Below are 72,089 nucleotides of genomic sequence, written 5' to 3' on the forward strand. Positions count from 1 at the left end.
TATTATTATTATTATTATTATTATTTCATAATAGTTAAATAATAATACTATAGTATAGGGTACAATAATTTTGAACAACAAAAATATTAGTAGGTCTACCATATATATACTATATCTTAAAATTTTCAATACTTTATTTTCAATTTTATCAAACAACACTTAGTAAAGAGTGAAAAACAGAGGGAGAGAGTTTGTTTTCTATTACTACTATATTTTGCTGCTCATTACCGTGCTTATATATTTATATGGGTAAAGTGCAAAAATCTCCCCTAACTATGATAGAATTTGCAAATAACTCCTCTGAAGTATATTTTGTACATAAAATCCCTTGAACTATCATATTTAGTTGCAAAATACCCTAATGCATTGACTATATTTTATTAAATGACTATAATGCCCTTTCTTATTGAATTACACTCAATCTATTTTTCTTATTGAAATAAATTATGAGAAAATTTTTATACTAATTTGATGATATATTCTCTATTAAATTTGCATAAATTTACCTTTAAAATTTTAAATTAATTTTTAAAAAAAAATCTTCAGTAGATTATTTTAAAACAATTTAAGTAATTTCTTAATTTTTCATGAATATATCGCATAAAAAATTATTTAATATTTATTTAGGTAATTTATTAAATTTTCATGAATATATTTTATAAAAAAGAAGATATTTTTTATAGTAAAAAAGTTTTAGTGAGTATAATAAGTTTTAATATAAATAGTAAAGTTTTAATAATAAGTTAATCATTTTATAAAATGGTAGTTACAAATTTATTTATTTTACTTATTTTATAAACTGATATTATTAATAAAATTAAGATAAATGGTATAATTAATATTTAGATTAGAGAAAAGATAACAAAAATAATTTAGTAATAAATGACAAATATAATAAGAAAGAATAAAATAATCTTTATTATTATTATTATTATTATTATTATTATTATTATTATTATTATTCTGTACTTTACCTATTTATATATATAGAGGGAACTTGGTAGCCACACAAGTTATTGCATACCCGCCCTCTAATGTCAAGTGTTACTGGGAAAAAAAGTTTGGGCGTGGACCCCACACACTTATACCATTTGTACATAGCATATATATATATATATATATTAAAGCAATTATTATTTTTTTACTTTAACTGAAAAATTTATTATTTTTTACTATTTTGTTAATTTTTTCAATCATATGCCAATATTAAATCAAATTAAAAGAGTGATGAAATGAATTTATGGTTGTAAAAATATTATAAAACATTTATAGAGTGGCAAATTTATTTGTTGAGATATCTTATTCTTGAATTAAAATAATATATACAAAAACTATATATTAATAAAAGAGATAAATATATATATATATATATATATATATATCTCTTTTATTAATATATAGTTTTTACAAAGTATGTATACTTACATAACTAAATTAATTACAACATTTAATACTAGTATTATTTGTTAACTTTGAAATTCATATTTTTATTAGTGTAATACTTCTTTTATCATGAGTTCTTCATTTTAATCAATTAATTAAAAGATGAATTAAATGATTTATTTGAATTTTTACAAATTTAAATAATAAAATGGTTTCAAATTCAATGATTAAATATAGAGTGGTCATAATTCCTCTTATGAGGGAGCTCTTGTAAGAGCATTACTCAATTAATTATGCATACATACTTATATTATATGCATTTTGCTAACTATGATTTTATTATTTAATATGCATTTTCGAGATATGATGGTATGATATTTTCCCCTCCTTTGAGAGATGGAGTTTACAAAATTACAAGGGATGGAGTTTACAAGGGGTGAATTGGGGCGACAATCTGTATTCGTTGGTCATAATTGTGCCATGTCTATTTAAAGGTATTATAAATTAATTCGAACATGATATATTTAATAATCAATGACTCTCAACACTAAATGAATTTATTTATTAAACGGATTACACATGTTAGTTTAAGACCTATTACGCAAAATCATTATTTAGATAATTTATAATCCTCAATTAAACAAAATCATTATTTAGATAATTTATAATCCTCAATTAAACAATAAATACTAATATATATAAAAGTCTCAATTAAACTAAAATACTAAATAGTCTTTAGTTCATAAAATAGTAAATTAAAAAACACAAGTTAAATAGTTATCAAATAACCAAAATATTCAAAGTGAAAATAATAATAATAATAATAATAATAATAATAATAATAAAGCATCAAATACCCTCGTAGCGAAGTGATTAGAATACAAATGTTTAAATAAAGTTTGTGTTATAATAACCTAATTGTACATAATTAAACCGATATGTTTAAGTTTAACCCTCAACCTTATGCTGACAACATTTTCATCGGTTAATAGTATTGAGATTTTACCATCCGGATCTAATTAAGTTACTTGAATATATATATATATATATTTTTAAAAAAAATTTGTGCACACACGCCGTAGATATTTAAGGGAGAGAGAGGAAGAGAGAAGGGGGAGAAGAAGATAATCGGAATCGAGAGCAAAACAAAACCGTCTCCTTGCAGTTTCTTCAGCTGGGTTGGCTTTGTTTCCAAATTCCATCACACACGAGCTAAATTCTACGTATTAGTTTCATGTAGACGCTGTAATGGCTCTAGTCCCCAGTCGTCAGTTCTATCCAATAACCTTCTTAGACTCCTTCCAGAACTCATACAAAATCCATCTAACCACACGCCTGCAATTTTTGAGGTACGGCTCTTCCATTCCTTTCAAGAAACAGAATTTCTATGTATCATATAACACTATCAATTCGGACTCAAACCCACAAAGAAACCCACGAAGCGAATCCAATTTTACGCTCAAAAGTTCGAATAGTAGATGGGGTTTTGCAAATGAGACCCCAATTTCACAGTCAAACCCTAGTGTAAGTTCATCTAGAAGTAGTTGGTTGGACAAATGGAATGAAACCCACAAACAAAATCGGCCGAAACTGCCTCGCCCATTGTTGAATTATCGAAATAGTGGCAATTTATCTAGTTCTGGTTATGAAATAAACAATACTAGTAATGGCGGCGGCGGTGGCAGTGGTAGTACAATGGAGAGGATAGTGGAGAAATTAAAGAAATTTGGGTATATTGATGACGTTAATGAGAAGAAAGATAAGGTGGAGAGAGTGATTGAAAAAGGGTCTGTTGAGGATATATTTTATGTTGAGGAAGGGATGTTGCCAAATGCTCGAGGTGGGTTTTCGGAGGAATCACCATTGGGGGTGGAGAATGTGTTGGGAACTGGCAGGGAGGTTAGATTTCCATGGGAGAAACCGGTGCTGAAGGAAGAGGAAAAGAGGTTTTCAGTGAGACAAAAGAGTAGGACATCACTGGCTGAATTGACTCTTCCAGAGTCTGAATTGAGGAGGCTGACAAATTTGGCTCATCGGGTAAAGAACAGGACAAAAATTGGCGGTGCAGGTGTTACTCAAGCCATTGTAGATGTAATTCATGAGAAATGGAAGACGTCGGAGATTGTCAAATTGAAAATTGAGGGTGCACCTGCACTTAATATGAAGCGGATGCATGAGATATTGGAGGTTAGCTTTTTATGAAACAAGTTACAAGTTTATTTATTTCTGACGGTGCCTTCACTTTTAGATGTTCAAGAAATTCGTAACTATGCCATTTTCCTCTTCTGAGAAATGAAATGCATTATCAAGTATCAATAAATGAATCATATTCAATAAATCAAATCTTCCCGTGTATAAATCAGACAGTTCCATTCTCTATGAAAATCCAGATAGGAACTTCCTTGAAATTGTTCTGAGTACAAAAAAGCCATTAAACTCAAGTTCTTAATTGGAATCCTTATATCTGTGTTGGTTCCTCACCCTGGATATGGAGCTAAAAATTGTGAATTGGGCCAATGTTCAATTCTATTTCAGTTGAGATTTTCATGTTGTGAAGAGCCAAGAACCTTGGAAACTGTTAATGCTGGATCGAAGACAGCGAACCATTAAACATGTTAACTGACAACTAAACTGGAGTACAATTACCACTTCTGTATCTCTTTATTTATTTTTTAATTGTATTATTATTATTTATTTTATTGACGAATTCTGAGTTCCTTAACATATGTTATGAGGATTTTTATTTTTCCCTTAGTAGATGTCCAGGCAAACAAGACTACCTTAACTTGTCACATGATAGTCAGTTAACATTTGTTGAAAGTTCTGTCATCCAAACCTTCCATAATGTCGGCTTCTATTAAACAAAAGAAGAGGAAAAAGATAAAAACTTTTTGGGTGCAAAGAGGTGTCACATTTTTTGTTCTTCTATGCATAATTAAATATAAAGGCTGTAATCTAGGATAACCATACCATTTGATTCATTTACAGTTTCTAGCAACTTTCAACTTTGTGATGTTATGAGTTCAATTAGGAAATTCTTGCCTTCTCTGTTTAAGTTCTCTTACCTGTATTTCTCAGATGTATTTTTCAATCTGTTAATCCTTTTTAAGTGCTACAAATTGATTTAAGTTTTCTATACACAATTTTATAAAGTAGTTAGCAATTTTTTTTTCTTCTATGTGATAGATCTCAATAGATACTTGTTTCAATCCATTTGTTGATACCCCCTTTTCCATTACATTTAGAGAAAAACTGGTGGGGTGGTGATATGGAGGTCTGGGACTTCTGTTTCTTTATATAGAGGCCTGAATTATGAAGCTCCGTCGCTACGACAGGACAAACGGACATATATCAAGAATGAGGTTCCTCGTAATTCCATTAGAACAGCTACTGATAAAACTAGTGGCATTGCTTCAGAAAGTCCCTCTAAAGCTGGGCATGCACCTCAAACAGACTCAGAAAATACAGTTGAGCAGGAAAAGAACTCAGAACCATTACCAGAAGTTAAGTATGAAGATGAAGTCGACAGGCTATTAGACAGTCTGGGGCCTCGGTACACGGATTGGCCAGGAGATGATCCTTTGCCCGTAGATGCAGATTTACTACCTGGTATTATTCTTGGTTATCAACCTCCCTTCAGGTTACTTCCTTATGGAGTGAGATCTACCCTTGGAGTAAAGGAGGCAACAGCCTTACGAAGGCTTGCTAGAGTTCTCCCTCCACATTTTGCTTTAGGTATGCCACTCTCTTCATGTCTACGGTACATGTGGTTTTCAAGAAATCTTTTTATTTTTTAATTTTTATTTTAAATTTGCATCTCCAGGTCGAAGCAGGCAGCACCAAGGCTTGGCTGTGGCCATGATTAAGTTATGGGAAAGGAGTTCGATTGCAAAGATTGCACTGAAACGTGGTGTAATGCTAACTACAAGTGAGAGAATGGCTGAAGAAATCAAGGTAATAGACTATACTTTATAGGGCATGACTTTAAAAAGCTTTGACTTGATTCCATACCGTCCCACTCTTCCTACTTGGTCTGATCTCTGAAACTTCAAGAGCTTAATTATGTCCATATGCACTTGATAATGTTATTTCTTTTATGTTCATCTTCTTAATAAGTTTGTGTCATCCTTTTTATGCAAATGTAGCAAAATAACCATATCTGTATTTAACATTTTATTTTTATGAGAATAAATTCTCCATTCAGTGTTCTTAATTATTTGTCTAGACTAGTATCGTACACTTGTCCCCATAGATATATTGTCAAAGCACAGGGAACAAAATGTTGAAATGTTTATACTCTTTTTTTTTTTTTTTAAAGTGTTGAAATGTTTATACCATTGCTACATGATAGGCTGCAACCGGTGACAAGGTGAATGTGTTTTTATTTATTTATTTATTATGATGCTATACTATATATGTAATTAGTCTCTTTCGTCTTCTTAAGAATCTGTTGTCACGGTGCCTTTCCTTTTATTTTCTAAATTAAGTCATGGGGGATGTTATTCGATTACAATTCCACTACTTGAAAATTTTCAACATAAGTTGGAAAGCAAAAAGAAAAATGGTGGAATATCTGTTTTGATCAAGCGATCAAGTCTTTTGGTTTTGATCAGAATATCGATTAGCCATGTGTGTGTACAAGAAGACTCTTCTAGCCTTCGGAATATATTGGTGGCTTGAGGTGAGTCTCATAAGCCAAAAACATGGATTATTTAGTATTAACCCTAATCCTAGCTAGGATGTTTCACTTCATCCTAGCTATGGATATTCAAAAGGAAGGGAAAAAGGAAAGGTATATGTGGACGGAATTTAATTAATTATCAGTTGTAACTTTGACATTCTCTGCCATTTGGTCTGAGCTCACCTCACCTTAACTCAACGAAACCTTCACATCATTGTACTCGTGAGGTACATTTTGTTATGTATTTGTGTAGTTTATTATATTTTTTAAGATTGTGCACTTATCCAACATAAAAAAGACCAAAAAAAAAAAGAAAAAGGAAGAAGATTTGTAGGTGGTTATTAGGATTCAAATTGCCTTATTTTTGGGGCGCATGTCAGTTTTTTTTTTTCAATTCCTGTAGTAACCAATGTAGCATGCCATATTATTGGAATCTTAAATCTTTCCTGTGGAATACCAAGGTCTCTTACTCCAATATAATGATGGTTATGCAAATTGTTTCCATGATCATCGTGAGCTAGATGAATGGTGATAAATAGAATCTTCTATGTCTCTCTCTTAAACACATCCTCATTTTGTTGCTTATGAAATACAGAATGACTTAAATGGTCAAAACAAGGAAAAGTTAAGATTCAGAATTCTTCAGCAGTCTGAACTAAAATCCTGGATAAAGTGCAGTTCATATTCGAAATCCAACCATTCAGGTTGAGATTAACAACCTAATTTTCCCATCAATTGTTCTGAGATCAGTGAGGCACGTGTACAGTGAATTTATTATCATGTATTCAGTCAAATGTGGTTGTGTTCATGGTTAATGTTCATACTTAATATTTAAAGACACCAGTTTGAACAACTTAATTGGAACATCTTGTGTACTCGATGCAGAAATTAACAGGAGGCATTCTTCTCTCCAGAAACAAAGACTTCTTGGTGTTCTATAGGGGAAAGGATTTTTTGTCACCAGAGGTTGCAGAAGCATTACTAGAAAAAGAGAGACTGGCAAAGACCCTACAAGATGAAGAAGAACAAGCACGATTGAGAGCATCATCACTGGTTATACCGGGCATTGAAATAACCGATGAATCTGGAACAGCTGGCACACTTGGGGAAACTTTGGATGCAGATGCTAGGTGGGGAAAAAGACTGAACAATCATTACAAGGAAAAGGTGATGCAGGAAGCAGAAGTATTAAGGCATGCCAACCTTGTCAGAAAGCTTGAACGGAAGCTTGCTTTTGTAAGTTCAGCAAAGCTTAGTCTTGTGTCATGAATGATATGTTTATACTAACTCTTCTGGAGAGCATCTTATATATTCAATCATACATATATAGATACCATCATCATCCTTGCATTTATTACAACTGAATTGGTCGGCCACATGAATTCACTTTATATATGACCCAACATATATATATAAAACTTCTAACAATTCTATTACGCATGTCTCCCCTGATATTCAATTTTTTAAAGTCAATTTCTTCATCCAAAGTAGTTTTGGTCGAACTCACAGTCTCTTACTTTCTGTGCGGGCTAATCTTCCTTTTTTGACTGGAGCATTGACGGGCCTATGTTGTTTGCGTCCGTATCACCTAAGCTTTGCTTTCTCTTATTTTGTCAGCAATAGGTGCTATATCTAATTTCTCCTTCACACTTGTACTTTCTCTTATTTTGTCAGAACTGGGTACCATACCTAATTTCTCCTTCATGCTTAGATCAGTAAACCTATCTCTTCTGGTCACTCATATCATCTTTCTCAACATTCTCATTTCAGCTACATGAATGCGCTCTTCTTGTTTCTGCCCCATATAAGATAGGTAACCTAATAACCGTTCTATAAAATGTTATTTTTTTTACTTATTTTGATTTTTTTCCCCCTATCACATAGAAACTCCACTAGCCAGTCTCCATTTTTTCTATTTTATTCCAATCCTGCTAGTAGTATTATCATATATCTCCCCATCTTTTTGTATTATTGATCCTAAGTAATCCTTTAGTCTTGAATTGTTATTGTTGTGTTATCACTTTCCGAGACTTTATTAAATCTACATTACATATATTTAGTTTTATGATACTAAGTCTCAATACCTTTGTTTCTAATGCATTTCTCTACATTTCTAATTTCCTAGGGCTTCCTAGAAGTATTACACAGCACTATGTTATCAAGAAACATCATGCACCATGGAATGTCTTATTGTATGTCTTTCGGTATGCAACATGCATCACGCAAACGACATGTACCATGCACACAAACATATGGTGAAGTCACTTCAACCTCAATACCTACTGGTTCTTCCTTTGTAAACCAATTTGCCTACATGGTTCTCTCCCTAATATTTTATATATATATATATATATATATATATATATACACACACACGTATGTATATTGGATATTTAGAAGGGTAAAAAAGATTTAAAAAAAATTCAAATTAAAGTTTTATATAATAAAACACTTTTCAAAGCCACTGCTATCCAGGCATGTATGTGGCTCTTTTTGGAAAACCATTTGCTTATGTGGTGCTATTTTTATCTTATCTTATGAATCTAATGGGTTATGCGGCATGCACAACTTTCAGACCTTTTTGTTTTATGTTCTTATGGTGAGGTGTATGTAAGGTTTTTCACCGAATCTACTACTTTATTAATTTAAAAGAGTCGGTGCTTTGAGCACTGTAATTTTATTGCCTCGTGAAATAAACATGCATCTAACATGGATTCTTATATTAGAAAAAGAATATAACAGCAGCAACGGAAGAAAAAATTATAATCTGTCACATATTGAATGGATGAGAAGTTTTCCAGTAAATTACATGAATCTCTCCTAAGCTGTGAACTAATTATGCATATGTTAGGTTTGGAAAATGAGTAGATGGTGGTGGCTGAAGCAGCACCTCTGTTAGATGGGTGAGATGGGTTTGTTTAGAGATGAGGACAGAGAGTGGTTTGTTTTAAAAAGATTCGATGGTGGCTGGTTTGTTTTAAAAAGATTCAATGGTGGCTGAAAATTAGATAGAGAAGTAGGAGAGAGCCAGCGTAGAGAGATTACCATCCATGGTGACGCCTTCCAATGAATATAGATATTACCTCACAAAAGAGAGATGGAGAGAGGGATTAGAAGAAACGGAAACAGGTTGGACATAAATTAGAAATTGCCGCCTTGATTTTAACTGATTTTCAGTGCTGGTAACCATTGTCTGCAACTTGACGATTGGTGTCATATATTGAGATATCGCATGAGCAAGACTGTTAGGAATAATTGAATTTATACAGATGTTTATTGCTGTTTTCAATCTTTATGGTAGTGTGTGTGTGTGTGTGTGTGTATTTAGAGAAAGAGAGATGAGGGCGGGCCTTGGCGCAAATGGAAACAGTGAGGTAAGGCTGTGTATATCAAACCTTCCCCAGACCCTGCAGTGATGGGAGCCTCGTGCACTAGGCTAGCCCTTTATAGAGAAAGATGGTTGGAGAGAACAAACACCGATTATCTGCGAAACCATCAAACAGTATGTATAGATAGGATATTAATTTAGGATTTATAACCTGATTTTTTTCTTTCGGTAAGTTATTGCTGAAGTATGAGCACGTGTTCACGGCCAGCACGTGGTGACTCAGTCAGAAGTAGTGGTTCTTTCATAGCTAACAGATGTGGAGGTCCAATTGTTTCATAGAGTAGTGTGAAGCATAGTTGAAATCAAGTTTGGTGATCCATAACATTCTGATTATTGCATCGTTGTCTTCATTGAAGCAGTTGTAAATGACGCTGTGTGGGGGCGTAGAAGTGTTAGTTCGTTTGAGTAAGAGAGATCCAGGAATGTATGGGTTAATGGTTTCGAGTTCGACTGATTCTTTCTCGTCCAATTAAAGAACAGGTGGTGATATAATGATATTGGGCAGGAGGGTTGACAGGAAATGATGGTGCGAATGAGGGCTGAGGATGAAGCTGAGAGGACCATTGGAGGTAAAAGCAGAGATGAGTTTTTATAAACATGAGCTCTTCCAGAGATGTAATGAACCAAACCGGCCAAACCTAAAATAGGAATGTAAGCGAATTTAAGACTAAAATAGTGGTCTTAGACTATTAGTAGAGGAGTGTAAATGAAAAGAAAATTCAAAAGTGAGGGCAAAACATAACCTGGTTTCTCACAATTTGTCTGAATGAACATTATTTTTTTCAAACAAGCTGCTGAAATGGCAAAAAGTAATAACACATTGGGCTGGACAATTGACATCTCAGCCCTGCAACCAGTTTTATAATTAATGGTGGGGTGCTGGTGGAAGGAGAGAGGAGAGAGAGAGAGAGAGAGAGAGAGAGAGAAAGAAAAGGTGTCAGCAATGCTGAAATAGTATCAGAGAGGAGAGAGAAGGTTCAGGGACGTGTTGACGCTGGTAGAAGGTGTTGAAGGTGCAGAAACCAGGTAGGTTTTGCAAAGGAAGCTCAGAGAAACCAAGAAGGAGAAGGAAAGAGGAAACTGAAAAGGAAGGGACGGCAGAAGCAAGGTATATGTGAAAGCTTGCTTAGTATATAATATGAAAGCTTGGTAAAAATCTAGTAAAAATAACTTGGTAAATCCATATGTTAAAAGTGTAATTTAATGAAGAAAGCGTAGTAATGGTAGTTTAGCTAAACAATGTGAGCAAAGTGATATGGGTGTTGCCGGCATTTGTTAGGGACTAAGGTAGGATTATGCATGAATAAGTAGGCTTGAGGTTGTGATTATATATTTTACTGCCTTATGATTAAAAAAGTAACAGTAGTTTAGCTAAACAATGTGAGCAAAGTGATATGGGTGTTGCCGGCAGATGTTATGGACTAAGTTTGGATTATGCATGAATAAGTAGAGTAATGACGGGAGGTTGTGATCATATCTTTTACTGTTTTATGATGAAGAACATCTTGATTGATGTTGATTGAGGGTGAAGAATCTTTTGATTATAACCCTAGGATCTGATGTATAGTGCGCGCAAGGCTCGATCTACATTTGGAGGGGGTGAATTGGTCTTGAAAAACTGATACAACAAACTATAAAAGGATTTTGAAATTAAACTACTATTGACGAAATTTCAAATTTTGACCAACTAGAAGGCAAGTAAAATTATTCATGACTGCAGGTATAAAGCATATAAATAAAGTAGATCATCCACATATGTAATGCACGAATTTTACGAAAAACCCAAGAAGGAAAACCAAATCCGCTATGAGAAAGAGATTTGAATCTAGGTTAACTAGATTCTAAACCTTAGAAACCCCCAGGTCACCTCCAACCTAGAGTCACACTAGATGATCCAATTGATCCTTCTTGCTGTCAGTCACAACTTCTGATACAATCTGCATCTCCTTTAGCACAATTATTTCAATGACTTGTGATGTCCTTATCTTCATGTTTGTTGCTTAGATGCTTTTAGGTGTTTCACTACTCTTTGTAACACTTGTTTACGATGGTCAACTCTAAAAACCATACACTCGCCAACTAAATACAATGGTGACGTATGATATAACTTTTGAATGATCATAGATATACAATTTATCGACTTTGTATACAATTTATCGACAAAATCCAAAAGAACATCCATAGATATACAATTTTGCCCATTCACCCAAAAAAAGAAGAGAAGACAGTATATTGAATATCAAAGATGAAAAACAGTATATACACTTGTTCATGTTGCATCTCTTGTGCATTCTAGTAATGCTTGATTTCTATAGTTTTTATTTTTCATATTCATCATACAATGTCAATCCCTTGTTGAATAATCTACTGTTGCTGATCAAAGTTCTTCAACAATGAATATTACGCACAAAAGTGGACAGTAGTAGAAAGGAGATAATAAATCCATTGAGAAGTAGCTCACACAAGAAGCAGATTTGTCGATGGATCAGTGGCTGGAAGAATCTAGGGAGATCTTGCGTACGTTTGGGTTGGGAGAGACTAAAGGATTCGAAGGAGAATTTGGTAACTTAGTTGTTGTGAGGGTCGGTGGGCAGGAGCAGGCCTGTGAGAGGCAAGGCTCTGGTGCGAGCTACGTGTGTTCACACTTTCCACATTGCCTGGGTGTGGAAGAGTGAAGTGCTACATGAAGGTTCATCACCCTTCTATGACACAATGTGTTTTAAAGCCGTGATGTTAGTGAATCTATCAGAACTCCGGAGTTAAGCGTGCTTAACCTAGAGTAGTACCAAGATGGGTGACCTCCTGGGAAGTCTCTGGTCCGGGGGAGCCAAAAACGGTCAATATTGTGTCTGGTGGGGAGAGGGCCGTTATAAATGGTATCAGAACTTGACCCAGCCGGAAGTGTGCCGACAGGGACGTCGGGCTCCCAAGAGGGGTTGAATTGTGAGGCTCGATGGGCAGAGTAGGCCTGTGAGAGGCAAGGCTCTGGTGCGAGCTACGTGTGCTCACAATTCCCACATCGCCTGTGTGTGGAAGAGTAAAGTGCTATATGTAGGTTCATCGCCGTTCTATGACATAACGTGTTTTAAAGCCGTAATGGCCGTGAACCAATCACCAGAGTTAAGCGTGCTTAACCTGGAGTAGTATTATGATGGGTGACCTCCTGGGAAGTCTTTGGTCAGAGGGAGCAAAAAACGGACAATATTGTGTCTGGTGGGGTGAGGGCCGGTACAGTTGTAAACCTCTTTCTACATAGTTGATTTAGATTTGCCTAGTTAGGTCCCGTGGTTTTTCCCATTTTAATAAGAATCTTTGTGTTATGTGTGTGATTACTTTATTTTGACTGCTTTATACTTTTGCATGCATTATCGATGGTTTAAATTATACACCTGGTAGTTAATTAGGTTTTTATTTTTTTATTTTTTTTTATTTCTGTTAATTCAGTTGAAGTTTAAAAATTAGGAAAAGTCCGGTAAAAATTAAAATTAATACCCATTCATGCCTTGCACAACTACAATAAGAGCTTGGGGTTTGGTCTAGTAGTCTTCTCAATATAAGAGCATATTGATTGTTGTAGATTCCTCAGATCATTTTGATATTTTGAGTAAAACAGTTTTGATATCTGTCTGTAGGCACAATTAGTGCTCCTTGATGTGATACCCATATGATTTGTAATGATAATTTACTAAATTTTTTTTCTTCTTGTTTAAAATTTACTTAATGGGTTTCCATTTCTAGAATTTTAGTTGCCTGAACTTTTAGAAAATTTGTCTAATAGGCTGAGCGAAAAGTAATGAAAGCAGAACGGACCTTATCTAAGGTGGAGTCGACTTTAAATCCAGCAGAACTGCCACCAGACCCAGAAAGCATTACTGATGAGGAGAGGTTCATGTTTCGCAAGCTTGGATTAAGAATGAAAGCCTTCTTACTTCTTGGTATTTGTTTATATAATTAAAAAATAAAGCTATACCTTTCAATTTTTTCATGATTTTCATTCAGGATTATGAAGTATTAAGTGAACATGTTCTTGTTTCAGGTAGGCGTGGAGTTTTTGATGGTACAGTGGAGAACATGCACTTGCATTGGAAGTACCGGGAATTGGTTAAGGTCATTGTGAAGGCTAAAAGCTTCGACCAGGTCAAAAAGATTGCTCTATCCCTTGAAGCTGAGAGTGGTGGTGTTTTGGTGTCAGTTGACAAAGTTTCTAAAGGGTATGCTATAATTGTCTTCCGGGGTAAGGACTATATGCGACCTTCCTCATTGAGGCCGAAAAATCTTTTAACAAAAAGGAAGGCTTTGTCACGTTCAATAGAACTTCAAAGGCGTGAGGTAGTTACTCATATTTGTATTTCTTTGATCCAGAGCTCTTTCTCTTCCGGATGCCATGCTAAATCTTACTTTGTGTATGCATGCGATTGTATGCTATATTAGTAGTAGTAGTACTACCATCTTTACTAGGTCCACTCTATTCTGTATTATGATGTGTAAAAACTGAGACCCAATATTCAGCTATTCGGACCAAGGGGTATTTCAGTCTCTCCCTTTTAAATAGTTTGTAAATACTCGTTCCACACATATATACGTACTCAAGTTAATAAAATATTTTTCCAGAGGAAAATACTTTTGCACGCCATATAGATCTAAAACTAACTAAAGATTCTCTCTTATTATTATTATTATTTTTTCTGAATCATCTAGTGCACATAATAACCATTTTACTTGTTATACTCTCTCTTCTTTTTCTTTTTCTTTTTTCCGTTTTTGTGATAAGCGCATATTATGCCCATTTTTATGTACGGTTTTTAATTTTTTAATATTAAGTTAATAGTTAAAAAAACCATGTTAAAAGTTTCCCATAAAACTATCCTAATAGTTTCCTATACAACCATTGACTACTAATTGCTTACTGTTGGCAACCATTCTTTCTAATCTAAATAAGTTACTAAATTATAAGATAATCTTCAAATCCATCCAATATCTCACCTTTTCTCTCAAGCTTGAGTCCTCTCCCACTTCTCTCACTGTATAGAATATATATAATATACATAGAAGGTATATATAATGTATAATTGTATAATCCGATCAATTGCGTAAAGCCCACGGTAGCAACGGAATACAGAAAAGACAGTTCTTTTCTATTACATCAGTATTGGTATTTTCTATAATATTTTTATTGGATTAGTATTTATTATATTAGTCTTAGTTAGTGATCCCAACTTAGTGAGTCCTTTCTTCCGTGATGAACTGTTGGCATCAGTCCTACATTTTCTCTGTGTGAAAGAAACTATTAAAATGTAAACTTGTAAAACCTTTTTTTCTTTTCCTTTTTCCTTTTTTTTCCCCCCCTGTAACAAATGATTGTGTATATATTCAATTAGAGAATATGTGCAGTTCCAGTTCTCTCATGTTCGTATTCTTTCCCATAGTTTACTATGTTTCCGAACTTTATTTTGGTTCCTGGAGAAATATTTTGTGGTATCTGTATATACTGTTGCTGGGTTTCCAGTTATATGTTGGCGTACTTAATCAGAATCTCATACACATTAGATGATAACACATTTGCTATATGCATCTGCTAAATTTATATGCTTGAAATTTATAGGCGGTCTTTATGATACTGACTCGTTTTTTGTCATTCTTTTGACAAACAGGCTCTCCTGAATCACATTTCGATGCTGCAAACTAAAGTGGAAAATTTGAGATCCGAAATTGTATAACCTCAGACTTATTTTAGTACCATCTCTTTTAGCCTGGATGACTAATGGAGAAATTCATTGTTTTATCTATTTTTCACTCAAAGCTTGTATTTGATCCCACAATTGTAGGGACAAATGGCAACTGTGGAAGACCTCGGAGATGAGAAGCTGTATGACAAATTAGATTCTGCTTATCCTACTGAAGAGGAGAGCGAGGTGACTATTCTCTCTGATTTTCTATTTTTCCTTGTTATGAGCTCGTTCGTGCTCTTATGATTGCACACATCTTGTTTTGTTATTTTTCCTCTTCTAGGAGGAAGGAGATGAGACATATCTTGAGAACTACGATAGTGATGATGATGATGATGATAGTGATAGTGAATATGAAAGTGACGGCTCAATTACCAATCTCCGGTTAGAAACCAATTTTCCATATGATTTCCAAGATCAGGAACCAGAAACAGAACATGAGGATCTTGATCCATATGCAGTTGCCAATGCATCATAAGCAGGCGTTGATGAAGTGGAGGAAGACGATAAGAGTTGCACAGGGATTGAGCTAATGGAAGGAATATATGATTTACTGTCAAGAAGGGAATTGCAAGGATCGTCGAAGGCATTATTGCAACATGTAGTATCAGTGCATGTTGTGTGATGTTATCTCATGAAATGCAGGAATTTGAAGGAAATTTGTATAGAGATTTAAAGCCAAGGATTGTTGATTTTAGCAAAGAGATGCAATCTATGCTTGTCGTTCCTCTCCGAATTAGAGATGTTAATAACTTATCGGCACTGTGTAGGCATGCTTTTCCAGTAAAGGTCCACAAACTAAGGCTCCATTTGTTTTGATGTACAACATTTTTGTTGTAAAATGTTTTTCTTGTAAAGCTTTTTACATGTAAAATAATTTTTTCCTATTATTTTTACATGTATTCTCAAAAACAGGTAACTCTCTCTCTGTCTCTCTCTCTCTCTCTCTCACACACACACACACATGAAAGACAATAAGAGATGACCCAGTTAGTTAGGTTTCACCAGAATTAACTTGCTTTGGGTATATTTCTCGCATAAAATGTCCCATGACTAGGAATACAATTGAATGGTGGTTGTGACCTGAAACATGATTGTGGTACGAGTGTAATAGTAACTTTACAATATTCTTTTTAGTCATTTGCGCATGCATTTTTTTAATTCCTTGAAAATGTCATTTAGAGTCGCCTCACTCATATCACATAATTTATCCCAAATTTGTTACTACCTTGTGAATTGTCGGACTCAATCTCCTCTTTCCTGTTCTTTTTCAAAAATTCACAGGGAGGGTGTTATATAAAATTGATTTTATTTTTACACTTTGTTTTCTTATAATGATTCTTTATAAAATACTCAAAGAAATGAAATACTGATCTATACATTCTACAGAAACATTGACTTGGTTCAGATCCAAGGGCAGAAATAGGAATCATCAATAAAAACATAACAGGCAGCCAAAGGAAAACCTTCATCTCCACTGTAAAACTAATGAATGGCAACAAATTTTTTCAAGGCACTCACATAAATAAATAATCAAAATCACGTTCCTCCTGTGTCCACAACCACCAGGTCTTCAAATTACAAATTCAAAGCGTAAAAGTTTTCGATAAATATACTAATATAGCCTGTTCCTTGAAAATAGAAAAGGATTATATTATCCAGATTGCTGACACATATCTCTCACTTGAGAGGAATGAACCTTGATGAGTGGGTGGCACCAATACCAGGTCTACCATGCTTGACCGGCTTGTACGAGATTGAGAACTCAGCTAGATAATGGCTAATCATTTCAGGCTTGATCTCAACCTGATTGAAGGTCTTGCCATTATACACCCCAACGATGCTTCCTATCATTTCGGGGACTATGATCATATTGCGTAGGTGGGTCTTGACAGGTTCTGGCTTCTCACCAGGAGGGGCCTCCCGTTTCTGATCCATAGACAAGACTTAGTAGAGTTCTTCCTCAACATTAATTAATAATATAAAACAGTATCAAATAGCCAATGAAACAAAAAATTATTTTGACAAAAATCATAATATCATTTTGAGATAATTGCAATGCAAAGAACATATCTGAAGTGTTTTGATATAGAAATCAACACAAGTGGCAACCATATAGGCGGAAACCAAACAATGCATTCAAGCGTGCTAAGTCACTCAATTTGTAATGGTTAACAGAAGTGTTGGGATTTGCAAGGATGTTAGCATCTGAGTGTTAGGCACTAAGAAACAACAGTACCAATAAAACCACGATAGGTATCTTTCACTTTTCTAGAAATACCATGTGTGCATCAACCTTTCAAATCACCAATGCAAGTAGGATTAGAGACTCTCCTAGGTGTATCTCATCACAAGCACAAGTGTATCTTTTCACCACTATCGCTGAAAGACGTCTAGCTGAAAGACATCTAATATAAATCATAGGCGTTAATACATCTTTTAAAGTCAGCAAGATTGCTTAAAACTAAATTAAAGACACACAAATATTACCTCCACTCGCGCAGTTGTATAACAATACTAAAACCCCACCAAAAGCTCACAAATATTACCCCCACCCATGCAGTTGTATAACAATACTAAAACACCACCAAAAGATATGTACTTTTCCTTGATAAATAAAAATTTAGCAAAATACTTGAAAACGCAAAAATAAAAAAATAAAAGAAAAAGAAAAAAGAGATATCATCCATTTTAAATATGAGGACAGGGCTTTCAGCAGTAAGAATGAATTTTAATTGGGACACGACATAAAAATAGAGACTCATAATACGAATGAATTTACATTCGGGGTATACAAACAAAGCAGAAGAAAAATAGAGGAAACACATGTTTAGACTTCTTCAATCATCAGCCCAAATAATTTACACACTAATACAAACAAGTATTTGTATAAAAGGCAATGAAAATTCCAATTTCTAATTCTCGCCAAAACTACCAGTTTTTAAATCTTTAGGATACAAAACATTGATTTTCTAAATGCAGGTAAACAATAAATTATGTTAATGTTTCAATACTTGCAGCACTGTATACTTCTATCTAAACAAAAGCCGTTTGATGTACAATTATTGGACGATTTTAACAGACTTTCTATGTACTTCTAGACATCCATATTTTATTGATTAGTAACTTAATTTCAGCTTCAAAGCACAAGACTCATTTATAACAATCTACCCAGCAAGCATCACAACATTTATCCAAAAAAAAAAATCACCAACATTCTCACCTTTTATGTACAGTATAAAACCTTAGACAATGTAAGAATATCAAAGGCAAAATGTATATAAATATACATTGATTGTTTAGTAGCATTATGTGTGTGTGTGTGTGTGTGTGTGTGTGTATATATATTCTGGTATGATTTCAAGATTGCTACTTTTCTTCACTTCGATATTAAAAAATCCACTTAATAATAGTGTTTTCCACTAATTTGCCTATTATAATAAAACAAGCAAACCGTTCCATATTTCAATATTCGGAAAAAGATGGCTTTAATGACTAAATAGAACCAATTTTCCAGATCGACTCAACCACAACCGTGAGATGTTGGATGCATTTTCAACAGTTGCGGTCGAGTCCATCTGGAAAGTCATTCTATTTAGTTGGGCTGTAGAACATTAACCTTTAATCTTTTACAACTATTCACTTTTAGAAAGAAGGGAACGTGTTTTATACCGTGCATTCAAATAGTACCCCTTACCTTTGTATCAAATTAACACAAGTACACTTTACCATATTTCAATCTTTTGAAAAACATATCCTAAATGCCTAAATAGGACCGACTTTCTATATTCTCAACCACAACCATTGAATGTTGGAAGCACTATCATGGTTGTTGTTGAGAGTCGAGTCGATCTAGGACGTCGGCCCTACTTAGTTGGCCGGTATAGCATTACTCTTTAATCTTTTACCACTATTCTCTTACTTCTAAAAAGTAGGGTACATGTTTGATAATGTCCATATAGACAAGACCGTTGTATCTGATTTTAACACGAGCAAACTGTATCAAATTTTTTTTTTTGACAAGATATTATTAGAAAGCTTTCAAAAGGGGAATGCATCCCAAAGGGCTAAAACTGTAACAGTTTTCAATCTTCAGGAAAAAAAATATTCCGAATGACTAAATAGGACTGACTTTCCAAATCGACTCAACCACAACCATGGGATGTTGGAGTCATTTTCAATAGTTGTAGTTGAGTCGATCTAGGAGGTTGGCCCTACTTAGTCGACCTATATAACATTACTCTTTAATCTTTTACCACTATTCTCTTACCTCTAAAAAGCAGGGAATGTGTTTCATAATGTGCATTCAAACAATTACTTTACATCAAACACCAATCATTTACCACCAATGTTATTTGGACTCGGGTATGTGCGTCGGGTGCAAGTATGTATCCCATCAGACGTTGAATTGTGAAACATACCTCCTAAATATTCAAATTATTTGTAATTTTTATTTTATGCCCAAAAAAAAGTGTGATCATGGAGTCTTGTGTGTTTGACATAACATAGCACTAATAAAATAAAATCAGCAAACCTAATATCTAAATAGCCCAAAACAGCACGACCCAGGTAAATCTCACATAAAAAATGAAAGAAAAATGGATTTAATCTGAAATCTGAAAATACTTACTGCCTTGCGAAGTTTCTTGATCAAAGCCATGGGTTTTCTCTTCAGACCTCTCTGGAACCTTTCATTGCAAATATTACAAATTCGTGAGAAGTGTATAATACAATGTGTGTTTCATCTATATCTTCAGAAATAGTCACACATATATATACACATACAAATATACTGAGATCTAATTAAGTTGTTATATATTACCTTCTGCGAGCTCGGGCAGGGAAGAGCTTGACAAGTTCGTCGGTGGACATGTCGAGAAGTGAATCCAAATCAACGCCTCTGAAGCTGAACTTCTTGAACGTCCTCTTCCTCGGCTGTCCTGCTGCCACATCTGCTTCAACATCCGCCTAACACACGGAAAGAGAGTAAAACACATTGATATATGGATATACATATATATATATGTGTGTGTGTGTATAGGGTACAGAGGTATGATGGAAGATTAAGAGTCGGAGTATGTTTATTCGAACATAAACTGGGATTGAAGACTTACCATCGTTGTAGATGAGATCAGAAACCCTAAAAAAAGAATTTCGATGCGTTCGCGGCTAGGGTTTTTCTTTCAGAAGTTACAAGTATGTATATTATCTGACAGAATATATATAGGAGTATTTATTTATATATATAAATGATTTAGAAATGGTGGACTTTTTTTAGATCTCCCCATTTCACATAAAAATATAAAAATAAATAGAATTAAAAAAAAGTTTACACATTTCTAATATAGCGTATGAGTTCTCTGTAATGATAATTTGGGCCAAACTTTCTTATATTCGAAAAAGATGACCAATAAGTCAGACAATTCACTTAAAAAGCTCATTTGGGATTGCTTCTCTCCGATTTAAAAGTTAGGATGGCAATTTTTTCCGACCCAACTGGTTTCCGCCCAGCCTCACCCCGCCCTTAATGAAACGGATTTGGTAACTCCCTAAATGGGTTTGGGGTAGGTATAGTAAAATAATTAAAAACCTGAAGTTGGTTTGGGACGGAGGCGGATTTAGTGATAACTCCGCTTCAACCCCACCCCGATTATATATGTACCTTTAAATTATATATGTATATAATATTTAATATATTTAAAACCCTTGTTACTTTGTTGGAAATGTCCATTAATATATTAAATTATTAATATTCACTACTTAGTAATTAAAAAGTCAGGTCAACTTATTTATCAGCCCAATTTGAGCACATTGAGTTAATATTTTTTTAAAAAAAACTAAATAATAAAATGGCATAACCCGCCTCCACCCTTGCCCCCTCAATTAAACGGAGTACGCTGGGCGGAGTTGGTACTTTGTCTACCAGAATTGGAGCAGGGATGGTATACCAACTATAAACCCGTCCCAGAGTAGGGGCAGAGTTGGTATAACTGATTTTCTAACGGAGCGGGGTAGGGTTTAGTCAAGCGCCCTGTGAGGACCTGCCCTTTATATATATATTGTTGACCTTAATGATTTCATCCAAGTACAATCTAAAGGTTTTGATAATAACAAACCATTAATGGTGTTTAAGGACTAATATTTACATTGAGTGTTATAGATTATTCACATTCAAAGGATGATCTCAATGAAGCACGAAAGATCATTCCGAGTATTCTATTATTCAAGATCATATCAAGGAAAGCAATGGATACAAAGAAGACATGAAGTTGCAAAGAAGCAAATGCAAAGTCCACCCAAAGATAGCTTGGACTACAACGAGCAAGAAAGCAACTCAAAGAAAGGAAGAAAGCAAGTCTACCTCAAAGCCTAAAGATCATGGACAATTCTTGAAGAAAGGGGTAGATAGGATGGTGAGTGTTTAGGATTCAATGTCAAAGTATTTATGAATCTATTTGAAATTCATCTCTATAGGACCATGCATATCATATCATCATTTATATGCTCTTATATCCATTAGCAATAGACTATGCACTTCATTCTTATATAATTATACATGAAGTCATTACTAAAGAGTGAGTTAGTTCAAGCTTGCATAAGCTTTGAAAGAACTCATCACTTGTGCTAGACATGCTAAGACCATGCACATCAATCATATAATTCATATTGGTCAACAATTAAGGCATGAGAAGCCTTCATTACCATGAGTTGGTAACGAACATTCGGACCCCAGAATGCGCGTCATGAAAAACTGTGTTTTTGGCTAAGTGTGAAAAATGAATTTTTGAAATAATGATTATTTCAAAATAATTTTTCCCGGTAATAACTCTTTATACTTCAACTAGCCTAAACTGATTTTATCAGAATTTTTGACCAAGTCTATATTGGTCTACATAAGGATTCAATTTTACCAAAACTGTCGGAAATCCAAATTTGTACTAAAATTGAATTTCTACATTTTGATTTAGTAGGATTTCAATTTTCTAGTATTTTTTATTGAATCCAAATGGGGGGTACTTCCTTATTTACATTGTAAACTTAAAGTAAGTAAAGACATTTACTTAAATGTTTTCAATGGAAACAAGGTATGTGCAGATGTCCTGTGCACAGACTGTTTCATCTGTTAGCCTAGAACAATTCTGAAGTAGCAGTTCCAGTTCTGCCTACCGAAACAAAGGACCAATTCATTTCGGTCTACCGAAATAAGTTAATGAAAGAACACTACTAGGTGTTTCGGTCGACCGAAACAGAGAAGGGTTTTACTTCGGTCTACCGAAACAGAGATGAGGATGATGACTAATCTTAAAACCATTTCGGACGACCGAAACACAAAGGTGTTTCATTTCGATCGACCGAACCTTGCCCAGATCTGAATCTGAACAGCTATTCCCTCTCAGACAGCATGCACAACAGCCATATTTTTGAATTGGTTTATCAAAACTCTATAAATAGAGTTGGGGACTTCGGGATTTCAGGTTGCTACCATTGAGAAACATTATATAGCATCCAAAGAGCTTTTGTTCTTCATTTTTAAATTATACTCTCTCATCCCATATCATTCATAGAGTATTGAGCTTCAATATATTCATATATACTCTAGAGTGAGCTAAACTTGTACATCAAATCTGTGAGAGATTATTGTGAGCTTTGATTTGCATATCAATCTTTGAGAGATATATTTGTATGCAACAAATCTGATCTTCATTTGTAAGGGCTGGTGTGGCCCAAGAAAGAAGAAGTAAGCTAGCTTCATTTTGCAAGGGTTGGTGTGACCCAAAGGAAGACTAAGAGAGGTTGTCTCTTAGCAAAGTGAAGCAAGTAATTGCTTCTAATCAAGGTTTGCTCTCCACCCGTAAGGAGGTGCCATAGTGGATTGAGAAGTCTCAAGAAGGGTCTTGAGCCGAGAAGTAGGAGTTTCCGAACCTCGCTAAAATCACTGTGTGAATGTTTGCAATCTTTCTTCCCTTATCTCTTTTACATTTATGCTATTAATTGTTCATGTTTATATCTTGATAATTGCCTAATTGTTAGAAGGGTTTCATAGTATTTGCAAATCCGAAAATTGGCCATTGTTTGCCAAAGACTCTATTTACCCCCCTCTAGAGTCTATACTTAGGCAACATATATATATATATATATATATATATATATATATATATATATATATATATATATATATTTTCTCGTTTATTTTTTGGGTTTGGGTCTTGTCGAACCGGATCGAGCCAATTGCCCGGAATAGTTCCCGACACTCCCTTCATTTCATCCTTGTGTATTTTACCCTTGTGTCATTGTGGAATTGTATTGCACTTGTAAACCATTTTACCTTTTGTTACTTGGGAATATTTGTGCGATTTTATTTTGTTGACATTTTCATTTTGGGGGAATTTGTGCGATTGTCTTTTGGAGATATTTTCATTTGGGGCCATAGTATGATTATCTTTTTAGATATTTTTATGAAGGGACTTTTGTGTAATTTATGAAAGTTAGTGCCATGTGTTGTGTTTTGATTGGGACAGGTGTTGGAGTTTGATTGGTGGCATGTAGATGGTTAGATTGTTGACAAGTGAAGGGTGGAGATGGTAATGTGTGACAGATGTAGTGCTAGGGTGCGTGTGTTTGATTTATATCATCTTCCTTTAGTTACATTTTTCTCCTAATCTTCTTATTTTTCTTCCTCTCACCTTGCTTCCACTATTGGTCCCCAAGCTATAAGCTTGCTTTTCCTTACCTTTCACTCACCATTTTGATTTTCCAAAAAAGGGAGAAAGGGTGGGGACACTAAGGCCTTGTTTGGTTTATGTTTTGTTTTGTTCCAAAAGTGCTACAGTACCACTATTGAGGACCAAAACATGTTTGGCACGGCCTTTATTGGTTTCAATAGTGTCAGAACATTTTGTAAAAATAGGACAAAAGTTGGAACAAGATTTTAGTGTTCTAGCTTATTCCCAAAATTTGGCCGGCCCACTTATCACTGTAGCAGGTGTAAATATGTCAAAACTTGTTCCATTTTGAGAACAGGTATAAACACAAATCACAACAATGTTCTAGGGTTCGCACAGTTGAAGGCGATTCGGCTCCAGTGCACAACGTCGGGCTTCAAATCGATGAAAACCAAACTGGGATTGAAATCGACGAAGCTTTCCTACACAGTCGTCTTCTTGTCACTACTGTGGGCTTGAAATCGACCACACTGAAATAGATCTGAAGCTTTCCTTGAGAGTCATTTTTTTCTCACTGGTGAGCACCTCTGCTTTTTATTCTTAACATAGTTATCCTTGTTCTCTGTCTAAAATTTTGACGCTGTTTAAAGATCGGACTTCAAATTGACCACTGTGTATGAAGATCTGAAGAGAAACTCCCTCTGTCTCACCTCTACATTTTCCGGTGAACCCAAGCTTCGCCGCTACCTTCTGTCACTCCGGTGAGTTCTTCGCAAAAGGGCTGAGCTCTCTCTTCATCGTGTCTCTCTCCACCCTCGGATTCTTTTCTCTCTATCCAGAATCTCCCCAAGCCCTCTCTCTATTTCCTCATCTCTCTCATCTTGGTTTGTTGAGTTTTGTTAGAATTTTGTTTAAATTTATTTTATTTATTTTTAAAGATGATACAAACTCATTTTTTTATACAAAGATCTGTGTGATAGGGCACAGTTGAAGCGGGTAGTGACACAAATACCATACTAGGGTTAAAAATTGAAGTGACGAAGAAGCCTTGTTTTTGATTCGGAACTTCACTCTTCTTCAGCAACTCCAGACAAATTTTCTTTGAACCAGGTATATAGCCCTCCTTCTAGCAAGTATGCTGCAATCAGTGATCTGCAGAAAGTAGCATAAGTAACATTTTAGTATGGTTTGTGACTCTTTCGACTGTTTTTACCAAGACTGTTTGCATTCTGGAACTTGTATCTATTTTTGATTCCACAACTGTTCGCGTATGCCAAAATTGAACTATGATTAGTTGATTAAAAAAGTTGTTTGAAACCATAGAATGCAAAAGAAGTGAGTCAGATAAAAGTCTCAAAATCACATAGACCTAAATATAGGATTTATCCATAGCAAGTTACTAAAACTGAAGAATATTGTATTGGTGGTTGTTTCTGTTGGCTTTTAAGTTTGTCATTTATGATGTCTCTTTGAGTTTGCTTGATACATTGTTTCTCTAGTAATTTCATGGATTATGGTTTTTCTAGCAACTACTACTATGCAAGGTGGCCACCTATTCTCAAATTTATTTTCCCTCCTTTGAAATCTTATGTAATAAAAAAATTTCAGTTGTGTTTAAGAAAGTAAATGTGATGTCTCGAGAGCTAATTTGATTACAACATCTAGCGTTTACCAAAGAAGATGAAGGCAATTTATATAAGCAGTTGTTGAGAACCTTAATAGCATGAAAGAAAGCCTATTATAGTTCTCTATGGATAATTTATTGAAGATTCTATGGTAAACACTATGGACTATTTAAAATCTATTATGAAGGCTATGCATGAATATTCATCTCCTCTATTAAATAATTGGTTTTTGTTGAAGTTTCCAGTGATGTCCCATCATTTATCATTACTTTTTATTATTATTCTTTTTACTCTGAATTTTAATTTTGTCATAACTTGGTTGGCTCAATATTTTAAAGAAACTCGAATGTTAGTATACAAAATTTAATAAAGAAGTCATCCTGAAAATATTCTATGAGACCATAGTTGTTAATGACCCTTTTAACCCATTCTTATTAAAACTATGTAATTAGATGGATATCAATGGTGACAATGTGGTGGGAGAAGAAATAGAGGACCTTACGGACAATATCGATGATGCAAAACTAGTATGGATGATTCTCAGCTCGAAGCTTTCATCATCTGTATAGAGAAAGAAGTGAGGGTTGGTAATCGGACTACCAGAACTTTTAGCACAATTGGTTGGAAGAATATAGTAGAAGGCATGAGCGTCCGTACAGGGAAGAAGTATGCACCGAAACAACTTAGGAGCAAATTCAACCACATAAGGGTAAAGTACAAAGCCTTTGTGAGTTTGTTAGCAGAAACAGGCGTGGGATATAATGCTGAGACGGGCATGGTTATAGTTGAAAATGAAAGATGGCCTAGATTGATGAAGGTTAGTTATTCAAATAAATGTATATTGATTTTACAAATGTAGACTTAACTTAATATTAATAGTACTTTAATAATTTGTAGGTGAATAACCATTATGGTGAGTTTCGAAAGAAGGGATGCAAGCATTTTGACAAGTTAACCACCATATTTAGAGGCATACATCCTACAGGTGCACATGTCCATACTTCGACTAATCCACCCATTATCAACCAAGCCCCCTCACACCATGCAACCATACATAGCTCATTTGAAATTGATGATTTAGCTGAGTTAGACGGTCATGAGATCAGTCCCTCTCCTGAACCTTATGGTAAGAAACCAAAGAAAGAGAGTTTTGACTCCACAATGAGCGATGTCATGGTGCAAATGAAAGACAAAGCTAACATGAAATGTGATCGAATTGAAAAGGCCATAAAAGAAGCTTTATCATCTAATATGAAAACAGTCCATGAAAAATGTCAGGTTGAAGTAAATTCTCCGGACAAGACAAAAGGTGATTTTAAGTTATGTTGATATGAAACAATATGCTAAGGTCATCTAAATGTTACGTAATGATGAAGTTTGGAGGGATTTCTTTCTAAATGACCTTCCTGATAATAAGAGGGTTGGTTGGATCATAAATCTTTGATTTTGTGTGTTGTTTTTATTATGACTTTGAATAACTGTACTATTAAGTATATTTTATTTGGTATGTTGCTTTTATTTCTTATTTGGTTTTGTTACGACTTTGGATGATTGTAATATTAAGTACACTAGTATTTGGCTTGGAATGATTGTAATGACAATATCAGTATTTGGCTTGGGATGATTTTATTTGTTGTCTTGCTTTTATTACTTATTTAGTATTTGGCTTGGGATGATTGTAATTTATGTCATTTCTTATATTTTATATTATACAGATGGATATTAGGACAATCATTGAGTTGCATGATGATGATGATGACGAGAATGAATGTGTCATCATAACGGCATGTTTGTTGGATTACTATATAAAACATTACCATAAACAACCTTGTAGGGATTCAATTTTAAGAGGGGAAACATATATATTGGAGATCTTGAACGGGTATGGAAATAGATACATTTAGGATGTCCATTCCTATTTTTTTGAAGTTGTGTGGGGAGCTTAGGTCATTAGGGTTGAAAGACTCTAAAGGTGTAAATGTTTATGAACAAGTTGACATATTCTTGCTTACTTTAGTTCACAATGAAAGGAATCGTGTGTTAGCAGAAAGATTTTAACACTATACTTATACAATTTCAAAACATTTCCATTCGATTTTACAAAAAGTGTGTGATTTAGGGAAAAAGATTATTGTCCCCTAGATTTAACCCAAGTTTCTAACCATATAAAGAAGTCAAAAAAAGTACAACCCTTTTTTTAGGAATTGCACAGGGGAAATTGATGGAACTCATATCCTTACGAACGTGCCTATGGACCAGCAAATACCATTTCGTGGTAGGAAGGAGGATACTATACAAAATGTAATGGTTGTTTGTGATTTTCATATGATGTTCATATACGTTGTAGCAAGATGAGATAGGTCTGCTAATGATTCTAAGATATTGAATGAGACCATTAATAATGAGGATATGCATTTCCCACAGCCTCCGGACGGTAAATGTCATACTTCCTACAATTTTGCAATAGTTATTTTAAATATAATGGTACAATTGTAAAATGGCAAAAAAATATTATTTAGTGAACTCCGGGTATGCCAATCAACCGGGTTTCTTGGCTCCCTATAGGGGTCAACGGTACCACTTCTAAGAGTACCATAGAGCTTTTCGGGCAACATCGAGGTAGAAAGGAAACATACAATCACAGGCACTTGTCTTTGCGAAATATCATTGAGCGTTGTTTTGGGATGCTTAAGATGAGATTCCCCATCTTGAAGCAAATGCCCCCATATAAGTTTGAAGCTCAGGTTGCTATTGTTTTAGCCTGCTGCACACTTCACAACTTTATAAGAAATGAGGTGCAAGTAGATGCAATATTTGATGATGCAACTGTGGAGGCGCTAATAGATGAAATATTTGAAGATGATAATGATGATGTTCAGGTTAATGTGCCGCAGTTTCGCTCGTGACTAATCGATATTTTACGTGATCATTGTAATACCCCGATAATTTTAAAAGATTTATTAATTAGGATTAATTATTTTATTTTATTTTTCAATGATTTATTTTATTTTATTGAGTGCTAGATTAATTATCTTATTTTAATTAAGTTATATTTCGTGATTATGTATGATGATTGATTGTTTGTGTGGTTGATTATTGATTGAATTATTGGTGTGTTGATTTTATTGGTATTATATGACTTAGTTGTAAATTCTTGTTTGTTTATGTGCTTCATGTAATTAGTTATTTTAATTTCTGTATTTAATTAATTATCTTATTTATTTAAATTAATTGGATTGGGCTTAAGGAAAGTTAGACCAAAAGATGTGGTCTTGGGCTTGTATGAAACCTTATTGGGTTAATTAATGAAGGTCTGTGGTTATTTAATTATTTAAATGATCACTTTTGTATCAATTATATTTATATATATATATATATATATATATATATAATTATATATAAATATAATTAATTAATAATTGTTATGGAAAGATATATATATAGATATATATTTATTGATATTTATAAGTATATATGATTTAATTAACTAATGAGTTAATTATGGAAGGAATATATATTTATATATATATATATGTTTATAGATATAAATTATTTAAAGATTATTATTTTAATTCATAATACTAGTTGGAATAGGATTTGGAATTTAAGGTGTATAAAAATACACATAAGGCTTTAGGGTTAAAGGTTTTACACGTTAGAAAAATAAAACAGACAGAGAGAGAGAAAGAAGAAGGGCTGACAAGGAGGACGTCGGATCTGAAAAGGAGGACGTCGGAATTGGAAGAGATAATTAAAGCTTAAAGCGTCGGTTTCGTTTCGAAACCTTCAGGCGAGTTTTCTCTAACTTTCCTCTTAGAACTCATAAGGATTTCACCTTGAGTATCAAGGCTTTAATTAAATTTATTTGTTTAAAAATTATGGTTAGATCGGAATAATTAAAAAGTATAAACTATTATATTTGATTTTTAGATTATTGGATTTTAATTGATATATATAGGTGTTATGTATATTTTAAAATCAATCTATAGGTGGATTTGTGACCCAAGAGAGTTAATTATGGTTTCTTTATTTTTCTAGAATTGTTCTGTAAATTTCTGGAATTTTTCTGATATTTTTAGGAATTTATTAGGATTTATTTTCCTATTATTTGTTAGGAAAATAATTATATATATATATATATATATATATATATATATATATACTAGGTAACTGGCGCATGTGGAGCGGCGGCACAATAAAGAATTGATCCAGTGCGGCGCGGTGTAGGATAATAGGGTGTATACGCCAATTAGGGCCATTTGATTAATTAAACTTATGTGAATTGATATGGTGCATCGCGGCGCATAAAACTTTGGTGCGCATGTGTATCTGGACCATAGAAGTGGTCTGGTCAACTATGGGATTATTTGGTGTATTGCAGACCATGAGAAGATGGTGCACTCGCTGATCTGGACCTTAGATCTATTATAGTTAATAGAAAATAATCTAGTGTGAGCGTGTTCACTTGCGCACTCATTTATGACCATTGGATGCGGCATAAAGGAAGTGATGGATTCAGTGTGGTGGGCTCACGGTAGCTGAAAGAGCTTAGCCAATACCAGCACACAAGGAGGCTTGAATCCAGCGCGTGCAAGTGCATAGTAAGCACGTGGGCGCGCGTGGGAAACTATGTGGGCCTAATTTGACACTAGAAATTAAAACGGTCATAACTTAGTCATTTTAAATCGAAATTGGGTCATTCTTGAGCTCAAATTCAAGGATTTTTCGTCTTCTTTCCAATGGTACCAATTTCATTATCAGATTCCCATCCTACTAGGAGATATTTATGTTTTAGTGAGAAAGTGTCGGAAAACTATTTAAACCAATATGGAGTATTTAAAGGAAACTATTTCTGACATATTTAGTTGCACTAATTTGTGTAAATATAATAAATTAATAATTTGTTATGGAAGGAAGTGTGTATATATATATATATATATATATATATATATATAATTATTTATATATGTGTATATATAGTTTAATTTGTCTATGAGTGGTATATATAATTATTTATATATGTGTATATATAGTTTAATTTGTCTATGAGTGGTATGGAAGGATGAATATATAAATAATTATATATATATATATATATATATATATGTATGTATGTATGTATGTATGTATATTGATTTTAAATAATCAAAGATTATTAAAGAAGGTGTTAAACACATATATACATTAAATAACATATGTGTAGGTATATATATAAATCATTTAAGATGATTAATATTATCATTCTTATTTGGCATATCTTAATAGGCTGGTTGTTAAATTAATGATATGCATATAATAGGCATGTGATGGCTATGTATGATTTATCGTATTGTTAATTTTAAAGTTAATTCATGGTTAAAGTGTGGGCATGGATGAATTGTCAAATGATTAAATATATTACCTAAATATTTGTATGAATAGAATACATATATGGAAAGCATGGATGAATTGCTAATTAAATGTATGAATAAATATACCTGTGGAGGCATGGTTGAATTGCCAATGTATAAATATACATACACGGAGGCATGGTTGAATTGCCAATGTATAAATAAATATACTTATGGAGGCATGGTTGAATTGCCAATATATAAATAAAAATATTTACAATGGCATGGTTGATTTGCCAAAGCATAATTACGTTGTTATGTGTTAGATGATTAAAATATCATCTATGGTTGTTGTATGTATGGATTGGATTAGGGTTAGATATTCTTAAATGAGAATAGTTTAGTACTTACTGGTTAGTGTATTATTTTACATTAATAAAATAATATTGGGGAAGACGTGGATGATTTGTCAAAACTTGGATTTTGGATATGTGATTTAAACAATTAAAATCATTATCGGGTTAGGATTAAATAGAGTATTTCTTTTATTATAATTTGTTGTTTAAATGATTAAACAACTGACTAGGATGGGATTAAGGTCAAAGGAGTTTTTATAAAATGAAATGGTAGATTGGTCTAGGTATGAATATTATTCTAATAATTATTTAATAGGTATGAAAATTTAATAAACCTATTAATGGATGTGATTAGTATAGTATATATAATTATATATATACATACACACACACATATATAAGCCATGATATAAGCTTGAGTCTCAGGATCAGTGGTTAGGATGGAGGCGTATATTGCCGATTGAGATGGGTAGCTGGGTTTAAGGATGTGTGGGCTCTGGTAGAAGGAGGACTCGTAACCACCTTTGTGTGCGTTTTACATGAGATACCCACTATCCGGTTGAAACTGCTTTAGTCCAGTGAGAGTCTCTAGTGTGTACTTATATTTATCAATTATATAAATATGGAATTAGCTAATTACGTGATGTGTCTGCTAATAATGAATATGTGTGGATGGGTTAATTTCCACACGGATAAAAGGAATAATGAAATTTGAAATTAAATAATCAAAGTTTTTATTTCATGGATTTGTGAATTCCGAGGACGGAATTCCGTTTGTTAGGGGGGAAGAATGTAATACCCCGATAATTTTAAAAGATTTATTAATTAGGATTAATTATTTTATTTTATTTTTCAATGATTTATTTTATTTTATTGAGTGCTAGATTAATTATCTTATTTTAATTAAGTTATATTTCGTGATTATGTATGATGATTGATTGTTTGTGTGGTTGATTATTGATTGAATTATTGGTGTGTTGATTTTATTGGTATTATATGACTTAGTTGTAAATTCTTGTTTGTTTATGTGCTTCATGTAATTAGTTATTTTAATTTCTGTATTTAATTAATTATCTTATTTATTTAAATTAATTGGATTGGGCTTAAGGAAAGTTAGACCAAAAGATGTGGTCTTGGGCTTGTATGAAACCTTATTGGGTTAATTAATGAAGGTCCGTGGTTATTTAATTATTTAAATGATCACTTTTGTATCAATTATACTGGACTGGGACAGCTACAGGGTAATCACCAGGAGGGGCAGTCAAGTATATTTAGGGGTCATTGCTATAAGTGTGGAGATTATGGGCATTCAGCCAAACGGTGTCCTGGGTTGGCTCAGAAACAGCATGGGCAACAGGGACAGTGGCAACCATTACCTACTCCACAGATTCCACGTGTGCAGGCTCAGACATTTCCGGCCTTACCAGCACCACCGCCACCGCAGGGACAGCCTATACAGCAGTTGCATTAGGGTATGGTGTACAATGCCACACCTTGCAATGCATGGGTACCTCAGAAGAATTGAGGTATGTTTTTTTTATTTCAAGGTAGATGTAGAAATGACTTAGTAGATATAAGTGCATCATGTTCATTAGTATCTGGATGGTTTTGGCTTATGATGGTGATATATATTTATACATATATAATCCATTATATCCACATAAAAGTAAACTATCCAACCATATTATTTCAATGGCATACCATCCAACTATTCCGTTGACCTGACACGAATAAGTAGGACTTAACGCTATGGTTAATCCGTTCCCTTATAAATATATAGGTAGGACTTAACTTCTTTGGTTAATCCGTCCCTGAAATGCCACCGTCCCATACCGGTGTACTAAACCATACAATTCATAAATAAATAGGTAGGACTTAACTATTCCGTTAATCCGTCCCTAAAATACCTCTATATTATTTTATTGGTGCATAAATCCATAAAACCCATACTTCAAAATTAGGGGAAGACTCAACGATTTACCAATACCTTCTAAATCGGTGTCTTACCATTTTCCTGATAAGACTCAATGATTTACCATTAGGACACACTAACGGACCGAATATAGAATACAATGTATCCTAAACTTAAGCTCTAAAGAAACGAGTACACAAAGCGGAATTCACATAACGAAAGACACCCTAGGGACACTTGAACCTGGAGTGCTCTGATACCAACTGTAATACCCCCTAATTTCGGAACACGGGTTGATCAAGTCCGCGCACCAAATCAGGGGATATCAAACCAATTAAAGTATTTAAACAAGCACGGATTACAACCTGAAATAGAGAATAAAATAAAACGCTGAAGAAATCCAATTAATAGTAAATCCATTAATAACTTCCAAATGGTTACAACTCGGGAATCCCGTAACTCAAGGACCCCTTAACCAAAAATTACTATTTAGAATTTCAACCAAATAACTACTAATATCAACTAAAACAAAACTAATATCCTACTTTTAAGCAAATAGAAGGAATGGATAAGTCCTCCAGCTACGGATCCTCAACCTTGAGACTTGACCTTCTAACAACCTGAAAAATAAATCGCGGGTTAAACCCTACGAGCAAGTTCTCTCTGCTAAGCCTCTGAAAACCAATAAACAAATCATCTTTACCAAAACCATCCCTAATTAAGCTTTAACTTTAATATACGATGCTACCAATATATATAAATACTTATATATATAGTACAAGAATCCTATCTGTTAATAGGGCATTAAATTGTCAAAACCACTAACCAATAATTAATTATTAGTCATACCCAGACCAAGCCCCCCCTTTTATAATTTTCTCATAAAGTAAACACCACTCACCTTAACTCCATCCTAAACAGTAATTTAGTTATCTACACATATAGCAATTTAAATATGCACCGGCAAATCAACCATACCATTTATAAATATATTTATTTATATACTAGCAATTCAACCATGCTTCCTTCAATATATTTACTTTTACAATTAATTAGCAATTCAACCATGCTTCCCATATATGAAATTTATTCATAACCAATAAGGCAGTATATCAAAGCCTTTGGCAACTCATCCATGCCTACAATTCAACCATGTATTAACTTTAAACTTAACTCTAGGTATATATAATTATACATAGACTTCACATGCATATAATAAGCATGTCCTTAATTTAATAACCGTGTATCTATTACGATTTTAAATCAACCATACCATACACGAATCAAGTCATACCAAACAAGATTTATAATATTTAATAATCTTAAATAATATATATATACACATATATTTTATAATATGTATATATGTGTGTATCATACATTCCATACCAATCGTTGACTATTTAAAATCAGATCTACATATATATACACATATATACACCTTCTTTCATTGCAAAAATATTTAATTAATTATATTTATACCACTAAATGCTACTAGGTATCTTAGTAACACTCTGAGGCTCTCAAAATATCAAGAACACACCCTCTAATGATTAATTTTAACCCTAACAAGCTTAAGATAAATACTGGAACTTCACCGGAGTCTCAAGCAACTTTCCAGGACCTCACACGCATCCCCACGCGCCTTCACGCGCCGCCACATACCCCTAGACTACTCCCACGCGCCTCCACACGCTTCCCCTTACCGGCAGGCGCGTCCACGCGCCTGCACGCGCCCTCACGCGCCTGAGCCACTCTCGGCGCGTGTTGGCAGCTCCTAATTGGTTGTTGTTTGGTGCTCTTGGTAAGCCGCGATGCACTGGATCCTCTCCCTTAATCAACTACATCTAACCATTGATGCCACATGTGTATCAACTTACAATGGACCGCATCACACCAGATCAATCCGACTAAATAAAATTAATCCTATGGCCTAGATCAATGAGTGCACCCTTTTCCTACGTACGCGACCACACTGGATAAAAATCCTATTGATGCGCAAATACTAGCCGCCTCCAGTGTGTTTGTTAAACAATTTAACACACACACACACACACACACACACACACACACATATATATATATATATATATATATATATATAACAATTTCTAAATTAACATTAAAAATATAAATTAATTTCAGAAATTGTTCAGAAAATCTCAGAAAAATCCCAAAAGCTCTATTTATTATTTTGGGCATAAGTGAACATATACAATTAAATTAAAATCCATTTAATTTAATTAATCATGCTACACAAGGTTAACACAAAATATAAAAATTTTAGAAAAATAAAATTTAATTAACCTAACCTCACCTACAAGATCTAAATTATCAGAACAATGCATACATATATTCACATGTTTAATTCTATAATTTTGTAAAGAATAAATATGCTCCTCCAATTTGAATAATAATTTAATTTAATAAAATAAAATTATAATTTCGATAATCAAGGTGATAAGTTTATGAGTTCTAAGAGGAGAAGTAGAGAGGAACTCGCCTGAAGGTTTCGAAACGAAACCGACGCTTTAAGCTTTAATTATCTCTTCCAATTCCGACGTCCTCCTTTTCAGATCCGACCTCCTCCTTGTCAGCCCTTCTTCTTTCTCTCTCTCTGTCTGTTTTATTTTTCTAACGTGTAAAACCTTTAACCCTAAAGCCTTATGTGTATTTTTATACACCTTAAATTCCAAATCCTATTCCAACTAGTATTATGAATTAAAATAATAATCTTTAAATAATTTATATCTATAAACATATATATATATATAAATATATATTCCTTCCATATATATATATATATATATATATATATATATAATCCATTATATCCACATAAAAGTAAACTATCCAACCATATTATTTCAATGGCATACCATCCAACTATTCCGTTGACCTGACACGAATAAGTAGGACTTAACGCTATGGTTAATCCGTTCCCTTATAAATATATAGGTAGGACTTAACTTCTTTGGTAAATTTCATATATGGGAAGCATGGTTGAATTGCTAATTAATTGTAAAAGTAAATATATTGAAGGAAGCATGGTTGAATTGCTAGTATATAAATAAATATATTTATAAATGGTATGGTTGATTTGCCGGTGCATATTTAAATTGCTATATGTGTAGATAACTAAATTACTGTTTAGGATGGAGTTAAGGTGAGTGGTGTTTACTTTATGAGAAAATTATAAAAGGGGGGGCTTGGTCTGGGTATGACTAATAATTAATTATTGGTTAGTGGTTTTGACAATTTAATGCCCTATTAACAGATAGGATTCTTGTACTATATATATAAGTATTTATATATATTGGTAGCATCGTATATTAAAGTTAAAGCTTAATTAGGGATGGTTTTGGTAAAGATGATTTGTTTATTGGTTTTCAGAGGCTTAGCAGAGAGAACTTGCTCGTAGGGTTTAACCCGCGATTTATTTTTCAGGTTGTTAGAAGGTCAAGTCTCAAGGTTGAGGATCCGTAGCTGGAGGACTTATCCATTCCTTCTATTTGCTTAAAAGTAGGATATTAGTTTTGTTTTAGTTGATATTAGTAGTTATTTGGTTGAAATTCTAAATAGTAATTTTTGGTTAAGGGGTCCTTGAGTTACGGGATTCCCGAGTTGTAACCATTTGGAAGTTATTAATGGATTTACTATTAATTGGATTTCTTCAGCGTTTTATTTTATTCTCTATTTCAGGTTGTAATCCGTGCTTGTTTAAATACTTTAATTGGTTTGATATCCCCTGATTTGGTGCGCGGACTTGATCAACCCGTGTTCCGAAATTAGGGGGTATTATAAATGGTATCAGAGCCTGACCCAGCCGGAAGTGTGCCGACGGGGACGTCGGGCCTCCAAGAGGGGTGGATTGTGATGACCTTGTGGGCGGGTGTGCCGTGGGCGGGTGCAAGAGACATTGTCAGGCTACCACATTGGCGAGCTACAGGTGCACAGTCCCACATCGCCTGGGTAGAGGAAATGTGAAGTGCTTATATGTAAGTGTGTCACCTCCAATTGGTATGAGGCCTTTTGGGGTGAAGCCCAAGAGCAAAACCGTGCGGGCTCAGGCCCAAAGCGGACAATATCATACCATGTGGTGGAGTGGGTCGTTACAATCATGTTGCTAATAATATATGGAATACAATTCAGCACCTTTGAAATTGTATTTAGATGTTTATTATGTTTGGATAACTGTAATAATTACTTTATTTTAACTATTTGTTAGTATTTGGATAACTGTAATAACTACTTTATTTTAACTCTCTTTTACAATTTCGATAAATGTAATAACTTGTGGTAAATATATTTTAACTTTTTTTTATGATTTAGATTACTGTAATAACTTGTATATGCAGTCATGTATGAGATATAGGGTGACGGGCCACCTTGTGCATGTGGAAGAGGTCGAATGAATCTTTATACGATTGGAACTTCAAAGAATTATGGACGTTCATTCTATAGATGTCCAACTTGGGGGGTATACAATTTCTTTTGCATTAATAATTTTTTATACGTACATCTTATTGTCATAAGGGCATTATAATAATATATAAGTCTTTAATGTTTTAGTCACATACTCGTTCATTTATATGGTTGGATGACATGCACAAACGTCTGCAAGTGGGTGGTCATGTGGAGCAAGAGTTGGAGGATGTAGTTGCTGTTATGCAAACTCAACAAAATATGCAAAACTACATTATCTATGGTGGCTGTTGTTGTCTTACTATAACTATATTATTTATATTATTGCTCATGTTGTTGTTGTTGGTTATTGTGACTGTTGATAAATAATGTAATATAGTTCAATTTTAATTCATGAACTTTTATTGTGCATGTTGACAAATGTTGACAAATGATGTAATATTTATGAAACTCATGTCCGTAATATCTTTAAACTCATGTAACGTGTAACATGTTGAAAGTTTATTTTAGTTCGATATTGAAACAATGTCTTCTACAATTGTCAAAAGAATATGCAGCATTCATAGGTTTTACAATTTAGGATATATTTTATTGGTTTTTATAGATTAGTTAATAAACTAACATAAACAAATATATATATATATATATATATATATTAAAAGTTATATCAATTGTATACTAAAATCATACAATAATTAAATTTTACTTTATATTTTATAAAGTTATAAATAATGTATTGATAAAAACATTATTTAAAAACACTCTTTACCAAACATATTTCATGTTTTTGTTTCAATTATTTTCGTTACACTTTCACTCTGTCAAATATGTTTTGTTCTCATATTTCTTGAAACGAAATACCTTGCCAAACATGTTCTACTATGTTTCTGTTCCAAAATTCTCACTGCAAATTTTCGTCGCCGAACATGTTTAGTTCTCATCTTAGAACAAAATATGACAAAACACTTGTTCTGTTTTGGATTAAAACAAAACGCTCGGGAACATAGCGCATACCAAACGGGCCCTAAGGACTTCAAAACCCTCGTCCCCTTTTTCTTTTTTAGACATTGTGAGGATAAGGTGAGTTAGGATTGGTATTTTTAACTAGCAATAGGAGGGTTTTACGTTGGGGACACCAAGGGCTTCAAAACCCTTGGTTTTGTTTTCAGTTCCGGACATTTTAAGTTTTGGGGGTCGAGTTCGGGTTTGGTTTCGGAGGGGGCTGTAGGAGGTTTTGTGGATCTTCTCGTCTTTCTTGTTATCCCTTCGAAGTCTCGTTGCATTTGGAGCGTTTCTGTTTCGGTGTCATTTTAGGTTTTCACCTTAAAGTGGGGTAGGGGTGTCTTATGCTAGTAACTTGCACTTTCTTTGGGTCTTAAGGTTGTGGGAAAGTGTAAAGTATGTTTAAGTATTAATTTGAGATATAAGCCATATCTTTGCTTAATATATATATGATATATGAAATGTATAATGTGTAGAGATGATATCTTTATTACTTTGGCTTGTATTAGGTTTTAAAGGTGTTGGCATGATAGGAAATAAGGGAATTTAAGTATTTAATTGCCATACATTTGCCTAATCATGCTTTATGATTTTTGGGTGTATGTGTTAATATACATTTGGAGGACTTGATTAAATGTCTACTTGAGTAATCTATACATAGTTTTAGCATTGTGATGCATTTGAGTAATTTTTATCATGTGTGGGTTATAGTATGAGTGCCACCTTGGCCATGGGTACATTGTGGTTATCATTTGGTTCATGGGTTACCTATGCATGACATACACGACATATTTGACGGATAGATGCTATCCAAGTTTTAAAGAGGGGGGCTCGGGGCCCAAGGGTTGTAAACCCCTATGTACATTGGCCAATTGGGTACGGAAGTGTACCAATTCATTTTCATGTGCAAAATATGATTTTTGGCATGAGCACTATCATTTTGCATTATGACATTCTCATGTGTGAGTTGAGTCATGGTGGAGTTCATAGAATTGCATTGAGTTCATAATTCATGGAGTTATGTGTTATTTGAGGCTTATATTTTATTTATGGATATTTTGATGATGTGCTATGGGTGATACATGATTTGATTATGTGCTCTACTTGAGTTGAGTCGGACTATTATGTTATGAAAATTAGAGTTTGGGTGTATGATCCCCTTCATTTTACGGAGCTTAAAATCTTAGGTAGCATGACCTTTTATCCATGGGATACCGAAATTTCTTGTATGTCCTTGGGGATCCCAAAGGACGTACTTTACTAGTATAATCCACCAATCTTACTGAGCCATTGTGCTTATATAACCATTTTTCAGGGTTTAGGGACTTTACCGATGATGTACTAGATCATGGGATTCGGGGCGTCACACGCCCCAACTCCGTCCTGTTGCCATCCCTACTTAAAAACGTTTTTATTTTTAAAATTTGCGCTTATTCTTAAAATTTGCGTTTATACTTAAAAGCACTTTTATAAAAGCGCTTTTATATTTAAAATTTGCGCTTGTACTTAAAAGCACTTTTATTCTTAAAAGCGCTTTTATTTTTAAAATTTTTAAAAGCGTTTTTAATGGCGAACGATTGAATAAACTTAGAATTTGGAGTTTTAAAAACTACGGGTAGAGGTTGAATATTTTAGGTAACTATTTTAGTCAATTATATCATTTTTTTTATTTTTTTTATAAAGACAATTACGCTAATAAAGTTGCTATTGTCAAATATAGTAACATCATATTAAATGATATTATTGTAAAATTAGCAATAAAAATATTTTAAAAATATTATTTCAAAATAAATTAAAAAATAATTTAATTATAAAAAGTACTTATTATAATGTGTCACCAAACATCTAACATGTTTTTTTACTGGCCGTAATTTTTTAGCAGCTCTATTGATAAAAGTATTTTTTTTATTCCAACAACAAACCCCAAACGGACTCTAAGTATTCGGTGTGAGAATCATTTCCATATTGTATTTGCTTGGTGTCAAAGAGTAGTTAGGCCAAACTCTCAAAGTAAATTTTTTTATGAGTTATTTTTATTAAATATAAAAAAAAATGAAAAGTCACACTTGTTTATATTTTGCATACATAACCGATCAATAAGTAAAATCATTTTCCTTCAGTGGTATTGTATTGATACTAGGACTATCGATGTAATAAGTTTTTTTCAGCAGTTATGCAGCTGCAAAGTGCAACACTATTGGGTTGGTAGTGGTACTAAGTAATTTAATGAAATGAGTCGTCATAAATATATATATATATATATATATTGGGAAAATTATAATTTTAGGAACTAAATTTAAACAAAATTAATCTAAAGGACTCCAAATTCAAGAAAAGATGAATAATCACTAAAATTAAAACTTAAATGAAAATAAGTGAGCATGTGGCAAAATATTACATAAATGTTATTCTTATAATAAAATATTCTGGACAAATTTACCACTTCTGTGTTTTTTTTTTTTTTTCACTCACCTTTCGTTCCTTCTTTTTTTTTTTATTATTATTTTTTTTTATATTTTTAAGTTGGCTCCAAAACTACACTGATTAGGGTTTCAGAGAGAATAGGCTTACAAGTGGGTTGCCTATATTCGTGAGCCAATCAAATTAGATTAACAATTGGCTCACAACTCTATGCTTTATTAAATTATCATATATACACAAATATAATTTTGGTCACTAAAACCTAATTTTTTATTTTTCTCGAAAAGTCAAGCAATATATAGATAATAAAGAACTGTACAAGGAGCCACAATGAGAGGAATGGGCCAACAGGCCATAGAAGATGACAACACAACAAGAAACCCAACAGGTCAAAACCAAAATAAATAACCCAGACTTCACCTAACTAGACAAGCCCAAATAAGGATTAACCAACAAACTAGAGCATAATGGAATGACCCAACAACCCAAACAGAGCATCATGTAACCATTGTATAATGGCTAATAGACCAGAGCTTCAACTCACTGATTCATGGCTTCGTCAGCGTTCTGGTAGCAGTTCGGTGGATGCGGCAGTGGTTGGATGAAGGATGACGGCATATCTTATACTCGATGGGCACGTTGAGCTGTCAAACCTTTTCTTGAAGGATTTGGAGAGCAATCTCTCGCTAACTGAGTTTCTGATTTCTAACAAGAGTGAGTGTTGAGATTTACAAATCCATTTGAATATTCGTGACTTTCTTTCAATCCAAACATGGTAGATGGTTGCTGAGAGTGCTAATTCGTTGATGGAGTTCCCGACGCGGTTCCTTTTTCAATGATGAGAGACCTATAAAATTATGTTCATCATTCCATGATAGAGGGCTGGCGTGAAATCCACAAGTGTTTGAATGTAATTCCAAAGAATGGGACTTGTGGAAAAACAGAAAGTGCAGTGATTTGGCCAATGAATTCCTGTCATGTCAAATGTGGAAAGGCAATTGAGGATAACAAGCCATCAGATCAGGGCGGACCCAGAAATTTGGTTCCGGAAACATTAAACTTATAAAATAATTTTTTTTTCAAGCAGGTCCAAATTATAATAGTGTAACAACATTGTATTAGAATAAGTGAATAAAAAGATTAAAAAAAAAAAAATGATTATTGCATATAAATTATGCATGAGTGGAAAAAAAAAAAAAAAAAGTTTAAGGAGAAAAATGAATTTTTTAAGAAGAAAATAAAATAAAAAGAAAAAAATATGAGAAAATTTTGAAGGAAAAAATACGTTTTAATTGTAGAAAGAGAATGCAAAATTTTTTAAAGATGACAAAAAGAAATTTGAAGAAAAAGAAGGAAAAGAAATAAAGAATTAAGACGTTTTTAGAAAAAGATAATTTTATGGGGATAATTTATAAATTTATTGAGGGTGTTTTATAAATATTTACAAATTATACGCATAAAATAAAATAAAATTTAATAAATGCAGAGACAAATGGACCATTTTAATAATTTCAGGAGGGTATTTTATTAATAATTTCAGGAGGGTATTTTATAAATTTATGTATAAGAATAAAAAAAAAATTATAGTGGGGCAGCATAGGCAGCTGCCCCCGGCACATGCTGGCTCCGCCACTGCATAAGATGAACTTATGAGGAGGAAGTGAAGTTGATATCCGTACCAGTTGATTCCAAGGGACTGCTTGAGATGGGTTGTAGAAAGGGGCAATTGAATGCTAACGAGAGTATATACACGGGAGTTGTCTAAGCTATGGTAACAGAATGACCTCTAGAAATGGAATTGAGAAATTCTGATAGTAGAGTCCATTACTAGTGGAAGAATCAATCATGGAGCCGAGCTTTAGTTTAGATTAAATTTTTTTGTTTTGGATTGCCAAGGAGTTGTATTTAAAGAGCGCCCAGGCCTGCTCAGTTATCATGCCAGAAGGAATGCGAGTTTCCATCCCCAACCTTAGCTTGGATAATGAGTCTAGCAAATGGTCTCAGTTGCACTAGTCTCCTATAAGGAGAATGAGCATTTATGAGGTATATCCATGAGTTCCGATAAACAGTTATCATTAATTACCCATGAGTTGCTATTTCCTCCGTCTCATAAAAAGTGTCATGTTTGGAAACCGTGACTCTTATCATGCCAGAAGGAATGCGAGTTTCCATCTCCAACCTTAGCTTGGATAATGAGTTTAGCAAATGGTCTAAGTTGCACTAGTCTCCTCTAAGGAGAATGAGCATTTATGAGGTATATCCATGAGTTCTGATAAGCAGTTATCTTTAATTACCCATGAGTTGTTATTCCCTCCGTCCCATAAAAAGGGTCATGTTTAGAACCATGAGTTGCTATTCCCTCCGTCCCATAAAAAGTGTCATGTTTGGAAACCGTGACTCACAACTCATGGTTCCAAACATGACCCTTTTTATGGGACGGAGAGAGTACTATTTTTCAATCGCAAATAGTATTGTTAAGGCATTCAATATTTGGAATGGCCAAACCTCCTGATTCCTTAGGTGCGCAGATAGAGTGCCATGGAACCTTGGCTTTCTTACTTTGCCGATCACAACACGAAGAAAATATTATACTAGTATAGGTGCATACTCATCAGAACTGACTGGATTAACTGTAATCTTCCTGCATAGGATATGAATTTTGATGTCCAATGAATTTGTAATTTTCTCAATAAGTAAATGACAATCCTAGGCTCTCAATTTTATAGAAATAAAGGGAACCCCTGGATGCATGATTGGAAAAACACCACATTGAACTCCCAGTAAATTAGTAATTGAAGCTGGAGTGGCAGGGTCAACACCACTAAACAAGACATAACTCTTCGATTGGTTAACTTTCAACCCAGTGAGATTAGAGAATGTATCAATACATTTTAGGATAGTCACTAAATTTAAATCAGCATAAAATAGCATCAGTAGCTCATTGGCAAATGCTACATGTGTAATAGTCATTTTCTTGCATCCCCAATGGTACCTAAAGATAGATTAGAAGAGGTGAGTTTGGTGATAATAGAAGAGATGATATCCATTGTAATGACAAAAGGTAAAGGTCAAAAAGGGTCCCACTTTTACTCCTTGAAAAAATCCATGAAATTCTCCATTTACATCAATGGTGAAATAAGGGGATGTGATGCATGATTTTATCTAGCTGATGTGTTTAGGAGGAAAATTGAGCAAGTAAAGTGCCTCAAGAATGAAGTCCCGGCGTACCGAGTCAAATGCCTTCTGTAAATTAATTTTTAGTGCACATTTAGGTTATATATTATCACAAATATTTCTTCCCTGAATGAATGATGTTTGAGACTGACCATTGATGGATGGTAGGACATGTTTTAGCTTGTTGACCAAAAGCTTGGATGGTGTTACAGCAGGAGATGGGTCTGAAATGATTGAGTTAAAGGGTTGGGGGATTTGGGAATAAGTTCAAGGTATGAGCAGTTAATTTTCCATTCTGAAAGAATTCTTTGATTGCCTTGATAACATCTCTTCCTATAATATTCCAGACTCTAGAAAAATAGGACATTATAGCCATTTGGAGAAGCCTTTTCCTTGTTGAGTGATAGAAAGATTGAATTGTTATGTCACTATAAATTCTAGAAGGTCTATCATGGAAGAGTGAAGGGACAAAATGAGAGATAAAGGGTGATCAATGGTCTCTACCTGGAAAAAAGTGAGGATTACCACCTAATAGAGATTTTAAATGGTCTAGAATAACATCCTTGATTGGCATTTCATCCTGAATGAGATTCCCGGGTAAATGAGGGATAGAATTTTATCCCTGTTATTTTTTTGCCCCTTTGTTTTAAAGAAGAATGAGGAGTTGTTATCCCCGAAGTGTAACTAATAAGTCTTGGCTCTTATTTTTACATATGTTAGTAGGGGTGGAGTCAGGATTTAATTTCAGGGTGGCGTAATATACTTGACTAGAAAAAAAAAAAAAAAATTTAAATGACATAATTAATTTAGTTTTATTTTGAAATTATTGAGTTCATAAAATTATAACAATGAATGCAAATAAAAAGAGGAAAAAAAAAAAAGTGCTTGGATGTGCATCTTTCGATTGAGAACTTAGCTTGATCAATCGAGTACGGGTGCGAGACCTTTCAACTTCAGATTTTGATTCCTCTTGTGGCCAATTCGAGGTGCACTCAAGCAAGGAGCCATATGTACAGGGTTTGTCCATTTCCTAGCCATAAGGTAAGGTATAAATAAAAGCTGGAGCCATTTGAAAAAAAGATTTGCTTTTGGGCAAGGATTGAAAGACTCTCTCTCTCTCTTTAGGATTTCTCTCTCAAGGAAGATTGGAGAAGAAGATCTTTGGCTATGCTTGGAGATGGAGATTCAACCTCCAATAAAGATCCACACCACCTCCATGGCTAGCTAGACTCCATCTTAGGGCTTGGATGAAGCCCTAAGCCAAGTAATTTGTATATTGTTTCAATTTTTGGGGATTTCATTCATTTGTGCATTGATTGTATGAGTTTGGGTTTTAACTTGGTTGTACCAAGCTTAATTGTGCTAAATTCTGTAATTAATGTTCTCTTAATCCTTGTCTTGCATTTGATATTGATTAATGTGGATTGATCTCAGCATTATCACATTTTGTAATTATGATGATGGTGGTTATACAATGGTGCTTATTTGGATATGATTGTGATTAACGTGACATTTCATGCCTAATGAATATGAATTGTGTTACAAATCTAGGTTAGAAGTAGGTAGGTGGACAATACATGCTTAGCTAAGATGAATTATACTTGTCAATGTCAATTGTAATTACTACTTGAACTCAATTGTGTGCTTGTAGCCATAATTCATTTTTAAACATTTGATTTCCACAAAATTGTTGGCAATTCTGCAATTATAAGGCTAAAGGTGGATTCCATGTCCTAAGCCTCTCCCCATTATCTTCTTTTGCTCATTACTTACTCAATTTACTTGCATTATTACTTAGCATTTGTGTAATAGTTAATTAGGAACAAATCAACCCATCCTTTCATCAATTGTTCATTAAGATTGAATTCAAATCAAGTCGTCGTCCTTGTGTTCGATTTGAGTCTCCCAAAGCAAAATAAATTAATTCTTTCTATTTCTCATTAAGTTGGTCAATATACAAGGATCGATCTTTGTATTACACTATCACATAGCTCAAACCTCTTAGCTATACAAAAATGCTAAGTAACATTGAAATCTTGATTAACATCGGAAAACATACTGGTATTTATTACATATGTTGATTTGGAAATTTAAATTCCTCTTCTTCAAAATGATTGCTCATGATCTTGGAGATAGTTTGAACAAATCCACAAAGCAATTAAGTTATGCGTTACAATTAAATTATCTGGTTTTCAATTTTCTGAATGGCAGCCTTTAGCTCTAGTTGACGACTTCCCCTTGTAGGCATCAAAACTATGTCGTTCCAAACTGAACCGGCCTCGTATATTTGGCCTGCAGGTTGTGGGTAAAGGTCATATATGCCCTCTGCATCATGGTTCAAACTGCTTGCTATGCTCAAACATTTGATTTCATCTGGATCAATCAGCAGCTTGTTATCACCATCTTTCCATCCTATTAGCTGCGATTACACAAATGAATAATATAAATCACATATTTGAATATCATGTTCAAAGCTAGCTTACATATATTATCAATCCTAAAGATACAAATTAAACTTAGGCTTTTGATTATTGGCTTTTAAGTACCAAAAATTTTCCCGTGACTTTTTTTCTATAAAGTTTGTTCTCTCCCTAATTTCATATGATCCTGTCTAAATCTATATATATATATATATATATGCACCCAAACATCAAAGTCTTATTTATATAGAAAATGATAAAAATTTCACACTTAAAAATAAAAAAAATAAAAAACCGATGCTTTCCACTAAGCTAAATGGTCTTTTATATAAACCATATAAACAGACAACCCCCCACTAATCACGGGAAAAAAGTAGATAATAGATAAGAACGAATCTGCTTTACAAGTAAGAGAATTTCTCTCTAGCAGAAACGACGAAAGGGGCTTTATTAAAGCTATAGTAATGGGCTATTAGCCTCATGGATCGTCATCATGAGCCAACATGTCCTAGATAGAATTTGGAGTCGGTTGGGGCCCAATCACTATTCATCGTCTTTAGTCAAGTAATTTTGATGCCATAACAATCATCTCCATTGGGAGGTGGGAAAGCTGGAGGTTCATCAGACATGGACCTTATTGAACCAGATTCTTCATTTTCTTCTTAATCAGAGTCTGAAAGAACATTTGTAAGTTCCATGGCAATTTGTTTCTTAAGGTCTTTACGTAAGATATTGCCATGGAACTTACAAATGTTCTTTCAGACTCTGATTCAGAAGAAAATGAAGAATTTGGTTCAATAAGGTCTATATTTTGATGAACCTCCAGTTTTCCCACCTCCCAATGGAGATATTTGTTGCATCAAAATTACTCGACTAAAGACGATGAATAGTGAAAAAAGTCAAATTTACTATTCATAAATAGTGATCGGGCCCTAACCGACTCCAAATTCTATCCAACACACGATGGCTCATGATGATGATCTATAAGGCTAATAGCTCATTATTAGAGCTTTAATAAAGCCCTTTTTGTCGTTTCTGCTAAAGAGAAATTCACTTACCTGTAAAGCAGATTCGTTCTTATCTATTATCTACTTTTTCCCGTGATTAGTGGTGGCTTGTCTGTTTGTTTGGTCTATATAAGAGACCATTTAGCTTAGTGGAAGGCATCGTTTTTGTTTTTTCAGAGTGAATCTTTTCTGTAATATTGTCAGTTGTGAGTGTACTCTCTAGGTGTGGATTTCTGAAAGCTTTCTGTTCAAGCTTTCTTTTGTAAGTTGTGTCTTTTAAGTTTCATGTTTAAAGTTATGCAATTTTGTTCAATGTTTGTAATTCTGTTTATATAATGAAGCTGTTTAATGTAATTCTGTTTATATAGTGAAGCTGTTTAATGTAATTCTGTTTATATAATGAAGCTGTTTAATCTCCTGGTTTGAATAATAAATCACATATTTGAATATCATGTTCAAAGCTAGCTTACATATATTATCAAGCCTAAAGATACGAATTAAACTTAGGCTTTTGATTATTGGCTTTTAAGTAACAAAAATTTTCCAGTGACCTTTTTTTCTATAAAGTTTGTTCTCTCCCTAATTTCATATGATCCTGTCTAAATCTATATATATGCACCCAAACATAAAAGTCTTATTTATATAGAAAATGATAAAAATAATTCAGTCTTACTCTATAGAAGGCTTTTAGGACTTTAGTGTATATTTGTATTTTCAAGCATAAGCTCAGGCTTATTATAGAGTCACACACACACACACACACACATATATACACACATGAAAATGATCTCTTGCTCGCCGGTGAGCAAGAAATTAATCCGCACTATGCATAGTGACCATTGAATATGATTGCTATGTTTTTATGGTAACTTCTTTTTTTATATTTAACGATCACTCTACAGGGTGCGAATGAATTTCTTGCTCACCGGTGAGCAAGAAATTCATCCGCACCACGCATGTATAAGTCGTTAGATGATACTTAAGTCGATGCATTTGACATAAAACTCTAGCCGAGGTTTTATCTACTCTTAGATATATTTCAAATGGACTCTATATTTATCACTTAAAACTCAATCGTAGAGATGTTGGCCTAAGTATCATTATTCTATAAATATAGATTTTACCTTTGGTGGGCCACCCAATGCATTGGTGCTATATAGCCTAGCATTATCAACAAGTTGGCAGTATCCTGGAAATGCACTTGCAAATTGCTTGTGAGATTTCAACTGTGACTTCACCCTCACTGCCCTTCCCATAATTACAGCTCTCCTGAATTAATTGGAAAAAAAACACCTTAATAACTCACCAGAGAGAATTAAGAGTGAATGAAATGTGTACAAACATATAATCAGTCATTTTGATAAGCATTTTAATAGTAGTTAGGAGAGGCCTAGAAATGGAAAGTGGGAAAATAATAATAATAAAAAGACTATAATCAAGGTACTTTGAAGTCAAGAGAGTGTTTTAATGTATGAAGTTAGAAATTTTGAATGAAAATGTGAGTTTTGAGTTAAAAATGACCTTATTCAAGGTACCTTTAGAGTCGCAAGAGTGTTTTAATGTATGAAGTTAGAAACTTTGAATCAAAATTGTGAGTTTTGAGTTAAAAATGACCTTATTCAAGGTACTTTTAAAGTCGCGAGTGTTTTTTTTTTTTTTTTCTTGGGTATCGCGAGATTGTTTCAATGTATAACATTTAAAAGTTTGAAAGAAAATGAGAGTTTTGATTTAAAAATAACCTTATTCAAGGTACATTTGAAGTCATGAGAGTGTTTAATGTACAAAGTTAGAAACTTTGATTGAAAACGTGAGTTTTAAGTAAAAAATGACCTTATTCCAATATACGAGGGTGTTTTAATGTATAAAATTAGAAACTTTGAAAGAAAACACACACACACACACATATATATACATATTAATTTATATACTTATTATATGAATCATTACCTGATGCCTCTAACAACAGCAAGATAAGCATCACAAACAACTCCAACCAACTCTATTCTATATGGTTTCCTCATCTTAGCTTGTTGCCCTTGTTCCTTTTCTTGAGTTACATCTTCTTTTTCCCAATAGTTTTCAGTAATGGTACCATCACTCGACACCTTGTAGCCAACACCCATGCTGTAACGATATTTATGAACGTTTCGTGCCATGGCGATTGTCTGCTCGACGTATGGCACCCATGACAGGGTACCATCCATGATCACGTCGCGTCCTTCGTTAAGTGCTGTTACCAGGAGAGAAGATGCTGCATCAGTGGATGACTGGTGCACCTGTTCTCAAAAAATGTATAAGTTAACATCAGCAGTTTTCCCCCCTAAATGACATTGTAATAATGAGAGAAAAACAATATAGTACAAGCAGTGACGAACCTAGAAGATTGTGTGAGGGTAAATTTATATAGTGGGGCTTTTTTGTAATTTCAGCTGGGGCAATGTTAAAATTTTGTAGGTATATAATATAAAAACAAAAAATTTCAGTGGGAGCGGATGTCCCACTAAGTCCACTGTAAATCTGTCCCTGAGTACAACACATACCTCCTTAACAGTACAAATAGAAGAAAAAGGTTAATGTTGCAGCTAATGCAAACCTAGGTAGCACTATTTACATACAATGAACAGAAAATAACTCATATTAAGATCTACAAAGTATGGTTTTTTGTTTTTTTGGGTGATAAGGACAAAGTTCAAACCAAGGACATCCAAGATCTCCCAAAAAAAAAAGGCCATTTCAAGATGAGGAACATCTCTATACACAACCTCATGAACTTTATGATTCCTCAGTCCATATATGTGAAATAGTGGCAATGGGGCATACCTTTGACAGCTTTGTCTGAGAACCTTTCCCTATGAAGAATGAAGAAACTAGTCAGACAGCTACATATATAAGAGTGTCACCTATAGGTAGGGCGCGCACTATTTCAAAACACCCATTTAATTACTCTAAAAACTTAAGTTGTTCGAGAGGGTGTAACTTTAATATTTAAATCCTTCAACACCATCTAACACATGTTAAGTCATTGAACTTGATGCTTCGCTAACCTATAGGAGTTCCACACATTTTTTAAGGGAATGCAGCTTCCTTCCACACCATCTGCTCAGCCCCTGATGCATCTCAAAGTTCTAAGTTAAATCAAAACCGCAACATTTTATGCACTGAAACAACCTGAGAACCAAGCGCATGCATGATCTAAACTCGCCGGTTGGAAGAATTGGAAAAGTCCAAATTACTCAAAATTATAGGACTCAATATCTCTGTTAAGAACTTACCTTCCAAATGGTTGAAGCAAGTTACATTACCACACAACTCAAAAATGTTGAATCCCTCGCATACTTTCCTCTTGTACCAAACTACGTACCTACAGTCTATCCTTGCTTTGAATGAAATTCCGAGCATGGGATACACTTTGAAGCGTAATGAATGTCTTTAATTATTCTAATACCGAATCCTCCCTCCCTTTTAGGACAAATTATCGGTTTCCAACTGAGAGAGTGTAGTTTCCTCTCATTTTAAGCTCAATAGCATTAGAAATTAGTAGTTAGCATAGAAAAAATAGCACACCAGTAATATACATAAAGAAACCAAAGTAGTCATCTCTAACTCCACTCTATAAGCTAAACTCAAATTTAAACCATTCCAGACGGTAAATTTGGCATACTCTTTATCCACCAGATGAGCAGAGACAATCAATCTTTCTCAGTCTCTCTCAGATAAGGGGTGTTCAAATACTTCATACGCAAATACCCCAATTTACAACAAAGCATCCTCATAACAACATATTCCCTTTTCATATATAGACCTGGACAAGAAAAGCACAGACTTCTTTAGCATCAAGGTAAAGAAACCACATTTTGTCCGGCGGCCTAATTAACTAGACTATTATGTCATCCAGCCATTTATAAACTCCAAAAATAGGTACAATGAATGAGTTCTAAAGAATTCAGTTCTTCTCCAAAGGTGGAATTTTATCGTTACAAGTCATTCCAAGTTCGTTCCACTAATTGATCGATTGTGGAATCACCCCTATATAGGCCTCTATTAGGGTTTTTTTAGTACCCTAATTCTAATTTCGTTCGAAATCTACCCAAATATAGATTTGAATCATTTCCTAACATTTCACATCATTTTAACCATTATTGAAATTGATTCCCAATGGAACCTAAACAAGGGTTTCTGGTGCCCTAGTTTTGACTCTGGCCAAAATTAGAGGGTCATAATTCCTCACCAAAATCAATCAAATGGGGTCAAAACATCAATATGTATCCTAAATCCAATTTCACCATTTGATTTCAAATCCGCCCAACCAATTTAGCCAATTTTGAGAAATTGCAAATTTAGGGTTTGTGGGCCACATTGCCTATTCTCAAATCCCTAACTTTCCATTTTATCAAACAATCAAATTGATACTTTTCATGGTGAAATCACTTAAATGTGAGGTACATTATGAAAATGCCTGTTAGTGTACTCAGTGGCGCATTCATGAGGCCTAGTGTGTTGGTATAAGGTAACAAAAAATTAGGACACATCTCAAATGCGTGGAAACCTAACATCTATGTTAAAGTGGTAATAAATTTGATGCCAAGGCCTCGTGGCCTAATAGCATCTCTTTAATCTGTTAAAGTGAATAATGAGGGTCTAATAGTATCTCTTTAATCTATTAAAGTGCGTAGCGAGGGTTTAAGTTTTTAAGAGGATAAAGAGTATGTGAGTGACTATGAAGCTGGGACACGGGACAGTACAACACGACATGGAACACGAGACACGGGTAAAGACACCGCAATAAGATAAATTTAAGAAAAATAAAACACAGGCACATAAAGGATAAAACAATAAAATATATACTTTTACTATATATAAATCCTTACTACTCTTGAAAAACATAAAAACTATAAGTCCAAATTCTATTAAAATATATCCTTATATCCAGCAATTGAATAGCTATATCTGTAACCATCCTTTTTATAAGATGATAAGACTACAATCTCCTCTTATCCCATTTCTCTACCACACACGTGGTTCTCTCCTCCTCATCTTCTTTACTCTGTCTTTCAGTGGAGCCCAGGCAATTACTCCACAAAGAAGCCTGATGAGGTTTCAAAGTCCAACAAAGAGGAAAATAAGAGGTTGTAGCATGTTTTGGAGAAAAACTTGCATTTGGACCGTTCTGTAATACACATGTCCACGTGTGAATTATACATTTCGTGTATGAATGATTAGATATAACAGGCTCAATAAAAATTTTCTTCATGCCTTGTCTTCCTCCTCTTATTTTTCAAAAAAGAAAAAAGAAAAAATTGAATTGGCACGTCCCTGGCCAGGTCAGGGTATCTTGACACATGACATGTGTTAGATACGTGTCCGAGATCACACCCCTTTTATTCTCTCAAGTGTAAATTGACGCGTCTACATGTCTGGGGTATCTTGACACATGACACTTATTCCACGTGTCCAACATCATAGGTGAGTGGTGTATTTTTAAAATAATAATAATAATAATAATTTCGAGGTATATAAAAAGAACCTAATTTCAAGGGGGGAGAGAGAGAGAGAGAGTACCAGTTCAGAAGTTTGTAGCATGTCTTGGCTGTGACCCCTAGAGTTAAGGGCTTTGTAAATTACGTCTGTCTCCTTGAAAGCATCTGCCTCTACCACAACCGCATCTGCCGCAGCCGAGCCTGACCAAAATGATCTGCCAGTATTTGTCCATCCAACTTTAATAAAAAGAGGGTATTTTGTAATATTTATATTGAAAAAAATTAATCAAAATAGACTTTTACCGACATTATGGGCAATTTGCATACATTTTTCAAATATTGTGACGCTATAATGTTTGAGACGATTTTTTATAACGAGGTTTCTAATTTCTAAAATAATTGAGATGAAGATAAAGATGACGATGAGTTATTACTGTTTGAGAGCGTCTTTTAAGACCGTGCTTTTGCCGGCTCCCATTCCACCGCCCATAAGGAGGAGCACCGGACTCCTCTCATTGTGGTCCACCGGCGTCATCACCGCTGTACATTCTGATTCATCCTTCGGTTTGGCGTACCCGATTGCTTTCATTTCTTCCACCAATGTAGTAAACATCCTAGTCACCTTCAGGTCCTTGGTCACCTTCTCAAATCTTCTTTTCCTACCAATCCAATTCAAAATAAATAAATAAATCATCTTGTCACATATGATTATGATATGTAATGCTCTGTTAAAGATATTTTGCAATCGGTCCCACAATTCAATATTAATATATTGCTATGACCGCTAGAGACAAAGTGTCAACGTTTATCATGCTTTTTTAATATTTTGGATAGGTGGACATTTTGCCCAAAAAAGAAGAGGATAAGGTTACATTTAATTAAGGTCGCTTTCAAAATTTCAATAATTAGATGTACAGACAAATCTGACCATATTGACAGGCTTAATGACGATTTTAGATACCCCGACACGTCATGTATCAAGATACCCCGACAAATAAAATTTCACTTGTATTATTTTTGTCTTTTTATTTTAAAACAAATAAAAATTAAAGTAAATAACACTCACCTTTTCTCAAATTTGAATAAATTATACATGTATAGAACATTTGACATTTATTATTCTATGCTCCTCTATGGTTTAGTATATGTATTCCACGACTCCCTACCGTCAATGAACCGTTAGATCCATTAAATAAATTTTATATAATGTTTGAAATACCCTTATGGTGGGTGAAAAGACTTTACTAGCCTTACAGATTTATATAAAGTTACAAAACACCATATATTTAGACTAATTGACCTTGAGGTGCTTGATGCTAAAAGACAATGACTAAAGGTTTTGCCTGTTCGGGCCACCACTGCTTACCGCCACCACCACCTTCTCCCACTTCTAACTCCTTATTTTTTCCTCCTCACTATCGACAATGACGAAACATAATGCAGAAAGTGGGAGGAGAGCGGAGGTGAAGAATTTGGCTATATCGTGGGGATAAATAGAGTACTTTTATATGACATGATATTTTTATTAAAATGTTATTAATAATATAGGGGTATAAATGGCATTTTGTCATATAACTTAACATCTGTTAGCTCACTAACAGTCATGAGGGAGGTATGTGTAGTAAATGCCACACATTCTATTTGGGTGTAACTTGTCTGAATTTTAGGAGAAGTCAATACAATTTATCTAAAAGCTAAGGAGTCCCATCTAAAATTGGTCCTTACCTTTTTTTTTTTTGTTTGTTTTTTTGGCTCACAAATGGGCTTGTTGGGGACGACTTCTTTTATCTTTCCAAAAAAAGAAAGAAGAAAAAACAAAAGAAAAGAATAAAAGGAGAGAAAAAGAAGAACTATTCCTATCCACTCGTTTCTCGGGGTACGGAGTCAGATGGAGTTTTGGCGCGAGAATTTTATTTTTTACAGGCTGTTTGATAAAAAGTAGATTGGAAACAAATGATAATAATAAAAAGTAGCTGAGAACATTTTTATCTGCATAGAGTACATAAAAGAGTCAGTGGCAATAGTTAAACATACTGTGTAAACTGTAATAAAAAGTACTCTGAGAACATTATATATCATCGTTTATTGTGCATGTGGTGTGTGGGGTCATATATATAAAATAGATGGAATCATTACACTTACTTTTTTTTTTTTTTTTGGATGAACTAAATAACACTAACATTTTTTTTAAATTTCAAAAATAACATTAAAACTTTTTCAGAGAAGGGAGTTCGGTGATAAAAGTAGATGAAAATTTCTTATTATTTAGGGTTAGTTTGGAAACGGCAGGAAAGAAAAAAAAAAGGTGACGAAGGGTAATTAAAAAATTGTGTTTGATATAAATAGTTGAAAGAAAATGGATGATTTTGGAAGGATAATACAAGGCATAAATAGTAACTTTCTTATCTTCCAAAAATAAGAAAAAAAGGAAAGAAAGAGAAGAAGAGGCTTGATGTATTATTTCTGATGTCAAATTTACCCTTACACAAAATCAAGATTACACTTGATTTTAGTTTGCAAAACAAGAATTACAGACCTTGATTAGTTGATTTAGAAAAAAAAAAATTAAAACAAAACCCATACATACAAGTTAGAAGTTGGAGAGAGAGAGGGGGGCAGGCTTGAGAGTTGAGAGACATCGGCTTAAGCTTGCGAACTGCGAACCCAAACTGGAACAGCAGGCGATGAAAACTGAAAGATATGTGTTTTGATTTTTTGAACAATCTGAAATGATATGCCAATATGGGTTTTGATATAGGTAATATATATGTTTTGAACTTTTGATTCTTTCAGACAGATAGATTAACTGAAATATAAATATATTTGGCATCAGACATAATACATCAAGCCTTTTCTTCTCTTTCCTTCCATTTCCTCCCATTTTTGAGAAGATAAGAAAGTTACTATTCAAGCCTTATGATATTTTTCCAATACCATCTCTTTCATTTCCTTTTCTTCCACTATTTATGCCAAACACAATTTTTTAATCACCCTCCATCATCTTTCATTTTCTTTCCTCCCTTTTCCATTGCACCAGACTTACCCTTAGGGTATGCTGGTACAATGGAAAAGAAAAGATAACTTAGTTAGGAGGAAAAATAAAAGAAAAGAAAGGAAAAATTAATGTTAGTTACTTGTTGTATTTGGTTAATTAATAAAAGAAAAGAAAAGAAATAATAGTAAAGAAAAAGAAATTAATGTAATAAATTTATAATTATACCTTTTTTCATAGAATTTTTCTCTTATATGTATAAGAGTAAATTTGATATTAATAAAATTTCATTAAAAATATTAGTGCTTTACTTTCCTTCCAAACGCCTCCATCAATTCCCTTTCCTTTTCATCCAACATTCTTTGCCAAACGCCACTTTTTACTTTCTTCCATTTCCTATCTTTTCTTTTCCCCCATTTCCATTATACCAAACTGAGCCATAGGCAATTCAGAGAGGAGATGAGTGTGTATACGTGAATGTTTGTGTGTGTGTGTATATATATATAAAAGACCATTGCACTTAACTCTTTATACTATCATTTTTGTTCCGCCTATGTTTCTAAATTCTGTTTTTTTTATACATAACCTCCCTTGATCTATTTTTTAAAAGAAAATTTTCCACTTTAGCCCTTGCCGTCATCTGTCCATGAATATGAAGGTGGTGAAATGACTTTAGTGTTCATTTTTATGAGAAATATATTATTTAGGAAAAAAAAAATGAAGTTAGGCAATAAAGTTATTTTATCTCTTTATTCAACCAACAGATGATGACGAGGGAGTAAGTTGAATTATTTTTTATAGTGTAGTGACCTCCTCTCCTCATGGAAGTTATGTGACACAAAATTATAGTACAAGGGGTTAAGTTAGACTAAGCATTATATTATATATATAGATATATATTTATTATAAAACAAGGAGAAGGTATATGAAAAATAATGGACACCTTGTAGCCTGCATCACGATGTCTATGAACCTTTTCTTCTCATAATCAACCCTCAAAACCTGCAATTAGTTCAACCCAAGAAAGTAGACAATTAAATTAATAAATAAATTATTAACAAATTAATATAATTAATTAGTTGGGATTAAATTCAAAGTGTGTGTGTGTATATATATATATATATACCTGGGTGATCATACTAGAAGCTTTGCTCCAACTAAATGCAAAATAACTGAGAATACAGGTTTCGAATTCCTCCACCAACTTGACATACAGTGACTCAGCATTTTTCTCCTTAGCAAAATACTCATACATTTTTTCTTCGCAGTCTTTGGTTTTCCTCAAATATTCATTAGCTAACTTGCATAATTGGGGACACTCACTTGCATCTTTAAACCCTATTTGCCTAACTGCACAAAGTATATATATATAACAAATAATTAAATATTTTATAAAACAAAATTAAGATTTTGAGAATATTATTTATTTATATATATATATATATATATATACTGACCAACATAATGAGAAAAAGCTTCATGTTTTCCTCCATGAGAGGATCCTGTGCTCTCAAAACGCGGGATAATATAGTTTTCTTTCGAGAATTTAGACTTTTTCCGGTAAAAATGAATAGCAGCGCCGGCGGAGATGAATCCGATTGAGGTTGCAGCAAGGATGTGTGCAAGAATGTTAACTTTGCCATATCCATCTGATTAAACATAAATTAAGAGTTTAATTAGAGACCTTTCTCAGATGATCAGAGAGAGAGAGAGAGGAGGAGGAGAGAGAGAGTTTGTTACCTTTCTGCATGATGTTGTTTTATCCAAAGAAGAGTTGGGAAGGAAGGTTGAAGCTGCAAAATATATTTGATTGAGCTTAGATGAGACTTTCTCTAAGCCAGTTGAACAAGAAAAAAAATGAATTATGGAGTAATTTGTAGGACACCTTGTTAATTTTTACAACCTGGTTTCATGAGAGTGGGACCCACATCTTAGTAAGAATATCATTTTAAATTGCACTCACATTCATTATGTTTGGATTGAAGACAGGTAGTTGAACTACGCATTTTTTGGATGATCATACTTTCAAATTTAATAAATTGAATAAAGGCACTTCAAATTAAGTTAAAATAAAAATATTTTATGAATTAAGATAAGATAAAATAAATTTTTTTTTTTTTTACTTATGAATTAACTTATTTAAATTATTAATTAAAATCTTTAATTACAAAGGTGACACTGTAGAGTACTTTAGAGGGCCATACCTGATTGACTTATATGTGCATGGTGTTTGTGGCAATGATCTGAAGTATCGGTATCATTTGTCCAGTCAGGTATCTTTCATGGTTAGCCTTTGTTAAAAGCATATTATTCTTGGAATGTGAGAGCTGGCCGGCCCTCTTGATGCGACTAAGGTGCGATCCACTAGCTGTCATGGTTATTCTTGGAATACTGAAATCATTTCCCTTTAATTGTGTGTATTAAATTGTGTTTTTTCAAATAAAATAACTCATTTTTATCACTGAAAATAATTATGTCGTCAGCAAAAGGGAACACAAACCATGTATATATTTTAAGTTGTAGGCTATTCTGATTTTGTCGCTCGGAAATGAAAAAGTTAATTTTGTCCATTAAAATACTTTAAAAATGTTAAAATAATAAATTCATAATTTAAATAAATCAATTCATAATTAATAGGATAATAATATACTTTTATCTTGATTTGGAGTGTCATTATTTAATTTATCAAACTTGTAAAATGTTATTGTCCAAAAAAATAACTAAGTTATAAATATATGTTTTTAAAGTGTCCCACAATTAAATAGTGAAACTTATTCTAAAGCCACGAGAGAAGTGTGAACAATTTTTTTTTTTTTTTTTGGATAGTGGACAATTTGAATAGTGATGTTAATATAGTGTCAAAACCATGTGGGGGGTTATATCCCGCCATTAAAGTTTGTATTGAAAAGTGGCTAAGAAAAGACTTTGATTACCTTCCCGACTTTGATGATTGGACTTCTTACATTTATAATGTTTTGTGTTTGTTAAGTTATGTTTAATTTAAAATTGGGTAAATTACGCTACCGCATCTATGATTTGTTATAATTATAAGAATTTTTTATGTGATTTAGGAATTTATTCGGACCTATCCTAAAAATGAAACTATTAGACCTCCTTTCTGTTACGTCACCGCGAGTCAAGGACGAATTTTGCTCATGTCATGCATACTTAATAAATTAAAATTTTCGTATTATCTTCACGCGCCTTACACGTTTTTTTATCCTTTTGCTCGTGCTGACAGTTTTTTCACTGATGGCAAACCATATGGTTTATAGATACGTATAAGTACACTAATTTTAGGGGTGACAAAATTTGACACGATTTGCCAGCACGACTCAAACACGACACGAGTTAAACGGATTTAGGTTGACCTTAAACAAATTCGGGTTGTAAACGAGTCGACACGATTAACCCGTTTACTTAATCGTGTCGTATTTGGGTTGAGGGGTTTAACATGTGTAATTTGTTTATACCCGTTTAACTATACGTGTCATAAACAAATTTCTATTTAAGTTTCAAAATAATTATCTAAATTTGTATCTTATAATTTATTCTTTTGTAGATTAGAAATTATTTAATAATTTGGTTGGATTGAAACTTAAATTTTTCTAGTATTAATGTTTGATCGAGTATTATTAATAATTTAAATAATAAAATATTTGATTATATTAAACAGGCCATTAAACGGGTTACACATGTAACCCGTTTAATAAACATGTTATACGTGTAACTCGTTTAATAAAAAAGTCGGGTTAGTGTTCAGGATTTCTGACACAATTATTAAACGGATGGTATTCGAGTTGAGCTGTTTATTAGAATATTTTCAAATCGACACGACACGATTACGACCCGCGAACACGTGTTAGACCTACCTTTGTAATTGCCATTGCCGCCGCCTCATCCTTCACCGCCCAGTTAAGCACCATCACCGGCGGTAGCGTCAAACTTCCCATCGGCAGATGCGAATTCTATGACAGAGCAAAAGTACTTCGGTGGTTATGAGTTAAAGATCGAACCGACGAGTTGTACTTGTCGACAGCCATGATTGCCATAGACAGCAGGTAAAGCCACTCTCATATCTGAATTAGGAGTCTACCAATTTGAACTCAAATTCGTAAAATTATAGTTATGAGATCTCCTCTTCAATAATTAATACTATTAAACTGATCACGCACGCACACATCACCTATTTTTTTTTTTTTTTTTTTTTAATTAATACTATTAAACTGATCAAATTTGTAACTTTTATACATATTAAATTTTTTTTTTTTTTTTTTATTTTGTTATCTAAATAATAATCTTAAAGAACTCTCAAATTAAAATCATTTCATTTAAATTTCTTAAAAAATAAAGCATGTTTAGATCAAGTTTTTTTTTATAAAAGAAAGCAATTTATTGAATTTTGTAAACAATTGTTCTCAATTTTGTCACTTGATCTCTCTAGAAACCCCATTTATTGAATCTTTCACGTAGCCACTTACTCTTTTGTCTGTTTACTCTTTGTTATAGTGATTCATTGAGAGAGGAAAGAAAATGTTGGTTACTGTGGGAAATTGGTAGTCCATGTCTTCAATTACCAAAGGGGGCACAGGTTTAATACACACACAATTTTAATTATTAGACAAAACATGACTTATAACCCCGTGATGTTGTTTTATCCAAAGAAGAGTTAGGAAGGAAGGTTGCGGCTGCAAAATATATTTGATTGAGCTCATAGGAGACTTTCTCAAACCAGTTGAAGAAGACAAAAATGATTATGGACTGATTTATAGGACACCTGCTTGTTAATTGCTTTTCCCAATTTAAATGGAATCCTTGCATAAGATTATTTATTAATTATGTCAGTCACATGATTTAGACATATAATATATTTTATTAATTAGTGATTAAATAAATAGATATTAAATTAATATTTTATTATTTGATTAACTTATAAATTATTTTTTTGGTAATTAATTATTGAGGAAGTGTTTTCTTATTTATTCCTTATTTTGATGAAAAGTAAAATTAAGGTTATTAAAAGGAAAAATAGTCATCTCGATGCCTTTATAAAAATGCATATTTCCATCAATTATGTATACTAATGAAACAACACATATAATGTTTATGTGTGCAAAAGGTTAAGAGAGAGAAATCGATTTCCACACTTTAACAACACTTTATTCGTTCTGCAGAAAAAATCTATGATGTTTAGCGAGATTTGCAATTACAAATCGAAATATTTATATTTAACTATTTGTTTATGCATTATAGACATGTGAAAATAATGAAGTTCTAAGATTTTGGGATTCATTTTTATTTGTAATTAATGCTTAATATGAATAACTATAATTTACATGTGGTATCAGAGCATGATTTAGAAACTCATGATTTTCCTTTAAAGTTGCATAAATAAAAATAAAATAAAATGATTATATAATATATTCTTTTAGAATTGACATATATATATATATATATATATATATATATATATATATATAATGTATGTTTTGATTGGTGTGATTTTGATCAGTTTGGTCATTTATTTGGTTTACACACCTCAATTTCTGAACATGATTGTATTGCTTGAAAGTTAATTACTGAAACATGAAATGTACATGTATAATAAAACAACCTTGTGTTTCCCTTTCGAGATGTATGACAAGTAGAAGAAGATCAACTCTGACTACAAAAGGTTAAGCTACAGATCAGTCATCTTCAACAGTAGCCACCTGAATCCACTTCCACAGCCTCCACCAACGGCACTGAGCAGAATAATTGGGCGGGACCAGGTTTGATTTCAAATTCAAATTTGAATATTACAAACAATGCTTTACTTACATCACCAAGGCAGCCATCAGACTCACCACAGGCTTTGGTCCAAACTAACACTACCAAAAATGGCAAAAACATTGACTCTTTTCCACAACCTACCATAAAAAGCCAACACTCCCCAACCACTGCATTATATGCAATTCCAGACTCTACCAAACTTAAACTTGGGAACACAACCTCTAACCCATTACCTCCACAACCAACTACAAAAGGGACAAAAACATGGACCGATGTAGTAAAGCAAAACACCAACGAAATGGTCCTCAAATTTTTTAATCCATCCAAAGACTCACCATCCATCATTGACCCTCCTCAAGAAATTGCTGATGAAGGTATGGAATTTTAGAGCTTACTGCACTTAGTTGGGAAATCCTTTTAAAAGAGACTCCCCTTTAAGGTGGTTCAAGCTGCTGCAGCAGAACTCTGGACATCCTATGGCCTTACTCACACAATTTTGGGGGAGAATAACATTTTCCTCTTCAGATTCAGTTCCTCATTTCAAGCACATAAAGTTTTTTCCCTTGGTCCATGGTCCATAGCTGGACACCCCTTCTTCCTGATGAGGTGGACCAACCAAAATCAATCACAACCATCAAGCATTGACTGCATCCCCACCTGTATCAAATTCTTCAACATCCCACTTAAATTTTGGACAGCAAATGGTCTCAGTTACATTGCAAGTTCAGTGGGAGAACCTCTACACGCTGATCAAGCAATCGAGGACAGAACCAAGCTCAAATTTGCAAGACTTTGTGTAAACATAGACCTCAACAAGTCTCTGCGCAATGAAGTCCAGCTAAAAATGGATGGCAACTTAGTTGATATAGGATGGAATACTAGTGGATCCCAAAATTCTACAGCAAGTGCCATCAGCTCACCCACACTGTCAATAGTTGCCCTCTAAACATTATATAACCACTACCTCAACAGGATGACAAACCAACTTCACATTAAACAAGCCCTCCAATAGTTGATCATAGTCCGACAATACAACCAACAACTGAATGGGTGACCATCAGGAAAAAAAAGAAGAACAAACCACCAGTTAACATTACCCAAACACTCAAGCAACCATCCTCTACCTCTACACCACACCACAACAACACTAACCATTTCCATCCCCTAGCATGTCCACAGCTCCACACACCAAACTCCCAGCCTACATCCTGCACCCCCTCATCACCAAAACACATTACAATTGACAAGCCTATTATGAGCAACCATCCAAACTCCCCACCACGCACACCACCATACTCCCCCCTATGCAGCAAAAAAATTAATTTTTCCCAAAATAATACTCTATCCAACCCAAACACTCCTACAACTGTACCATCATCCATGCCAGAGAAACACTGCCACCCCCTTTCAGCTCCACCACAGTGCTCACCTGTTACATACCCACAATATAACAAACATGGCAAGGAACCAAAACACAAGTCTCTAGTCCCCATACCAAACCATGAAGATGAGTCTACCTCAATAGCTACCACATCTGTAAAACAGATCCAAAGACCAAACAAAATTACATTCACTGCATAATCCTCATTCTCTAAGCCAGGAAGCATTTAACAAACAGCCTCACAAGGTATCACCTCAACAAGAACTCTAAAGAAGGCTGCAAGAAGAAAGACATACTACACTGATATGGTGTCTAACAGACACCTTGAAGGTTCTTTTACCCTCTTTTTAAATGATTACACTCCTAACATGGAACATTAGGGGGTTAAACCAACCCCCTGTGATACCCCTCGATTCTAGAGCCACAGGTGATCAATTACGAGCACAGACCCGAGGGATATCAGACAATTAATATGTAAACAAGCAAGAATAAAACTATATTAAGAATAAGATAATAATGTACTGAAAGAAAACTAAAATGAAAATCCTTGAACCTTAAATAATAAATTAATATAATTTAAATCCGTACAACTCGGGAATCCACCTAGTGGACCCCCAATTCCAAAACTTTAAATAAATTTACAGAATTAAAATCCAAAACCAAAATAGAAATAAAATCCTATATAACCGGAAGAGTGAGTGTCTATATCTGCATCAACACGATCAAACTTTAAGCCTGGTACTGGTGAATACCTAAAAAATAGAAATCGGTCAGGCCTACATGCAAGTTTCAATCTATTACAATCCGTACATAAACCCGATACGCAGATACATCCTTGATAGCTCGGCAATATCTATAATAGTCCATATATATATATACACACTATAGGATGCTCACTAGCCTATAACATAGTTCAGCCTGGGTAGAAGGTGACATATAAAACACGCTTTTCAGCGGCCAAGTACCTAGACCTACCAGGAAACATTAGCTATATCTAACTACTCAACCTTTGCAATATACGCACCCTAACCGTGATCAGGAGACTCAAGCTCGTATCACGGTACCATAAATATATATATAAATTCCTTCCTAACACAGAAAGATAAAACAAACATCCGTTATGTCGTTCAACTGTTTTAGTTGACAGGACATGCATCCATGTAGGATTTAACTGTTTTAGCTAATCCACTCCGTATGTATGAAGGGGTAGGACTTCGCTTTTTGATCTAATCCATCCCTGATATGTCACCGTCCCATACCGGTACATATAATGCAAATGATCCACCAGTGATGCACATTCATTAGAACATCAAGTATATCCATGAACCAGCATAATAGAAAACAGGTATTATTAAGATCCTATTATGCATCCAATATATGATTATAATCATAGATCCTCATTTTAAATTGTTAAAGTACTGATAAACAATTTAAGCCATCCATTTTCATATAATTGACAGAACAGAAATTATGACAGTTCAGCAATTATCATCCATAACATAATATAATGAAAAACAGAATTATAAACTGCACATTATACTAGAATTCCCAACCAATACATCCATACTAGTTCATTTACATTATTAAAACGAAGACTAGCATATAAATCCTCCTCAATCCTTGTCGGCATGTAAATTAATATTTAATTCTCATGGCGACTATTTAATCCCCAACTATAAGTCCGAAGCATGATCTAATGATACTCAGATATAAAAACTGAACACATTTTATTTGAATGCCAAAACCACCTCCATGCTAGTCCATTTAGTTTTCTAAAGCAAGACTAACAATTACAACTTCCGCTGCTCCTGACAGCATATAATTTAGTATCTAAATTTCATGATGTCTATAACTGTAGTAGAAACCAACATTCCTGGGACCCATACATTATATATTTCATTTATATAACCTCACAAAAACAACTTTTATTTTAGTCCGTTTAATTTACTAGTACCACGCTAGAAATTAACCCTTCCACCCTCTTTAACTGCATGCTTAATTAATAATTAAAAGTCATGACATCCACTCCCATAGCCTCAACCAATAATTCTAGGTCTTTTAATAAATTAAATACATCATTTTAAAACCTCTCCATTAAATTTGCTTAAACATCACGACAAGCAATTTAATTTCTTCCAAGCCGTAAACCGCATGTGAATTTAATTTTAAATCCCAAGTTGATCAAGTTCCTAACATGAATTAATTATTCATGGGTAGAATTAATCATTCTTGGGTATAATCCTATTTAATTACATCATTCAAATCCATTAAACCAAGTTTAAACACACACTGGAGCCCTGAAATCACAAAATTCACGTACTGGGCACTTTATAAAATTGGAGCCCCCTCTAATTTTAAGTTGAGCCGGCTCCAATTTTAAGTTGAGCCGCCTCAACTCTTTGTGGAGCTGGCTCCACTTCAATGGAACCGCCTCCATTGAAGTGTGAAGCCGCATCCACTTCCCCAACCTCCGTTTCTGCTTCCTCTGTGTTGCCTTCTTCGTGTCCAGCAAAGCCTCCGCCCTTTGTCCCACCTTTTGTTAAAGATTTCTAAGGTTCAAATTAAGTCCTAACAAGCCTAGAAACTTCTTTAATTCCAGCATGAATTACCTAGCAAAAGCTTAAACCATGAACGCGACAGTTTATGTTTTCTCCGTTTATCTTCTTCGCGTCCGGCGAAGTTCAACCCTCCGTTCTAGAATTTTTCTTACATTCCTAGGGTTCAATTCAAGTTCATTAAATCCTAGAAACTCCTCAAATTCTTTTGTGAAATTAATGACAAAAATTTAAAATAAAAACACAACAGTTCATAGTTTCAAAAGCGAACAGGGGTTTAAAATTATACAGAGACTCTATCACGCATAAACATCCATTTTAATTATTAAAATAGATTCCTAGAGACTATAGAGAATGCACAGAACACAAGTTTACAGGAAGGAGATAGAATGAAACTTGCCTTTAGATTCCGGTTTGAAATCTTCACCGCCGTCTATGGAGTTTCCAACGAACGGACGACTACCGGTAACCTTCCTACTACTCCAGTTCTATTCTACCATCAACCTCTTCTTTCCTCTGTGGCACACCTTCAGTCTATAGCTAAAAGCTCTCTGTATTTTCCCCTCAAACCTCTCTGTTTCTCTCTTCTCTAGTTTTCCTCTGTTTTTTCTCTCAAGATACTATGTCGTGAATAGGGTTTGTAACCTAGCAGACCCTACTATCTTATATATATATAGGTTCCTTCTAAACCCTAATCCTAATCCCAGTCCATTAATACGTCGGCTACCCTATTATACATAAATTAAACCCTAAACATAATTATAAATACAACACACGTAAATACTCTAAGCTACCAAAAATACATGTCAATTAAGTCACTAATAATCAAATAATTAAATCACAAATACACCAATTTAAATTAAAACACATAACCCATTACAATTAAATAATTAAAGTAAAACAAATAAATATTCACAATTAATCAATTACGCAAATACTAAAATAAATAACAATTTCAAATGCACACAAATCAAATAATCAATTAATCAATTAAAATGCATATAAAATAAATAAATAAATTCCAGTTATATCCTTTTGAGAATTAGGGGTATTACACCCCCTAAGCAAGCAGAGATTAAAAGACTAATCTCTGAAAAAAGAATTGACATAGTCTCAATTGTGGAGACCAAAGTGTCTCCCAAAAATGTTGTTTCCATTCATAGTAAACTTGCCCCTACTTGGAGCATGGTTGAAAATTATTCTTTCTCTGACTTGGGAAGAATTTGGGTGCTATGGAACCCAAACACAATCAATCTCACTGTCATCACCACAACCTCATAAACCATACATTGCTCAATCACAGTGTTAGGGCACAATGTTGGTTTCTTCACATCATTTGTTTATGCTGCTAACATTGCAAGTGATAAGCAGCTTCTATGGGATGATCTAATCCACCATGCTAAGCTCTTTTCAAACTCACCTTGGTTTCTTATGGGTGACTTCAATGTCATCCTAAACATTAGAGAAACTCATGGGGGTTCAATGAGATGGAGCAATGTCATGTCTGATTTTAATGATTGCCTACAAGAAACTGAATTAGAAGACCTTAAATTCAATGGAATTTTCTTTTCTTGGAGCAACAAAAGCATGGGGAATGCTTGCATTGCTAAGAAACTTGACAGAGCTTTGGTTAACCCTAGATGGACTAAAGAATTTCCCATATCTGAATGCACATTCCTTCCACCAAATATATCTGACCACAGCCCAATTATAGTCACATTGGATCTTAGCACCCCAAGGAGACATGTTCCTTTCAGATTTTTCAATGCGTGGTCCACTCACCCAAAGTTCCAATCTTCAGTCCATAGTGTATGGTCTACTTACATCAAGGGTACAACTATGTTTCAGGTGGTACAAAAACTGAAGATGTTAAAGCAGGTGCTGAGATCAAACTGCAAGAAAGATTTTTCAGAGGTTGACTCAGAGTTGCAAGCTGTGAAGTTGGAACTGGATTCCTGCCAAATGGATTTGGACAACACTTCCAGTGATCACAGCCTCAGATTGATGGAGAAGACTCTCACCACTGAATTTCTGAGACTGGCCAATATTCAAGAGGACATCATGAAGTAAAAGTCCAGAATGACTTGGCTTAGACTTGGGGACTATAACTCAAGTTTTTTCTACAATTCAATCTGCTCAAGATCCAATAGAAATAAAGTTATTTCCCTCTCAACTGATTTAGGTCAAACGTTATATGATAAGGAGGATATCAAGCTTCAGGTGGTTGCACACTTCCAGAATATGCTTGGATCCACACCTCCTTGCACCCACCACATCAATGATCTATCACCCTTTATCACAGCTAACCTACCCATTCACTTTCACCACTCCCTTAATGAATCCCCAACCCACATGGAGATACAGAACTGTATGTTGAAGCTTAACACAGCTAAAACACCAGAGCTTGATGGCTATAATGCCGTCTTCTTTCACAAAGTTTGGAATATTGTTGGAAGATCAATCATTTTGGCCATCTCAGAGTTCTTTAGGAATGGGAAATTACTGGCCAAGGCTAACCAAACCTACATTTGCCTAGTACCAAAATGCCAAAACCCTTCCTCTCTACATGATTATAGACCAATTTCATGTGTCAACACAATCTACAAATGTATTGCTAAATTACTTGCAATGAAGCTGCAGGAAACCTTACCAGAGATCATTGACCAATTCCACACAGCTTTCATCCATGGCAGGAAAATTACAGATCCAATCCTACTCACCCATGAACTTCTAAGGGGGTACCACAAGCATTCCAAACCAGCAAGATGTGCCATCAAGATTGATTTAAAAAAAGTTTTTGATTCCATCAAATGGGATTTCATTTTCAATTGCCTCAAGCTCCATCAGTTTCCACATAAATTCACCTCTCTCATTCAGGCATGTGTGACATCCCCATCCTTTACTATTGCACCAAATGGAGAGTTCCAAGGGTATTTTAAAGGAAAGAGAGGACTGAGGCAAGGGGATCCCCTCTCACCTTTCCTTTTTGTTATTGCAATGAATGCTCTCTCTTCCATCATCAAGAACTTTGTGGACAAGGTGCACACCTTCAGATATCATTAGAGATGTAAGGATCCAAAGATCACCCACCTTTCATTTGCAGATGATTTGTTTTTGTTTTGGCATATCCATCTAATTAAACAGAAATTAAGAGTTTAATTAGAGACCTTTCTCAAATGATGAGAGAGAGAGAGGAGGAGGAGGAGGAGAGAGAGAGTTTGTTACCTTTCTGCATGATGTTGTTTTATCCAAAGAAGAGTTAGAAAGGAAGATTGCAGCTGCAAAATATATTTGATTGAGCTTAGATGAGACTTTCTATAGCCAGTTGAACAAGATAAAAATGAATTATGGAGTAATTTATAAGACACCTTGTTAATTTTGACAACCTGGTTTCATGACAGTGGGACTGACATCTTAGTAAGAGTATCATTTTCAATTGCACTCACATTCATTATGTTTGGATGGAAGACAGGTAGTTTAACTTCAGCTTAGGCATTTTTTTTAAATAATCACACTCCCAAATTTGATAAATTGAACAATGACACTCTAAATTAAAATAAAATAAAAATATCTTATGAATTAAGATAAGATAAAAAAAATGTATAAAAATATTTTCTTTAATTTATGAATTAACTTATTTGAATTATTAGTTGAAATCTTTAATTACAAAGGTGACACTGTAGAGTACTCTAGAAGGCCATACCTGATTTGAGTTATATGTGCATGGTGTTTGTGGCAATGATTTGAAGTATCATATCATTTGCCCAGTCAGGTATCTTTCATGGTTAGCCTTTGTTAAAAGCATATTATTCTTGGAATGTGAGAGCTGGCCGGCCCTCCTGAAGTATCATAATATTCTTGGAAGGTGCGATCTGCTAGCTCTCATGGTTATTCTTGGAATACTGAAATCATTTCCCTTTAATTGTGTGTATTAAATTGTGTTTTTTCAAATAAAATAACTCATTTTTATCACTGAAAATAATTATGTTGTCAACAAAAGGGAACACAAACCATGTATATGTTTCAAGTTGTAGGCTATTCTGGTTTTATCGCTCCGAAATGAAAAAGTTAATTTTGTCCATTTAAATACTTTGAAAATATTAAAATAATATATTCATAATTTAAATAAGTCAATTCATAATTAAAAGGATAATAATATACTTTTATCTTAATTTGGGGTGCATTATTTAATTTATCAAATTTGTAAAGTGTTATTGTCCAAAAAATGACTGAGTTATAAATATATGTTTTTAAAGTGTCCCACAATTAAATAGTGAAACTTATTCTAAAGCCACGAGAGAAGTGTGAACAATTTATTTATTTATTGATAGTGGACAATTTGAATAGTGATGTTAATACAGTGTCAAAACCATGTGGGGGTTTTATCCCGTCATTAAAGTTTGTATTGAAAAGTGGCTAAGAAAAGACTTTGATGATTGGACTTCTTATATTTATAATATTTTGTGTTTGGTAAGTTATGTTTAATTTAAAATTGTGTAAGTTATGTTTAATTTTAAATGGACCTCATCTATGATTTGTTATAATTATAGGAAGTTCTTCTGTAATTTAGGAATTTATTCGGACTTATCCTAAAAATGAAATCATCAGACCTCCTTTCTGTTACGTCAATGCGAGTCAAGGACGAATTTTGCTCATGTTATGCATATTGAATAAATTAAAATCCGCGTCTTATCTTCACGCGCCTTAACGCTTTTTTATCCTTTTGCTCGTGCTGACAGTTTCTTCACTAGCTGATCGCAAACCATATGGTTTATAGATACATATAAGTACACTAATATTAGGGGTGACAAAATTTGACATGACCTGCCAACACGATTCAAACACGACACGAATTAAACAAATTTAGGTTGACCTTAAACAGGTTCGGGTTGTAAACGAGTCGACTCGATTAACCCGTTTACTTAATCGTGTCGTGTTTGGGTTAAGGGGTCCAACCTGTATAACCTGTTTATACCCGTTTAACTATACGTATCATAAATAAATTTCTATTTAAGTTTCAAAATAATTATCTAAATTTGTATTTTATAATTTATTCTTTTGTAAATTAGAAATTATTTAATAATTTGGTTGGATTGGAACTTATATTTTTTTAATATTAATGTTTGATCGAGTATTATTATACGTGTAACCTGTTTAATAAATAGGTCGGGTTAGTATTCAGGATTTCTGATACAATTATTAAACGGGTTGTGTTCGGGTTGAGCTGTTTAATAGAATATCTTCAGATCGACACAACACAATTACGACCCGCGAACACATGTTAGACTCACCTTTGTAACTGCCATTGCCGCCGCCTCATCCTTCACCACCCAGTTAAGCACCATCACCGGCAGCGGCAACAAACTTCCCATTGGCGGATGCGAATTCTATGACGAAGCGAAAGTACTTTGGTGATTATGAGTCGGAGATCGGACCGACGAGTTATACTTGTCGACAGCCATGATTGCCTTGGACGGCAAGTAAAGCCACTCTCATATGTGAATTAGGAGTCTCCCAATTTGAACTCACTTCTCAAAGGGATGTCAGGGGTTCAAGTCTCAAAAGAGACAAGCATGTGTGGGTACCAACTAAAAAAAAAAAAATTGAACTCAAATTTGTAAAAATATAGTTATGAGATCTCCTCTTCAATGATTAATACTATTAAATTGATCACACACACACATTGACGACGGCCGTTCCAATACGCCAAACTGAATGTAGTGAATGTGTGGTTCAAGAAAAGCCTTTTATGTCAAATTTAAATTTATAAAAACCACTATCAACACCACTACTAACGTAGCAAGAGTGAGTAGGGATCGTCCCAAGGGATTATACGTGTTGGAATTTCAACTTCGACTCTAGCGTACCAAATAATTGCAAAAGAGAGTTGGGTTGGTTGATTACTTCTAGAAAAGAATTAATTAAAATGCAATAAGATAAAGAGTAAGTAAGAAGGAAAGGTCTTGGGGTGTAGAGATTACCACCAAACAATACTATTCCAAACCATAATCAAGTGACTAATGAGGAAATGAATGTGTTGCAACAATGTTGTGTGTGCAAAAGACATTCAATTGGTAAGGGTGACTCAACAAGTGCAAATTGTCTCAATCAACATGTGTGAGGCCACAATACATCTATTGGTAGAGGAATATATTGTCTAAACATCATGTGAAGATAACAAAATAACAATTCAAGTCATTGAACCTTTCATTAAGCTCATAGTCCAAGCAATCCATAATGATGATTTAGTTAAACATGCATTATCTAAACATCATGTGAGAGGTACAAAATATCTATTGGGAGAGGAATAAATTGTCTAAACACATATGAAAGATACAATATATCATAACTAGTCATTAATCCTTCATTAAGCTCACAATCCACATACAACACAATATT

The 72,089-nt window shown here is 33.9% G+C and overlaps 5 protein-coding genes across 8 annotated transcripts; 3 read left to right on the forward strand and 2 right to left on the reverse strand.

Moving 5' to 3' along the window:
• The first annotated feature begins 2,461 nt into the window (after window positions 1–2,461).
• Window positions 2,462–16,090, forward strand: LOC132296570 (CRM-domain containing factor CFM3A, chloroplastic/mitochondrial). The gene is made up of 9 exons (XM_059794760.1): window positions 2,462–3,570; window positions 4,629–5,118; window positions 5,207–5,337; window positions 6,950–7,300; window positions 13,231–13,387; window positions 13,489–13,781; window positions 15,104–15,163; window positions 15,278–15,364; window positions 15,462–16,090. The coding sequence occupies exons 1-9, from the start codon at window positions 2,632–2,634 to the stop codon at window positions 15,654–15,656; spliced, it is 2,703 nt and encodes a 900-aa protein (XP_059650743.1). The 5' UTR covers window positions 2,462–2,631; the 3' UTR covers window positions 15,657–16,090.
• A 581-nt stretch (window positions 16,091–16,671) lies between these two features.
• Window positions 16,672–20,444, reverse strand: LOC132296577 (small ribosomal subunit protein uS19-like). The gene is made up of 4 exons (XM_059794767.1): window positions 20,293–20,444; window positions 20,001–20,146; window positions 19,809–19,866; window positions 16,672–17,107 (listed from the first exon to the last, which is right to left on the reverse strand). Exons 1-4 carry the CDS (start codon window positions 20,293–20,295, stop codon window positions 16,859–16,861), a joined length of 456 nt encoding a protein of 151 aa, XP_059650750.1. The 5' UTR covers window positions 20,296–20,444; the 3' UTR covers window positions 16,672–16,858.
• A 3,721-nt stretch (window positions 20,445–24,165) lies between these two features.
• On the forward strand, window positions 24,166–28,774 carry LOC132296589 (uncharacterized). Of its 4 annotated transcripts, none has more exons than XM_059794775.1 (5): window positions 24,166–24,418; window positions 24,492–24,602; window positions 24,809–24,951; window positions 25,919–26,283; window positions 26,364–28,774. In XM_059794775.1, exons 4-5 carry the CDS (start codon window positions 25,996–25,998, stop codon window positions 26,793–26,795), a joined length of 720 nt encoding a protein of 239 aa, XP_059650758.1. In that variant the 5' UTR covers window positions 24,166–24,418; window positions 24,492–24,602; window positions 24,809–24,951; window positions 25,919–25,995; the 3' UTR covers window positions 26,796–28,774. The 4 variants fall into 4 exon arrangements, with proteins under 4 accessions (XP_059650758.1, XP_059650760.1, XP_059650763.1 ...); XM_059794777.1 differs by having other exon boundaries at window positions 24,822–24,951; XM_059794780.1 differs by lacking the exon at window positions 24,492–24,602.
• Window positions 28,775–46,102: 17,328 nt separating this feature from the next.
• On the reverse strand, window positions 46,103–57,842 carry LOC132296606 (calmodulin calcium-dependent NAD kinase-like). The gene is made up of 9 exons (XM_059794794.1): window positions 57,723–57,842; window positions 57,440–57,631; window positions 57,109–57,332; window positions 56,926–56,984; window positions 53,425–53,649; window positions 53,073–53,205; window positions 49,461–49,789; window positions 48,638–48,782; window positions 46,103–46,505 (listed from the first exon to the last, which is right to left on the reverse strand). Exons 1-9 carry the CDS (start codon window positions 57,730–57,732, stop codon window positions 46,263–46,265), a joined length of 1,560 nt encoding a protein of 519 aa, XP_059650777.1. The 5' UTR covers window positions 57,733–57,842; the 3' UTR covers window positions 46,103–46,262.
• Window positions 57,843–67,121: 9,279 nt separating this feature from the next.
• On the forward strand, window positions 67,122–67,760 carry LOC132272003 (uncharacterized). Its single transcript, XM_059773507.1, has one exon. It carries the CDS (start codon window positions 67,122–67,124, stop codon window positions 67,758–67,760), a length of 639 nt encoding a protein of 212 aa, XP_059629490.1.
• The last annotated feature ends 4,329 nt before the right edge of the window (window positions 67,761–72,089 follow it).

Source organism: Cornus florida, unplaced genomic scaffold (genome assembly GCF_030987335.1).
Source record: "Cornus florida cultivar Cherokee Brave unplaced genomic scaffold, ASM3098733v1 CherokeeBrave_3.0.0_Hap2_Chr01, whole genome shotgun sequence".
NCBI classification, from domain to species: domain Eukaryota; kingdom Viridiplantae; phylum Streptophyta; class Magnoliopsida; order Cornales; family Cornaceae; genus Cornus; species Cornus florida.

Bases quoted from the DNA above. Each gene is read 5' to 3' on its own strand.
- LOC132296577 (XM_059794767.1), bottom strand. The intron at 19,867-20,000 runs GTAATATATAAC...TTGCAATGAAAG, and splicing joins CCTGCCCGAGCTCGCAGAAG to GTTCCAGAGAGGTCTGAAGA. The intron at 17,108-19,808 runs GTAAGTATTTTC...TCTATGGATCAG, and splicing joins TCAAGAAACTTCGCAAGGCA to AAACGGGAGGCCCCTCCTGG.
- LOC132296570 (XM_059794760.1), top strand. From the start codon at position 2,632: ATGGCTCTAGTCCCCAGTCGTCAGTTCTATCCAATAACCTTCTTAGAC. The intron at 3,571-4,628 runs GTTAGCTTTTTA...CATTACATTTAG, and splicing joins GGATGCATGAGATATTGGAG to AGAAAAACTGGTGGGGTGGT. The intron at 15,164-15,277 runs GTATAACCTCAG...CCACAATTGTAG, and splicing joins AAAATTTGAGATCCGAAATT to GGACAAATGGCAACTGTGGA.
- LOC132272003 (XM_059773507.1), top strand. From the start codon at position 67,122: ATGGGTGACTTCAATGTCATCCTAAACATTAGAGAAACTCATGGGGGT.
- LOC132296589 (XM_059794775.1), top strand. From the start codon at position 25,996: ATGGATGATTCTCAGCTCGAAGCTTTCATCATCTGTATAGAGAAAGAA. The intron at 26,284-26,363 runs GTTAGTTATTCA...AATAATTTGTAG, and splicing joins GATGGCCTAGATTGATGAAG to GTGAATAACCATTATGGTGA.
- LOC132296606 (XM_059794794.1), bottom strand. The intron at 56,985-57,108 runs GTATATATATAT...AACTAATTGCAG, and splicing joins CTTCTAGTATGATCACCCAG to GTTTTGAGGGTTGATTATGA. The intron at 46,506-48,637 runs GTAAAATCTATA...GTGTAATCGCAG, and splicing joins CATTGGGTGGCCCACCAAAG to CTAATAGGATGGAAAGATGG.